At 39.2% G+C, this 53,803-nt stretch overlaps 4 protein-coding genes across 4 annotated transcripts; all 4 read right to left on the bottom strand.

Annotated features, from left to right (window-relative positions):
• Positions 1-262: 262 nt before the first annotated feature.
• LOC121368945 lies at positions 263-4,012 on the bottom strand. The gene is made up of 4 exons (XM_041493709.1): positions 3,962-4,012; positions 2,776-2,832; positions 2,019-2,136; positions 263-1,391 (listed from the first exon to the last, which is right to left on the bottom strand). The coding sequence occupies exons 1-4, from the start codon at positions 4,010-4,012 to the stop codon at positions 475-477; spliced, it is 1,143 nt and encodes a 380-aa protein (XP_041349643.1). The 3' UTR covers positions 263-474.
• A 14,362-nt stretch (positions 4,013-18,374) lies between these two features.
• LOC121366933 lies at positions 18,375-24,837 on the bottom strand. The gene is made up of 3 exons (XM_041491166.1): positions 24,746-24,837; positions 22,428-22,545; positions 18,375-21,771 (listed from the first exon to the last, which is right to left on the bottom strand). Exons 2-3 carry the CDS (start codon positions 22,513-22,515, stop codon positions 21,077-21,079), a joined length of 783 nt encoding a protein of 260 aa, XP_041347100.1. The 5' UTR covers positions 22,516-22,545; positions 24,746-24,837; the 3' UTR covers positions 18,375-21,076.
• Positions 24,838-29,245: 4,408 nt separating this feature from the next.
• On the bottom strand, positions 29,246-43,224 carry LOC121366919. The gene is made up of 6 exons (XM_041491162.1): positions 43,143-43,224; positions 42,903-42,943; positions 39,656-39,810; positions 38,513-38,677; positions 31,240-31,286; positions 29,246-29,330 (listed from the first exon to the last, which is right to left on the bottom strand). Exons 1-6 carry the CDS (start codon positions 43,167-43,169, stop codon positions 29,301-29,303), a joined length of 465 nt encoding a protein of 154 aa, XP_041347096.1. The 5' UTR covers positions 43,170-43,224; the 3' UTR covers positions 29,246-29,300.
• An 8,475-nt stretch (positions 43,225-51,699) lies between these two features.
• Positions 51,700-53,474, bottom strand: LOC121368944. Its single transcript, XM_041493708.1, has one exon. It carries the CDS (start codon positions 53,472-53,474, stop codon positions 52,374-52,376), a length of 1,101 nt encoding a protein of 366 aa, XP_041349642.1. The 3' UTR covers positions 51,700-52,373.
• Between the last annotated feature and the right edge of the window lie 329 nt (positions 53,475-53,803).

Raw genomic sequence — 53,803 nt, 5'->3', positions numbered from 1 at the left:
TAGTCACTGTTCAATACACTGAACGGACAGTCCCTAGTGTTCAAACACTAAGACATATTTTTCACTTAGACTAGTTTCAACCCGTAAAAATGGACACTAAGTTTGGTTAATTTTCAAACCTGTAACACATTTGGATACAACAGAGTGAAACAAGAGTCAGTGACGTTGAAATACCCTTTAAAATAGGCTAAAACGCGACTCCATAAACGCTATTTCTCAGAAACATGTGCGTTTTTTTAAAATATGAAAAAAATGCATTTTGTGGAAATTACAAACACCAGGATGACAAGAAACACTTCGGTTGTACGGAAATGGATTATCTAAACAATAAAATATAAGTAATGTTTGATTTCAGTGATTATAAACCGCTCTAATTATAGTGAACACTATGTCTTAGTGTTTAAAAACTAGGGTCTGTCGTTTTAAGATATGATTCTACTCTTGCAGTATCATCTGGCTGCGATTTAGTCATCTTCAGTGTATAGCCATAGACTTGGTCACGCGACGTCCCAGAAGATCTTCCAGTGTGACCTCGACCTCGGAAGCTGCACCGACATTCAACTTGACGCTACGCTTCTCTGGATCCACGTCCGACGCTGCCGGGTACGGATTCTTGTCGACGGTCACGCTGTAGCTGAACTGTGGCGTCTCCGACTCGGCCACGTGCCAGGTCACCTCGGAGGACGTGGCGGAGGTGATGGAGAAGTGGATGGGTTTGTTGGGAGGGTGGCTGGGCGTCGAGTGGTTGTGGATCGTCTTGCTCGTTCCCAGGTGGGCACTTGGCGTTGTGTTGCCGCCGCTCTGCATGAAGTAGTAGCCGTGTTGCACCCCGGCGTTGTAGTTGTCGTTGTAGTCCTTGGTGGAGGCTTCTTGGACCACACTGAAGTTGGCGGCGGTGAACGCGGTCCACGTCTGGTCCGTGCGTCGCTTGAAGCCGTGTCTGAAGTGAACTTCTCGCTGGTGCTGTCCGGACCCGGCCCAGTCCTCGATGAACGAGCCCGTCTGGGTGTAGAATTCGGCTCTCGCTGGGTAGTCCATGGTAACCAGGTGTGCCCACGAGTTCGCCGATTGGTCGTGGATCCAAAAACCGAAGTAGGTGTGTTGCTGGTGGTGCCATCTTCTGACGACGGTCGTGTACCAGTGGTTGTCTTTCCATCCGAGCGAGTAGTTCATCGACTTCATCCCGGTCCCTTCGCCACCAAACGGTGTCGTCGTGGTTCCGTGGCCCTTGTATGGAATGCCAATGGGAATGTCTGGGTGTGACCGCGATTTCCAGAGAGAGAAAATGTAGTTCTTTTGGCCGTGAGCGTGGGACTGGATCCCGCAGTACCCACCCCCCTCGTGCCCGGCGTTCCACTGCAGAGTGCAGTAATAGGTGTTGGGTGTGTCACCTGGAAATATTTACAAACATAGAAAGGCCTAACAAACGTGTTCGCTGCCAGGAATGTTCAAAAGGAAATTAGGTTGGACTTTGTCTTAATGTTTGTTGTTGTTGTTGGTGGTGGTGGCTTTTACTTTTTTTTCTTTCTTTTTACTACATTCTCACATACGGCGGACAGATAAAATGTTATGTATGTACTCTTTTCACCTACACATTAATAAACTGCCAAAAAACTCACTAAATAGAGTTCCTGAAAACACACATCACACACATTACACACAGAGCACCACCACGCCCCACCTTCCAACCCAGACGATAAAAATTTACGTTTTTTTGTCCTCAATATTCGACTGCATGGATACGGATATATAAATAAAGATAAACGTGTGGCTTATGTCCACACAGACACGAGACTGGTGTCCCCACTCCAGACTTCGTTCCTACGGGCCTGCGAGCATGGACACACACACACACACACACACACACACACACACACACAAACATACACTATAAAATAAAAACAATTTAAAAATACAACAAAAGAAACACCAGAGAAAACCAGTGAGAAGATGGGAATTCTTGTTAATGAGAGTGAATGAAGAGCGTATTACTGTTAGATTTTGCCGAGAATACGAACCGTGTTTCGGGACGAAAACATCTTGCATGACGATATCACCATTGCGATGGTCGGCGTATCGCATCCAGCAGGAAGGGGCTCGGCTCATGGCGTCCAGCTGTTTGGTCTCTTTGTCAACCTGTAGGTACAAGTGACATGGTTCTGTATTAGGACGAGTACTCTGGCGGTAAGAGAGCGTTGATAACTGTCCAAATGTCCGTCTGTCTTACCGTCAGAGTACTCGGGCTAATGGTAAGAGAGCGTTGATAACTGTCCAAATGTCCGTCTAGCTGTCTTACCGTCAGAGTACTCGGGCTAATGGTAAGAGAGCGTTGATAACTGTCCAAATGTCCGTCTAGCTGTCTTACCGTCAGAGTACTCGGGCTAATGGTAAGAAAGCGTTGATAACTGTCCAAATGTCCGTCTAGCTGTCTTACCGTCAGAGTACTCGAGGTAATGGTAAGAGAGCGTTGATAACTGTCCAAATGTCCGTCTAGCTATCTTACCGTCAGAGTACTCGAGGTAATGGTAAGAGAGCGTTGATAACTGTCCAAATGTCCGTCTAGCTATCTTACCGTCAGAGTACTCGAGGTAATGGTAAGAGAGCGTTGATAACTGTCCAAATGTCTGTCTAGCTGTCTTACCGTCAGAGTACTCGAGGTAGGTTCTGTATCGAAGTTGGACTGTTATGTTGAGGTAAGTAAGGGCGTTTAATTAGTTTGTAATATTGGGATCATTTGTTTTTGTTTTATTAAACAAAGACTTTTAAACAACTTACCTGTGTGAAGAATTTTTCCCCTGAGAAATGAGTCTTGCAGTTAACGAGAACTTGAAACTGAGAGACGTATTTTACAAATTAGAGATAAAAACACCGACCGTCAATTAAATACCAACACAGGTGTCATGCCTATTATTAGTCTTTTGTTGCGATTTTATTTTTAAATAGAGTTTCATATAGTGTTTGTTGTCCTTTAACCATGTCATTGTATCATCACGTGTGATAGAACAACTAACTACAATACCTTGTCCCAGTTCATAGTAACTGGGTCGTGTTCTAGTGTACTGTCACCTCACGTATGTAAAACAGTGGCTGTAACCTTCCGTATACAGCGCACAAAGTTCACCAACCGTCAGCGTTCAGTTCAGGGCGTGTCTGGTGATTGCTTTACTCCAAATCAGTCTTATTGATGATGGTAACATTTACAATAGAAATAGAACTGACATAAACAGCATATCAACCCGCTAAGGTAGTACACATAAAGTGTGGCACCTTAAATTTAATATAATAGAAGGGAAATGGGGTGGTACATGACATTTTAATGGAATTTAAAACATTGTTTTTATTAGAAAGTCTTACTTGTGCCAACTACTGCGCGTGCTGCAACCTCACCGTGGTGCAGGGGTGTAACATTCTCTTTGAGAATGGCCAATACAGCACAACTCCCCTTTTGGGGCACCTTTTGAGTAAAAGTCAGTATCTATCTGTGATATTTGTATTTTTGCACAGTTCTTTACACTGTTTTTATTTAAATCTTGAATTTTTATATTGATGTTGATCATCACTTTATTTGTTTGCATTACCATAGTTTTACACCCAATAGCCGATCTACTTTTCGTGCTGGGGTGTCGTTAAACATTCATTCATTCATTACTTGTGCCAAAATCATTCGCAGATTCATTTATAAAATTGTACAATATACTGGTTTTAATCTCTTGCGTACACTGTATAACAACTATGGGCTACACTAAATAAAGGTATATAAACTTACTGGTTCTTCATCGTTGTTATCGTTTTCTTCCTCTTGATGTTGTTGTTGTTTTTGAAACTGATGTTATTGCATAGCTGTACAATATGTGTTGTACAGACACTCAGAAGCATAATCAATGCAATTTTTTTGTAGAACGCCGCAAATCCCCAACAAACAAACAAAATAAAAAGAAATAAAAGGTCAGTTTGCCTATACTGTAGCTATGTTTCTCTGAAGAGATGCTTGGTCATGCATGCTGTCTGACATGGTACACAGCGAACCTAAGACTCCGTCGGTAATCAATCAACCAAACTTTTCGAGAACGCCATGCAAGCCTGTTCCAACCAGTGCTCCACGACTGGTTATCGAAGGAGATCGATTCTAGCTAGATGGAAATGGCCCGCTAAATATTTCCATTAGTAGCAAGGCTTCTGTTATATACACCATCCCACAGACATGGTCGCACGACCCAGACCTTTGATATACCAGTCGTGGTGCACTAACTATAACGATAAATATCCCATCACTGTGGAATGGTGCATATAAAATACCCCTTGCTACTAAAGTATTGGGTTTCCTCTCTTAGATTTGGTCAAAATTAGCAAATGTTTGATATCCAATAGCTGATGATTATAAAATCAATGTGCTGTGCTGGTGTCGTTAAAGAAAACAAACTTTTGTTTTCTACATACCCACTATTGTTTTTAGCTAAACACCCACTATTATTTCTACATACCTACTATTGTTTTCTAAATACCCACTATTGTTTTCTACATACCCACTATTGTTTTCTAAATACCCACTATTGTTTTTAGCTAAACACCCACTATTGTTTTCTACATACCCACTATTGTTTTCTAAATACCCACTATTGTTTTCTACATACCCACTATTGTTTTCTAAATACCCACTATTGTTTTTAGCTAAATACCCACTATTGTTTTCTAAATACCCACTATTGTTTTCTACATACCCACTATTGTTTTCTAAATACCCACTATCGTTTTAGCTAAATACCCACTATTGTTTTCTAAATACCCACTATTGTTTTGTAAATACCCACCATTGTTTTTAGCTAAATACCCACTATTGTTTTATAAACACCCACTATTGTTTTTAGCTAAATACCCACTATTGTTTTTAGCTAAATATCCACTATTGTTTTCTAAACACCCACTATTGTTTTGTAAATACCCACCATTGTTTTTAGCTAAATACCCACTATTGTTTTATAAACACCCACTATTGTTTTTAGCTAAATACCCACTATTGTTTTTAGCTAAATACCCACTATTGTTTTCTAAATACCCACTATTGTTTTTAGCTAAATACCCACTATTGTTTTCTAAATACCCACTATTGTTTTTAGCTAAATACCACTGTTGTTTTCTAAACACCCACTATTGTTTTCTAAATACCCACTATTGTTTTCTAAATACCCAATATTGTTTTTAGCTAAATACCCACTATTGTTTTCTAAATACCCACTATTGTTTTCTTCATACCCACTATTGTTTTCTAAACACCCACTATTGTTTTTAGCTAAATACCCACTATTGTATTCTACATACCCACTATTGTTTTCTAAACACCCACTATTGTTTTTAGCTAAATACCCACTATTGTTTTCTACATACCCACTATTGTTTTCTAAATACCCACTATTGTTTTTAGCTAAATACCCACTATTGTTTTCTAAACACCCACTAGTGTTTTTGGCTAAAGACCCACTATTGTTTTCTACATACCCACTATTGTTTTCTAAATACCAACTATTGTTTTCTAAACACCCACTATTGTTTTCTACATACCCACTATTGTTTTCTACATACCCACTATTGTTTTCTACATACCCGTATTGTTTTCTAAACACCCACTATTGATTTCTAAACACCACTATTGTTTTCTAAACACCCACTATTGTTTTCTTAATACCCACTATTGTTTTCTACATACCCACTATTGTTTTCTAAACACCCACTATTGTTTTCTACATACCCGTATTGTTTTCTAAACACCCACTATTGATTTCTAAACACCACTATTGTTTTCTAAACACCCACTATTGTTTTCTTAATACCCACTATTGTTTTCTACATACCCACTATTGTTTTCTAAACACCCACTATTGTTTTCTACATACCCGTATTGTTTTCTAAACACCCACTATTGTTTTCTAAACACCCACTATTGTTTTCTAAACACCCACTATTGTTTTCTTAATACCCACTATTGTTTTATACATACCCACTATTGTTTTCTAAACACCCACTATAGAATTTATTGCAGATAAATGAATTTATGTTGAACTATTATAACTCCTGTCCTGTATTCGTATGTGGACATTACAGTTAGTGACTACCAATGTTACACCAGATGATCCAGGGCCGTACCCTGACCAAAATCCATGGGGGAGGGGGGGGGGGGGGGGGGCACTAAATTTTATAAATAATTTTTAACATACTATAAAGATTAAACATTTCTATGCTATTACTGGAGATATATAAAAAAAAAGGAGGGTACGGCCCTGTGATCACGCTCAAACTTCCAATTAATAATAAATAGATTAACCAATCAGAAGACTTCTGCACTCTGAGGACGAATTCTGCCTTTCGAGCGGGTCACAGGTAAATAAACAAAAACTTTGCTTTATCCCACCATCCACCCCTTTTACACTCCTTTTATGTAATTTAGGAAAATGTATTAAGTGACTGTGTAATTGTGAAGCACAGTTAAGTGATGTACACTAGTCTATCGCTTTTCCCAGGTTTTTTGGGGAATTTTTTGCCTTTAATTAAGGTTTTCGCTGGGTTTTTAGTGCGATATTCGGGCAGTTTGTTTGTACGCCACCGTTTGGTTAGTTATAAATTAGTACATGTTAATATTGTTTAAATATGTAAATACATGTAGATTCATATATATAGTAATTGAAATTACAATTATCCGTCATTTAATAAAAATGACATTTACTACAAATACTGAATTGTGTTATTATTTAATAACCAAAACTAGCTTCATTGTGTTCCAGAGAATAGTATCAACATAAATTGTTTTATACATAGCCACTATTGTTTTTTAAACGCCCACTATTGTTTTCTAAAATGCCCACTTTTGTTTTCTAAATGCCCATTATTGTTTTCTAAATACCCACTATTGTTTTCTAAATGCCCACTATTGTTTTCTAAATGCCCACTATTGTTTTTTAAACACCCACTATTGTTTTCTAAATGCCCACTATTGTTTTCTAAACGCCCACTATTGTTTTTTAAACACCCACTATTGTTTTCTAAATGCCCACTATTGTTTTTTAAACACCCACTATTGTTTTCTAAATGCCCACTATTGTTTTTTAAACACCCACTATTGTTTTCTAAATGCCCACTATTGTTTTCTAAATGCCCACTATTGTTTTTTAAACACCCACTATTGTTTTCTAAATGCCCACTATTGTTTTTTAAACACCCACTATTGTTTTTTAAATGCCCACTATTGTTTTTTTAAACACCCACTATTGTTTTCTAAATGCCCACTATTGTTTTTTAAACACCCACTATTGTTTTTTAAACACCCACTATTGTTTTCTAAATGCCCACTATTGTTTTCCAAATGCCCATTATTGTTTTCTAAATGTTTCCCCTTCTCTCTTGTAAATAGCCATCTGATTTAGAGGAATAAACGAAGAACATATACAACATTTATTGGAGCAATTTATTGTGACCACTTGAAGTATTTTCATTTCTCGGTTAGCTTACTGTTCTTGAATGCAAGTTCTGTAATACAAAATGACAAATGTATAAATCACGTGAGTTTATAAAGTTTTCTTGTTTTTTATTTTGTTTTTGTTGTGTACGGTTTTTGTTTTATGTTGTCTTGGTTGGTGGTTTGTGTGTGTCTATCTGTGTGTGTGTGTGTGTGTGTGTGTGTGTGTGTGTGTGTGTGTTTGTGTGTGTCTACCTGGGTGGTGGTGTGTGTGTGTGTGTGTGTATCTGTGTGTGTATATCTATGTGTGTGTGTATCTCTCTGTCTCTGTGTGTGTGTCTGTTGGTGTGTGTGTCTGTGTCTGTGAGTGTGTGTGTCTGGCTGTGTCTGTGTGTGTGTGTGTGTGTGTGTGTGTGTCTGTGTGTGTGTGTGTGTCTGTCTGTGTGTGTCTGTACAACAAAACGGCAACAACGATGAAGAACCGAGACACACACACAGATAGACAGACATACAGAGAGACACACACACACAGACAGACATACACACATACACAACAGACAGACACACACACAGATAGACAGACATACAGAGAGACACACACACACACAGACAGACATACACACATACACAACAGACAGACACACACACAGACACACACATACATTGTTGTTTTGTTGTTGTTATTGTGTTGCTGTTGTTGTGTTTGTTGTTTTCGAAACTGCTGTTATTGCATAGCTGTACAAGATGTGATTGTACAGACACCCACAGTGGTAATGTCAGAAGAAGTATCAATGCAATTGTTTTGTAGAACCCCTCAAAACCCCAACGCAAAAATTAAAAAGAAATAAAAGGTCAGTGTGCCTATACTGTAGCTATGTTTCACTGAAGAGATGCTTGGTCATGCATGCTGTCTGACACGGTACACAGCGAACCTAAGACACTGGTAATCAATCAACCACACTTTTGGAGAACGACATACAAGCCTGTTCCGACCAGTGCTCCACGACTGGTATATCAAAGGCCGAATCATCTTGGGAAGTGAGGCAACGGAAGAGCGTTAGTCTCTAGTCGTGTCGAAACAGCACTCCTCAGAACCCTACAACCGTATGTACATTACATTTAAAGTGTGTTTTGTTTAACGATACCACATTGATATATACCAGTCGTGGTGCACTGACTAAAACGATGAATAGTCCAGTGAGTTCACTGGCGGAGATAGATTCTAGCTAGATGGAAATTACCCGCTAAAGTGTTCCATTAGTATTCCAGTTTATAGACTGCGTGCTTTTTACGATGAAGTACTGAAAGGTATATTCGACACACCTGAACTTCAAAGAGTGAATAAAAACTAAGACATTCTGTGGAAAATCAAAAAACTACTGAAGAAAAAAAGAAAGTGTATTATTTGGTTCGATGGTTAGGTTGACCACCTAGTTTTGATTCAAGAAAGCGAACTGAAATGTGTGTGAATCATGGAGAAGTGTGTTATATTGAAAAGTACGGACTCTAACAACAACCCCTATCATTTCCGAGTAGTTAAACCAGAGGCTATCGTTTGAAGGTGTATGGATTGTGTCTCTTGTGGATTTGAATTTTGGCGAAACTGATATTCATAGTATGAAAGATTTGCAAGTAGACGTGTTGTGTAATTTGTGTGACAGTAGTCGGTAGCCGATAGTTTTATACCTCTACTGAGACGTGTCGATTTACGAAACGGACCCCGATATGAGTTTAATATAATGGGAAACATTCCTGTTGTAGTGAAGGAGAGTGCCCATGTTAAAATACATATTAAGGCTGCATGGGGCACTCCAGTCTCATTTATCAAAGAGAGGACGAGTGTGACACTACTGTTACCATGTTATCCATTTTTAGAGTAATTTATTATAGATCGGAAACTTTACGTTCCTGATGTTAATAAATGGTTAAAGCATTTAATCAGGCTGTCCAGCGATCCTACTTTTTATTCTTTGCCCTGTTTTTCCTACTTTTTCCTCAAATACATAGTTTTTTCTACTTTTTCCTACTTTTTTTTCAAAATGCTGCAAATTCCTGTTAAAGTGTACATATTGCTTGCGTTATTATAAAAGTCAACATTTATGGGAATTAAAAAATAATAATAAATTGCAGCAAGATATAAAACTCCAAATTTGTGGCACCATATAATCTAAACATGTTAAATTTACACACTAAAAGTTAATGTTAGATGAAATTTTGTTTCTGTCACTCAAATGTTACTTTTGCCATGTCTAAAGTAGTGAGCTCCTTGAATACTCAGCTGAGTACTGGAGCTGTAACACTACAATATTGAGTCAGGGTGCGATTTACATCAGTCGATTGAGTGCGTCGCAGGATCAAACCACCTTGGTGGATCCATTCAACTGATTGATTTTTTTCTCTCGTTCCAACCACTGGTGAAAGAAAGAAAGAAATGTTTTATTTAACGACGCACTCAACACATTTTATTTACGGTTATATGGCGTCAGACATATGGTTAAGGACCACACAGATTTTGAGAGGAAACCCGCTGTCGCCACTACATGGGCTACTCTTCCGATTAGCAGCAAAGGATCGTTCATTTGCGCTTCCCACAGGCAGGATAGCACAAACCATGGCCTTTGTTGAACCAGTTATGGATCACTGGTCGGTGTAAGTGGTTTACACCTACCCACTGAGCCTTGCGGAGCACTCACTCAGGGTTTGGAGTCGGTATCTGGATTAAAAATCCCATGCCTCGACTGGGATCCGAACCCAGTACCTACCAGTCTGTAGATCGATGGCCTGCCACGACGCCACCGAGGCCGGTAAACCACTGGTGAAAGGCTGTGGTATGTGCTTTCCTGTCTGCATTGGGGGAAAATGTAGCAGGTTTTTCTGATGACGTGTCAGAATTACCAAATTAATCAATGTGCTTCATTTGGTGTGGGTAAACAAAACCACCTCCTTTTTACAATATCGAGCCTGTACATGGGTTTATAGTTATTAGTTTCATCTCAATCCTTTTTTAAGTCCGTCCGTCTGGCAAACATATACTTTTCCGTATGTTCTTTCTCAATGCCTTGAGCTATTTCAAATAAGATTCATGTTATTTTAGATATAACAGAAAATATAAGTACAAACTGAGCACCACATAAAATATTTTGTGTGTTTTCTCAGTAATACCACTTTTTGGATTTAACACATTCGTTTTTCCACAGGGGCGGATTATGGGGGGGGGGGGGGGTCCCAGTTTCACGGACCCTCTCCGGCTAAAAAAAAACCCAACCCACCACGTAGATCTAAATTGACGTCCACATGTGTGTACCCTCTCGTCACGTCATTCGTGCACAACGATTGAAAAACGCCTGCTTACCTACCCCTACACACATGCTGCTTAAGTGTGAATGAAGGCAAGTAACTATTAAATAGCGCTATGTACGCATCAGTTTGAAACACCGATACACCTACATTTTTCCTGTATTTAAAACAAAACAAAAAACAAACAAAAATTATGAATAATACAATGAACTTTTATTGTCATAAGTTACTTTGAAATCCAAAAGGTATTTCCGTTGTTTCTCTTATATTTGATGAGCACCTGTTCACATTTGGAGAAGCGCACGACACTTTCCGTCACGTTCACACTTGCGATGTTCGGTTGCAACGCACTGTCTTTTAAATCATTCAACACTTGACTAAAGTCTTTAGGTATCCATATTGGAGGAATGTAGACGAAATTTCACATTGTGGTACACGGCCAGCTGTCATAACCTGTATTATACAACACCACGTGTTCTTTGTCGTGTTTGCGGGAATTAATAGCGTAACTGTCTCGAAAAACATTTCTCCTCCTGTAGTGAAAACTTAAAATCGTCTTGATTGTCCAAACTAAAATGCACAGAAATTTAAGTCCATTTAACTAAACAAAATAAAAATCTCCATTCTGGCCTTCAAAGTAATTTTTCTTCTCACTATCTTATTTTTACACCCACGACCGTCTTTGACAATTCGCCGTGACAAAATAAGACAAAAATGGTTTTGCTTGGTGACATTTAGCATTTGCATATAACAAAGTTCAAACTATGTTTTCAAGGATCAAACCACCTTGGTGGATCCATTTAACTGATTGGTTTATCTCTCGTTCCAACCAGTGTACCACAGCTGGTGAAAGGTTGTGGTATGTGCTTTCCTGTCTGTGGAAAAGTGCACATAATAGATCCCTTGCTGCACTGGAGAAAATGTAGCAGGTTTCCTCTGATGACTACGTGTCAGAATTACCAAATGTTTAACATCCAATAGCGGATGATTAATTAATAAATGTGCTTCATTGGTGTCGTTCAACAAAACAACTTTGTTTTACAATATCGAGCCTGTACATGGGTCTATAGTTATTAGTTTCATCACAATCCTTTTGTCTGTCTGTCCTTCTGTCAAACATATAGTTTTCCGTATGGGTTTTTTCTCAGGTCTCACTACACAGATGTCATCGGTCCTTGAAGCCCATGTTAAATTGCCCAACTTCAAACGAAGATTGCCAATAGAACGGGTTCTCGTTGGCACTAACAACATACACCATTGCGAATATACATTATATAAGCATTTATTTTCACACCAAAATTGAGAACATTTCCGTGTCAGTTTTTTGCTATATGATCGCATCTGGCTGTAGTACCGGTCCGAACGGGTGGTTCATTAACCGATTCACTCTGGCTGTCTCTTGCGCTATACAACCATGTCCCAAAAGGTCGATGCACAATATTACAAAATAACATGGGCAAAATACAGCCAGAAGGCTTACCATTAAACATACATATTGTTTTAATTCTTCACCATTTCCTAGAAGTGAATATGTGAACCATAACATGTGTCACAATTAGGAACTATAGTGGACCCTGATCAATCAACTCTCACCTGTGTAGTGAGACCTTAGCAAGTATGATCTGGAATTGGGAATTATAAGAACAAGGGGTTTTATTACGTGGTTCCGATGATCCCGAGACATGTAAACAGTGACGTCGACAACAATCACAAGTAGATCGGCCTCGGTGGCGTCGTCGTTAGGCCATCGATCTACAGGCTGGTAGGTACTGGGTTCGGATCCCAGTCGCTGCATGGGATTTTTAATCCAGATACCGACTCCAAACCCTGAGTGAGTGATTCGCAAGGCACAATGGGTAGGTGTAAACCACTTTCCCGTCAGTCGATTTTAAAAGACCGCCATGGCATGGGCCTAAGAGGCCGTATGCCCGACTTTATCTCAAATTTCTTACATAATAGGTCTTTCAAGGTACGAGTGGGATCTATGTTATCCGATTCTCACTCCCAAGAGATGGGTGTGCCTCAAGGTAGCATCCTGTCAGTAACTTTATTTTCCGTGAAAATTAACAGCATCACCCAGTGTTTAAAACCTGACGTTGACAGCTCGTTATATGTCGACGATTTTCAGATTTGCTACAGGTCGTCCAGTATGAGTATCATTGAACGTCAGTTGCAGCTTTGTTTCGATAAACTTCAACAATGGGCAACTGACAATGGATTTCGATTCTCAAAGTCAAAAACCGTCTGTATGCATTTCTGCCAGAAAAGAGGCCATCATTTAGATCCTCGGCTGTTTCTTGACAAAACTCCGGTTCCAGTTGTGGAGGAGACCAAATTTCTGGGGGTTATTATTGACAGGAGGCTATCTTTTGTTCCTCATTTACAGTATGTAAAAAGAAGGGCATAAAGGCCCTCAATATCTTAAAAGTTATTGGCAAGACTGAATGGGGAGCAGATCGAAAGGTTATGCTCCGACTTTACAGATCTTTAGTTCGGTCTAAACTTGATTATGGATGCATTGTGTATGGGTCAGCACGTAAGTCTTACTTGCAAATGCTACATCCTATACACAACCAGGGACTTAGGCTTTTTCTTGTTGCTTTCAAAACATCTCCTGTGGAGAGCTTGTACGTCAATGCACATGAACCTAGTTTGGGTGCTAGACGTGCAAAGCTTTCTCTGCAGTATGCTACACAGATTAAATCATTGCAAAACATCTTGCACACAATGCGGTCTTTGATAATAAATATATATAGTTATTTGATGCGAAACTTAATGCGATTCGAACATTTGGTCTTCGCAATAAGGAGTTTTTATCAGTTTCCAACAATGATTTAACAGACATTTTGGAAACGCCTTCATATTTCATTTTGCCACCTTGGTGTAACAAACCACCAAAAATTGTATTCGATCTTGTGCATATAAAAAAAGATTGCACAGATGCAATTATTTATAAACAACATTTCATGGAAATCCAAGAGAGGTACTGTGATTACATTCCTGTTTACACAGACGGATCACGGGATGGGAATTATGTGGCTTGTGCTACAGTTTTTCCATCAGACGCAATAATTTCCTGGAGTTTGCCCGATTCAGCATCAATCTTTACTGCTGAAACCTGGGCAATCATTAAAGCCCTAGAACAGATTAAGGATTAATGTGCATCCAAATATATTATTTTTACAGACTCACTTTCGTGTCTCCAAGCTCTACAGTACATGAAATTGGAGCAACCGTTAGTTGGGATGGTGATACGAAAGTGTGTCTTTTTATCAATTGCCAATAAAGATGTTATATTTTGTTGGGTACCCAGCCAGGTTGGCATTAAGGGTAACGAAAAGGCAGATGTTGCTGCCAAGTCTGCTTTGAACTTGCCCCGTGTCCATGTTGGTGTCCCCTACAGTGATTTTAAATTTCATATTAACCAATATATCTTTTCGACTTGACAAGACGACTAGCATGGTGCGGTTGCGAACAAGCTTCATTCTGTCTTTATTTTAAAGAAGGACCCTCCCCCTCAGTGTGAACATTGTCAGTGTACACTGACTGTGCGTCACATTTTGGTGGAGTGTGATCATCTCAAGCCGACGAGAAATGATATATTTGACAACAGAAATGTTTTGGGATCTTTTAAATTCCATCCAGAATTAATTGTAAAGTTTTTAAAACACTTTGACTTCTATACAAAGTTTTAAAATGTACTTACCTTGATTTTATGTATTGTATTATACTTCTTACCCACAGCTCCTTACACTGTGGTTTTACATAAATATATATAAATAATTTTTTCATATACTTACCATTTGTGACACCCAATAGCCGATGTGTATTTTTGTGCTGGGGTGTCGTTAAACATTCATTCATTCGTCATCTAAAGTGAAACATCTGAGGATAATAAAACAAGCATTTTAAAATGTACTGGGGTTTTTCCATTACGTAGCAACTTATCCGACGTAAGTGATTACTGGGTCGTATTCGGTCCACCTTGTCCTACACTGCACATAGTTCTACTTAATGTAATACGAGTAGTTCATCGACATATAAACAAATAGGAAGCAAGGAAATGTTTTATTTAACGACGCACTCAACACATTTATTTACGGTTGTATGGCGTCAGACATATGGTTAACGACCACACAGATATTGAGAGAGGAAACCCGCTGTCGTCACTTCATGGGCTACTCTTTTCGATTAGCAGCAAGGGATCTTTTATTTGTACCATCTCACAGACATAGTAGTACATACCACGGCCTTTGATATACCAGTCGTGGTGCACTGACTGGAACAAGAAATAGCCCAATGGGCCCACCGACAGGGATCGATCCCAGACCGACCGCGCATAGGGCGAGCGCTTTACCATTGGGCTACGTCTCGCCCCTATAAACAAACAGTGTCGCTGGGTAAACCAGAAAAATAAATACTCCATTTGTCTGCGTATGTCCGTGTAAGTGACCCCTAAAGCATAGAATAATCGGATACGCACACCTCATGAGATCACACATAAATGGAATCTACCAAAACTATACTCTGTCAAAAAAGAAACGCACGTACACGTCTGTCCAGTTCGTCCCATAGATGTTCAATGGGGTTGAGATCTGGTGATCTTGATGGCTATGGCAGCACATTAATGTTCACATTCTGTAGAAAATCCATTGTTACACGTGCCGTATGCGGCCTTGCATTATCCTGCTGAAAGAGTTCTCCCCACATCATGACACTCCCTCCACCGAATCTGTCAACTTGGCGACGCAGTTGGCCAAACGTTCATTGCGGCGTCTGTAAACACGTTGTCGTCCATCACGTCGCTGTAGAAGGAAACGTGACTGGTCGCTGAACCATACTCGCCGCCAGTTTCCCAAATTCCACCCCTGTACATTCGTGCACCAGCGAACACGTAAATGTCGATGTTGACGTCGCAGGACGGGGTCAACATACGGTCTCCTAGCCCGTAAATCAGCTTCTCGAAATCGGTTCCGAATGGTTTGTGCAGACACCCTTCTCAAACCAGGTATGCATCCAGCAGTGTTCGTTGCTGCGGCAGTTCGGTGACGCAAGTGCAGAACCCGGTTGTAGCGATCTTGTGCTGCAGTTGTTATGCGAGGTCTTTCACTTCTGGGCCGGTCTTCAGCTGATTGAAACTGCTGGTACCTGTCCCAGAGACGTGAAATGGTGCTCTGATGGACGTTCATGTGGCGTGCGACTACTGACTGCGATTCACCTAACTGGAGGCGGCCTATTGCAATGTTTCGATTCGACAGGTTTAGTCTTGGCATCTTGTAACTCGTCTACGTCGAAATGGAAATGAGGCATCATTGCGAGCATTGCAGCTTTAAATACCCATCACTACCCCAATCGTTTCCCCGAGTTTCACGTGCATTCGCCAAAATCTGACCATTTGAAGCCGATTTCCTGCAATTTCCTGCAATTGTCGCACGACGTTGCATTTGGGCATGCTGTCCCATTCCAAGAACATTAACAAACATGGTCATTCAGCAGCATTGTACAAAAAAACTATATTTTGTAAAATCAAACACTTTTCTTCTTTCCCTATCACCTATGCGTTTCTTTATTGACAGAGTATATTTGAATGAAAAGTGATTGATATGGATTAGGCATTACGGATTACGTCTTAGTACGGACAAATAGAATGTGCGCTTAACGTTACATATTAAATATCTGTTCTTGTGTAGAATATCAGTGTCTCTACATTCAGCGTTTGTCTCTTCATACATATTAAATATCTGTTCTTGTGTAGAATATCAGTGTCTCTACATTCAGCGTGATTCTCTTCATACATATTAAATACCTGTTCTTGTGTAGAATATCAGTGTCTCTACATTCAGCGTGTGTTCTCTTCATACATATTAAATACCTGTTCTTGTGTAGAATATCAGTGTCTCTACATTCAGCGTGTAGAATATCAGTGTCTCTTCATACATATTAAATACCTGTTCTTGTGTAGAATATCAGTGTCTCTACATTCAGCGTGTTTCTCTTCATACATATTAAATACCTGTTCTTGTGTAGAATATCAGTGTCTCTACATTCAGCGTGATTCTCTTCATACATATTAAATACCTGTTCTTGTGTAGAATATCAGTGTCTCTACATTCAGCGTGTTTCTCTTCATACATATTAAATACCTGTTCTTGTGTAGAATATCAGTGTCTCTACATTCAGCGTGATTCTCTTCATACATATTAAATACCTGTTCTTGTGTAGAATATCAGTGTCTCTACATTCAGCGTTTGTCTCTTCATACATATTAAATACCTGTTCTTGTGTAGAATATCAGTGTCTCTACATTCAGCGTGTTTCTCTTCATACATATTAAATACCTGTTCTTGTGTAGAATATCAGTGTCTCTACATTCAGCGTTTGTCTCTTCATACATATTAAATACCTGTTCTTGTGTAGAATGTCAGTGTCTCTACATTCAGCGTGTTTCTCTTCATACATATTAAATACCTGTTCTTGTGTAGAATGTCAGTGTCTCTACATTCAGCGTGTTTCTCTTCATACATATTAAATACCTGTTCTTGTGTAGAATGTCAGTGTCTCTACATTCAGCGTGTTTCTCTTCATACATATTAAATACCTGTTCTTGTGTAGAATGTCAGTGTCTCTACATTCAGCGTGTTTCTCTTCATACATATTAAATACCTGTTCTTGTGTAGAATATCAGTGTCTACATTCAGCGTGATTCTCTTCATACATATTAAATACCTGTTCTTGTGTAGAATATCAGTGTCTCTACATTCAGCGTTTGTCTCTTCATACATATTAAATACCTGTTCTTGTGTAGAATATCAGTGTCTCTACATTCAGCGTGATTCTCTTCATACATATTAAATACCTGTTCTTGTGTAGAATATCAGTGTCTCTACATTCAGCGTTTGTCTCTTCATACATATTAAATATCTGTTCTTGTGTAGAATATCAGTGTCTCTACATTCAGCGTGATTCTCTTCATACATATTAAATACCTGTTCTTGTGTAGAATATCAGTGTCTCTACATTCAGCGTTTGTCTCTTCATACATATTAAATACCTGTTCTTGTGTAGAATATCAGTGTCTCTACATTCAGCGTGTTTCCCTTCACCCCAATGTTTGCAATAGCTCAAGCTTCATTTTATTGCCTAATATACATTTTATATCTTCTTTTTCTTTTTCGTACGCACGAAATTATTGAGGAAACCTTTGAGCGAACAATAGGATGACCAAAAACACATTGAATATTCACACTTAAAATAATATAAACAAGGAAATGTATTTAATTTTAGTCGTTAAAAGGCTCCACCAGTTGGAAACATGTTACAATTGACAGTATTTTTAAATTTGAAAACAAATAATGTAAGAGACTTAACGAATTTTGTTTCTCCGAATTCGAGTTCATTTCATGTTTGTCGATTTGGCAAATTGTGCATATAGGTTTAATATAAAATAAAACATCTGACAAAGTTTGTAATATTAATTGTTTTATTTTGAACCCTCTGAAACATAAGATTATAAATACGAAGTTAAATAATTGTAAATATAAATGAATTAATAAATGATTATACAACGATACCCAAATCAGTATAAAAATTTAAAAGTAATATTTGTAAGTATACATGTCTACATATTATAGTATATTATAAACCAATGGAGTAAAACCTTATTTTAAATTAAAATTACAGATCAGATACTGTAAAACTATGCGACACCTTGTAAAAGAGTCACATAAAACATTTACTAGTAAATCAAATTTAATATTAAAACAATTAAATTTAAGTAGATATTACTAAACATTGGATAAAACAGAACGAGTCGAATATTTGAATATAAACCTATTTTAAAACAATACAAATGTATAGATCAAGTAGATCCCTAAAATAATCTCATAAATGGCTCTCTCAATCAAATATAAAAATATATATAAATGTTATAAATATATAATTCCTCGAAAAACATGTAATATTGTGAACAATCTCATAACAGTTTCTACAAAAATAATGTATAAATTAAATAGTCTGATAAAATGTATCTAAATCGAATATACTATCAGGCCGACCAACTTTCCGGAATTTTCATCACGTACTCGGAATTCCGGAATTGATGCCAAATATCCGGAATTTTTTTCAAATTCACAATTGATTTTTTTAAGCAACTAATTCTTATTACATTCTACATTCTACGAATTAAATATCTGTACCACTCATTTCAACCTGAGCTCAGTTTTATCTAGTTTTGTGCCATTATGAAGGCTGCAGGCGTGTGTCTATTGTCAACAGCCGACCAATGAAAATGTCGAGTAAACTGAAGCCATATATGAAAATTTTCTTTCTTATTTTTTATAATCGAATAGTTTATGTATTCATTTTAAAGATATTTTAAATATCATAGACTTATGTTCGTACGGGGCAGGCATCAGTTCTATGGCGATGTATGTAATTTTGCCACCGTGGATGAAAGTATGAATATACAACAGAAGAACGCTACGATCGTACAAAAACAAAAACCCCGAACCAACAATAATTGTTTTCTTTCCATTGGCTTTCACATACAACATTTGACTAAATAATATTTGGCTTACACTATTATATTATATGACGCATACATGACATTAATATACATACCGATATTATTTTATTCAAGTAAGTTAAATAATAACGCGACATTTTTTTCCTGCACACTGGCTCCCCAAAAGTGTTACTGTAATAGTAATGTAAGCGTAATGCAAAACAGCGGCCAGTCTTAATGTGGGTAGCAGACGTTTCGCCCCCGAACCACTTTGTCACAAATCAGTTCGACCCCACTACATGCACATGATGAAATAGTGCATATGTGGCAATGTATCTACATAAAAATAACATTGGTCCCAAGTTTGTTTGTCACTTTATTGCTAATCTTAGTGGGAGTCTTAAACTCTAATAGAATATTTGCTAATAAAGTGGGGGTTTTGTGTGAACTTGTTGATGATTGTTGGTGTGTGTATGTGGGGGTGGGGGGGGGGGGGGGTCTTTTTATGAGGTAGTTCCATTTCACATATAGTAACTATAGTCCGTCCCATCCTCCTACAAAACCTTTTCTTTGTGCAAACGTTTCCCGGCCTTCTGCTGTAGTTTCTCCCACTAATATAAATAATAAACAGCTGTGTACGTTTATGTTGTGATTTTAAATAATCACTTTGGTCTCCATATTCATTTTAATACACATGTAAATACAATTATAAAAATGATTAGTGTAATTTTTCTGATTCGACATGTCCAATATGCTATCACACGGGATTGTAAAAATTATGAAAACAGAGAGCTTAAAGCAAAGACTCACCAAATAATTATAATAGCGCAAATGTATTCAATTTCTTTCAGTCCATCTTCTGTGTTTTCTTATATTTAAATGAACATATTAAGTACTGTTTATTTTAACATTTAAAAACATGTACATGCTTCAAATGTTACTGTTTCCCTCTGGTTGGGTCCACTTTTAACTTGTTTTACAGTCAATACGTTGCACTGAAAATAAGTCAGTATATCGAATTTTTATCCACACAAAACATTGTACGAGTTAGATTTGACAGAACCGACTGTGTTGCCAATTTTATTTTGTAGTAGTGTTTGACGGGATATAGTTTTAGCTGGGTTTTTAATGTCTACTCTGCGATATAATATGGTAATTCTAGTGGTATTTAGTCTGTGTATAACCATAAATCTGTTCACTTGTAGTTTAAGAAAATTAATCTGACAAGGTTCCTAAATGAAATATAAGTACATGTATATAAATTAAGAAGATGATGCAGAACAGTGTGATAAAGTGAATTTAAGTCATATATATTCACATATACGTATTTGTTACTTTGTCAAACGTTTCGGCAATCTATGTTTGTCGCAGTGTAATACCCCTCAAAAAACAAAAAACAAAACAACAACAACAACAACAAACAAACAAACAAAGAAACATCCCAAACAAACAACCACCCACCCCGAAACAAAAAACAACAACAACAAATAAACAAAAAACAAACAAAGCAGAAGACAAAAAAAAAAGTTTCCAAACCGTTTTGTTTTCTTGATGTGATATTGTCTTAGTTACTGTTCAATACATTAAGATATGATTCTGCTTCTGCAGTATCATCTGGCTGCGATTTAGTCATCTTCAGTGTATAGCCATAGACTTGGTCACGCGACGTCCCAGAAGATCTTCCAGTGTGACCTCGACCTCGGAAGCTGTACCGACATTCAACTTGACGCTACGCTTCTCTGGATCCACGTCCGACGCTGCCGGGTACGGATTCTTGTCGACGGTCACGCTGTAGCTGAACTGTGGTGTCTCCGACTCGGCCACGTGCCAGGTCACCTCGGAGGACGTGGCGGAGGTGATGGAGAAGTGGATGGGTTTGTTGGGAGGATGGCTGGGCGTCGAGTGGTTGTGGATCGTCTTGCTCGTTCCCAGGTGGGCACTCGGCGTGGTGTTGCCGCCGCTCTGCATGAAGTAGTAGCCGTGTTGCACCCCGGCGTTGTAGTTGTCGTTGGGTCACTGAAGTTGGTGGTGGTGAACGGGATCCACGTCTGGTCCGTGCGTCGCTTGAAGCCGTGTCTGAAGTGAACTTCTCGCTGGTGCTGTCCGGACCCGGCCCAGTCCTCGATGAACGAGCCCGTCTGGGTGTAGAAGTCGGCGCTTGCTGGGTAGTCCATGGTAACCAGGTGTGCCCACGAGTTCGCCGATTGGTCGTGGATCCAGAAACCAAAGTAGGTGTGTTGCTGGTGGTGCCATCTTCTGACGACGGTCGTGTACCAGTGGTTGTCTTTCCATCCGAGCGAGTAGTTCATCGACTTCATCCCGGTCCCTTCGCCACCAAACGGTGTCGTCGTGGTTCCGTGGCCCTTGTATGGAATGCCAATGGGAATGTCTGGGTGTGACCGCGATTTCCAGAGAGAGAAAATGTAGTTCTTACGGCCGTGAGTGTGCGACTGGATCCCGCAGTACCCACCCGCCTCGTGTCCGGCGTTCCACTGCAGAGTGCAGTAGTAGGTGTTGGGCGTGTCACCTGGAAATATTTACAAACATAGAAAGGCCTAACAAAAGTGTTCGTTGCCAGGAATGTTCAAAAGGAAAATGGGTAAAATATGGTGGACTTTGTTTTAATGTTTGTTGTTGGTGTTGGTGGTGGGTTTTTTTTTTTTCTTGTTGTTTTTTTCTTTTTACTACATTCTCTCATACGGTGGACAGATAAAATGTTACGTATGTACTCGTTTCACCTACACATTAATAAACTGTGAAACAAATACACTAAGTAGAGTTCCTGAAAACACACAGAGCACACTGAGCACCCTTACGCCCAACCCTCCAACCCCGACGATAAAAATGTACGTTTTTTTTGTTTGGTTTTTTGTTTGTTTGGTTTTGTTGGGGTTTTTTGTTTTTTGTCCTACTCATTATTCGACTGTGTATGGATACGGGTATATAAATAAAGATAAAAGTATGGCTTATGCCCCGTCTCCCCCCCCCCCCCCCCCCCCCCTCCTCCCACACTAGAGACTGGTGCTCCCACTCCAGACTTAGTTCTTACGGGCGCGCACACACACGCACACACACACTTTAAAATAAAAACAAGTTAAAAAGACAAGAAAAGAAACACCAGAGAAAAGCAGTGAGATGTGAATGAAGAGCGTATTACTGTTTGGTTTTGTTGACAATACGAACCGTGTGTGGGGACGGAGACATCTTGCATGATGATATCACCATAGTGATAGTCGGCGTATCGCATCCAGCAGGAAGGGGCTCGGCTCATGGCGTCCAGTTATTTCGTCTCGTTACCAACCTGCAGGTGCAAGTGACATGGTTCTGTATTAGGACGAGTACTCTGGCGGTAAGAGAGCGTTGATAACTGTCCAAATGTCCGTCTAGCTGTCTTACCGTCAGAGTACTCGGGCTAATGGTAAGAGAGCGTTGATAACTGTCCAAATGTCCGTCTAGCTGTCTTACCGTCAGAGTACTCGGGCTAATGGTAAGAGAGCGTTGATAACTGTCCAAATGTCCGTCTAGCTGTCTTACCGTCAGAGTACTCGGGCTAATGGTAAGAGAGCGTTGATAACTGTCCAAATGTCCGTCTAGCTCTCTTACCGTCAGAGTACTCGAGGTAATGGTAAGAGAGCGTTGATAACTGTCCAAATGTCCGTCTAGCTGTCTTACAGTCAGAGTATTCGAGGTAGGTTCTGTATCGAAGTTGGACTGTTATGTTGAGGTAAGTAAGGGCGTTTAATTAGTTTGTAATATTAAAGCTGGGATCGCCCCCCCCCCCCCCCCCCCCCCCCCATCAACGGACATGATCAGTTTAGAAATGTGGTCACTATGTTTTAAAATTAGTTTGTGATATTAAAGCTGGGATCGCCCTTCCCTCATCAACGGACATGATCAGTTTAGAAATGTGGTCACTATGTTTTAAAATTAGTTTGTGATATTAAAGCTGGGATCCCCCCCCCCCCCCCCCCACCTCCATCATCAGTTTATAAATGTGGTCACGATGTTTTAAAATCAGTTTATAAATGTGGTCACTATGTTTTAAAATCAGTTTATAAATGTGATCACTATGTTTTAAAATCAGTTTATAAATGTGGTCACTATGTTTTAAAATCAGTTTTATAAATGTGGTCACTATGTTTTAAATAAATTGTCCTAGAAAATAGATTAGAAATGATGGGTGGGACGTAGCTCAGTGGTAAAGCGCTCGTCTCATACGCGGTCGGTCTAGGATCGATTCTCGTCGGTGGGCCCATTGACCTGTTTCTCGTTCCAGTCAGCGCACCGCGACTGGTATATCAAAGGCCGTGGTATGTGTTATCTTGTCTGTGGGATGGTGCATATAAAAGATCCGTTGCTACTAATGGGGAAAATGTAGCGGGTTTCCTCTCTAAAACTGTGTCAAAATAACCAAATGCTTGACATCAATATGCTCAGAATGCAGATATAAAATTACTAAATTAAATTATTTTTGATCGAATACAAGACGTATATATCGAAATATACGAAGCAAACTTGGAGGAAATGTCTATCTACCCACAACGCCCCCCCCCCCCCCCCCCCCCCCGCCACCCACAACAACAAACAAAAAAACCCCATAAAAAAGCAAAATCAACAAAAAAACTATCAAACAAAAGCTAGAAATGTGTGAACAACACATGGATGGCCTTTCATTTATGCAACCAGCCTCGGTGGCGTCGTGGTTAGGCCATCGGTCTACAGGCTTGTAGGTACTGGGTTCGAATTCCAGTCGAGGCATGGGATTTTTAATCCAGATACCGACTCCAAACCCCGAGTGAGTGCTCCGCAAGGCTCAATGGGTAGGTGTAAACCACTTGCACCGACCAGTGATCCATAACTGTTTCAACAAAAGCCATGGTTTGTGCTATCTTGCCTGTGGGAAGCACAAATAAATCGGAAACCTTGCTGCTAATCGGAAAGAGTAGCCCATGTAGTGGCGACAGCGGGTTTCCTCTCAAAATCTGTGTGGTCCTTAACCATATGTCTGACGCCATATAACCGTAAATAAAATGTTTTGAGTGTGTCGTTAAATAAAACATTTGTTTCTTTCTTTCATTTATGCAATCGAACGATCGAAGTTATTGTGTGCACAGTGCTGAATTATAGGATATTATACGAGCTTCCATTTAGTATGGGGTTTATGTCCCGAGTGAAATAATTTTTAGTTGTCACAAACTTTATCGAGTGACAATGAAAATTATTTCATTAGGGACATAAACATGATAGGAAATGGTAGCGAGTTTAATATCCTATTTATTACTGCTAACACAAATCGAATTCTGGCGCTTCACGGAACTCCCCTTACCATACGATCTATTCTAGATGCTTACAAATAAATGTACTCGAATATTTAGCTTTATTACAGCATATAGCAACCTATCATTTACTCTTACACTCACAGGCATTTAATGTTGGGTGTTTTAATATTTTATTTGGCATTTGTTTTTGTTTTATTAAATAAAGATTTTTAAACAACTTACCTGTTTAAAGAAACTTTTTCCTGAGAAATGAGTCTTGCAGTTAACGAGAACTTGAAACTGAGGTATGTATTTTACAAACTAGAGATAAAAACACCGACCGTCAATTAAATACCAACACAGGTGTCATGCCTATTATTAGTCTTTTGTTTCGATTTTATTTTTAAATAGAGTTTCATATAGTGTTGTTTGTCCTTTAACCATTTCATTGTAACATCACGTGTGATAGGACAACTAACTACAATACCTTGTTCCAGTTCATAGTAACTGGGTCGTGTTCTAGTGTACTGTCACCTCACGTATGTAAAACAGTGGCTGTAACCTTCCGTATACAGCGCACAAAGTTCACCAACCGTCAGCGTTCAGTTCAGGGCGAGTCTGGTGATTGCTTTACTCCAAATCAGTCTTATTGATGATGGTAACATTTACAATAGAAATAGAACTGACATAAGCAGCATGTCAACTCGCCAAGGCAGTACACATATACAAAGAGTGATACCTAACATTTAAATCTAAAAGTAAAGTAAAGTGGTAGTGCAGGATGATTAAAGAAATTTGAAAAAAGTTTTAATTTTTGCCAAAAACATCCGCAGATGCATTTATAAACTTGTACCGTACACTGGTACATTGTATATAAACTGTAGTCTACACTAAATAAATGGTGTATACCACAAAATCAAATCCCATAGACGACAATAGTAACAAATGTGGCTAAAATTCCTACCTGCAGCATATCAATCAACACTTACTACCACCCCTCACTCTTAAAGAGAATCAAAAAAATTGGGGGGTCAAGCTGGTCATTTCTGAGATAACAGGTAGCATCTATGTTCCGCAAAACATTTGAGTACTTTGTTTACAGGTACCCCATACATGTTTCAAACACAAGGCTACTTGACACAGTGGTACTAGATGAAATAAAATGGCATAAATGTTTTGTCCAGATGAAACTAACCTTTTTTAATAACCTATACACTTACATTTATCACCAGTCAATCTGATTAAAATTAGCTCTACTGGGTCTACCAGTAGATCTAAAAGCATTGCGTGGACTCCCATGTCCAGGTGACATTACATCTATAAATAACAATTTAAATATCGACCAATTACACTTCGCCTTTTATTGCGTTATTCGGGAGCATGTAAATTCTAAAAATATCGGGCGAGACTATTTATGCAATAGGCTAACTTGTTGGTCTATTTCAACATTGAAAAAACAGGGGGAAATGTCAATGTGCTCTAGTGGTGTCGTTAAACAAAACAAACTTTAGCTTTTGTATGTATCCGTTGTTTTAAAATGTTAAAATTCCAAATGTCTAGAACGTGTTCGAGGATGGGACTAGAATATTGTTAAGCTACACATACCCACGATTGTTTTCTAAATACCCGCTATTGTTTTCTAAATATCCGCTATTGTTTTCTAGATACCCACTATTGTTTTCTAGATACCCGCTATTGTTTTCTAAATACCCGCTATTGTTTTCTAGGTACCCACTATTGTTTTCTAAATATCCGCTATTGTTTTCTAGATACCCACTATTGTTTTCTAGATACCCGCTATTGTTTTGTAAATACCCTAAATACCCGCTATTGTTTTCTAGATACCCGCTATTGTTTTCTAAATACCCGCTATTGTTTTCTAAATACCCACTATTGTTTTCTAGATACCCGCTATTGTTTTGTAAATACCCTAAATACCCGCTATTGTTTTCTAGATACCCGCTATTGTTTTCTAAATACCCGCTATTGTTTTCTAAATACCTGCTATTGTTTTCTAAATACCCGCTATTGTTTTCTAGATACCCCCTATTGTTTTCTAAATACCCTAAATACCCGCTATTGTTTTCTAGATACCCGCTATTGTTTTCTAGATACCATAAATACCCGCTATTGTTTTCTAGATACCCACTATTGTTTTCTAGATACTCACTATTGTTTTCTACATACTCTAAATACCCGCTATTGTTTTCTAGGTACCCACTATTGTTTTCTATATATCCGCCATTGTTTTCTAGATACCCTAAATACCCGCTATTGTTTTCTAGATACCCACTATTGTTTTCTAGATATCCTAAATACCCGCTATTGTTTTCTAGATACCCTAAATACCCGCTATTGTTTTCTAAATACCCGCTATTGTTTTCTAGATATCCGCTATTGTTTTCTAGATGCCCACTTTTGTTTTCTAGATATCCTAAATACCCGCTATTGTTTTCTAGATACCCACTATTGTTTCCTAGATACCCTAAATACCCGCTATTGTTTTCTAGATACCCGCTATTGTTTTCTAGATACCCACTATTGTTTTCTAAATACCCGCTATTGTTTTCTAGATACCCGCTATTGTTTTCTAGATACCCTAAATACCCGCTATTGTTTTCTAGGTAGCCACTATTGTTTTCTAAATATCCGCTATTGTTTTCTAGATACCCACTATTGTTTTCTAGATACCCGCTATTGTTTTGTAAATACCCTAAATACCCGCTATTGTTTTCTAGATACCCGCTATTGTTTTCTAAATACCCGCTATTGTTTTCTAAATACCTACTATTGTTTTCTAAATACCCGCTATTGTTTTCTAGATACCCCCTATTGTTTTCTAAATACCCGCTATTGTTTTCTAGATACCCGCTATTGTTTTCTAGATACCCTAAATACCAGCTATTGTTTTCTAGATACCCACTATTGTTTTCTAGATACTCACTATTGTTTTCTACATACCTTAAATACCCGCTATTGTTTTCTAGGTACCCACTATTGTTTTCTATATATCCGCCATTGTTTTCTAGATACCCTAAATACCCGCTATTGTTTTCTAGATACCCACTATTGTTTTCTAGATATCCTAAATACCCGCTATTGTTTTCTAGATACCCTAAATTGTTTTCTAAATACCCGCTATTGTTTTCTAGATACCCGCTATTGTTTTCTAGATACCCTAAATACCCGCTATTGTTTTCTAGATACCCACTATTGTTTTCTAGATTTCTAGATACCCGCTATTGTTTTCTAGATATCCACTATTGTTTTCTAGATGCCCACTTTTGTTTTCTAGAAATCCTAAATACCCGCTATTGTTTTCTAGATACCCACTATTGTTTTCTAGATACCCTAAATACCCGCTATTGTTTTCTAGATACCCGCTATTGTTTTCTAGATACCCACTATTGTTTTCTAGATACCCTAAATACCCGCTATTGTTTTCTAGGTACCCACTATTGTTTTCTAAATATCCGCTATTGTTTTCTAGATACCCACTATTGTGTTCTAGATACCCGATATTGTTTTGTAAATACCCTAAATACCCGCTATTGTTTTCTAGATACCCGCTATTATTTTCTAAATACCCGCTATTGTTTTCTAGATACCCACTATTGTTTTCTAAATACCCTAAATACCCGCTATTGTTTTCTAGATACCCGCTATTGTTTTCTAGATACCCTAAATACCCGCTATTGTTTTCTAGATACCCACTATTGTTTTCTAGATACTCACTATTGTTTTCTAGATACCCTAAATACCCGCTATTGTTTTCTAGGTACCCACTATTGTTTTCTATATATCCGCTATTGTTTTCTAGATACCCACTATTGTTTTCTAGATACCCTAAATACCCGCTATTGTTTTCTAGATACCCACTATTGTTTTCTAGATATCCTAAATACCCGCTATTGTTTTCTAGATACCCTAAATACCCGCTATTGTTTTCTAAATACCCGCTATTGTTTTCTAGATACCCTAAATACTCGCTATTGTTTTCTAGATACCCGCCATTGTTTTCTAGATTTCTAGATACCCGCTATTGTTTTCTAGATATCCGCTATTGTTTTCTAGATACCCACTTTTGTTTTTTAGATATCCTAAATACCCGCTATTGTTTTCTAGATACCCACTATTGTTTTCTAGATACCCTAAATACCCGCTATTGTTTTCTAGATACCCGCTATTATTTTCTAGATACCCGCTATTGTTTTCGAGATACCCTAAATACCCGCTATTGTTTTCTAGATACCCGCTATTGTTTTCTAGATACACACTATTGTTTTCTATATACCCACTATTGTTTTCTAGATACACGCTATTGTTTTCTAGATATCCGCTATTGTTTTCTAGATACCCGCTATTGTTTTCTAAACGTTGTCCCTTCTCTCTTGTAGGGGCGGGACGTAGCCCAGTGGTAAAGCGCTCGCTCGATGCGCGGACGGTCTGGGATCGATCCTTGTCGGTTGACCTACTGGGCTATTTCTCGTTCAAACCAGTGCACTACGACTGGCATATCAAAGGCCGTGGTATGTATTACCCTGTCTGTGGGATGGTGCATATAGAAGAACCCTCGCTGCTAATCAAAAAGAGTAGCCCATGAAGTGGTTTCCTCTCTCAATATCTGCGTGGTCCGTAACCATATGTCTGACGCCATATAACCGTAAATAAAATGTGTTGAGTGTGTCATTAAATAAAACATTTCTTTCTTTCCTTCTCTCTTGTAGATAGCCATATACAAAATTTAATTGGAAGCTGTTTATTGTGACACTTGAAGTATTTTCATTGCTCGGTTAGATTACGGTTCTTGAATGCAAGTTCTGTATAGCTGAAAATACAAAATGATAGATGTATAAATCACGTGACTTGGTAGTTTATTAACTTTTCTTGTTGTTGTTGCTTTGGGGGGTTTTCGTTGTTTGTTTTGGGTTTTTTGGGGGGGTTCGTTTTTTTTTGTTTTTTTTTTGGGGGGTGTGTGTGTGTTTGTTTGTTTGTTTGTTTTTGTTGGGGTTTTTTTTTGTCAGTGGTGGTCGGTTGTGTGCGTGGCTATGTGCGTGCGTCCATACGTGCGTAAGAATATAAGTTTTGTCAGAGTTATCGAAACCAGCAGTCCCTAACTTTGACATGATGTTTCGTATCGCCTTAAAGGAACTCTCCTGTTTGCTGCCATTGTAGGATGTTTCCGATTAAAACGGCCTTTTAACAAATAAAATTACACTTTAAATATGTGTGCGTGCGTGCGTGCGTGCGTGTGTGTGTGGACGGGGGGAAACGGTGAGTCTACCGACATTTAACATCTACCGACATTTAACATTTACCACCATTTATGTAGTGATGTGTACAACCAGTGGAGAGGCGGTGGGATATTTTTGTCGCAAGTATGTGAACTATGTTTTGGGGTCATGGCCGATGTTTGCACAGGTAACATTAATGGAAATGACCCTGGCTAACAGACAGTGTAAAATAGTTTCGACCATAACAGCTTTTGTAACCGACTCGTACATTATCAATTTCTGCATAATCAGTGTTTCTGATCGTTTGGTTTGTACTAGCCCGAGTACTCTGACTGCAAGAGAGCTAAATGGAAATTTGGACGGTTGTGATCCCTACTACAGTCAGAGACCAAGCTATGTAATTTTTTGGCAATCGCTGCCCACCAAAGAGTAGTCAAAGATTCCCGCTCTAATACCATAACACAATCCTATGTTTAACGTCAAATACATTGATCATTTTCGAGTTCCTTGATTTAAAAAAAAATCAGTACACTTGGTGACTAATACACACACTACAGAAAGAAACCCGAGAGCACCCACATTCAGCTAAACTTCGGCAAACTCCGACAGCAGTATTCCAAGCTCGCTGACCTATATCGTAACTCGAGGCTACAACATGGAGGAGTTGGCTAATGCCGTTTTGGAAGCTACAACCGTTCAAATGTCCGTCTAGCTCTCTTACAGTCGGAGTACTCGGGCTAGGTTTGTACTAACTCTCAAAAAGGTCAGTGACAATAGAGCCCGTTTTCTTGTTGGCGATTTAAATGTAACGGTCGTAAATCTTGTACGACCACTGGCGTAGACAGGATTTTATGGGGGGGGGGGGGGGGGAGAACCACATTGAGTCGTATTATGGGGCGACAGCAAAATATATACTACAATTAAAAAACAAACAAACAAACAACCAAGTTTAGCAATTCTGTAAATGTGTCTAATGAATGAAAACTCACTAGCCTACTTTCAAAACGAAATCAGACACTGGAGTTAATTGAAGTATCATTTGTTAGTATAAGTAACATATTTTACATAGTCACGCCACTGAATGTAGCATGGGAGTTAAAGTACCATGTTGTAGGAACAAATTGCTAAACAAATAAAAGGTGATGGAGGAACAAGAGGCGTGATGGGTGTGTGTGTTCTGAGCAGAGCCGGCGATCGAAATTGAATCATTAAAGTAAAATAAAGAGTTCAATTGACTCTCTCTCTCTCTCTCTCTCTCTCTCTCTCTCTCTCTCTCTCTCTCTCTCTCTCTCTCTCTCTCTCTCTCTCTCTCTCTCTCTCTCTCTAACTATTCAATGTAAACCACGAATCATGGATCAACTGAAAAAGGGAACTTGGGCCTAGGAGATACATAGTTGAGAGCACATCTCATTATTATTATAATTTATAATGTTGTAGCATTCGGTACTTATTGGCTCCCGGTTTCGCCCGTTCACCGTCTTCCCATAAGAATGTTTTAACTACCTTCATCAATATTTCATGAACTTCTCCGTATGACAAACGCTGGTCACCTGATAATGGAATAATCAAACGATGAATACTATTTAAATACAAAATATCAAATAATGAAACAAATTAAATACAAAATATCAAATAATGAATACTATTTAAATGCAAAATATCAAACAATGAAAACCAATTACATACAAAATATCAAATAATGAAACTATTTAAATACAAAATATCAAATAATGAAACTATTTAAATACAAAATATCAAATAATGAAACTATTTAAATACAAAATATCAAATAATGAATGCTATTTAAATGCAAAATATCAAACAATGAATACTATTTAAATACAAAATATCAAATAATGAAACAAATTAAATACAAAATATCAAATAATGAAACTATTTAAATACAAAATATCAAATAATGAATGCTATTTAAATGCAAAATATCAAACAATGAATACTATTTAAATACAAAATATCAAATAATGAAACAAATTAAATACAAAATATCAAATAATGAACTACTATTTAAATGCAAAATATCAAACAAATAATGAAACCAATTACATAAATACAAAATATCAAATAATGAATACTATTTAAATGCAAAAAACATGAAAACCAAATACAAAATATCAAATAATGAACTATTTAAATACAAAATATCAAATAATGAAACTATTTAAATACAAAATATCAAATAATGAAACTATTTAAATACAAAATATCAAATAATGAATGCTATTTAAATGCAAAATATCAAACAATGAATACTATTTAAATACAAAATATCAAATAATGAAACAAATTAAATACAAAATATCAAATAATGAAACTATTTAAATACAAAATATCAAATAATGAATGCTATTTAAATGCAAAATATCAAACAATGAATACTATTTAAATACAAAATATCAAATAATGAAACAAATTAAATACAAAATATCAAATAATGAATACTATTTAAATGCAAAATATCAAACAATGAAAACCAATTACATACAAAATATCAAATAATGAAACTATTTAAATACAAAATATCAAATAATGAAACTATTTAAATACAAAATATCAAATAATGAATGCTATTTAAATGCAAAATATCAAATAATGAATACTATTTAAATACAAAATATCAAATAATGAAACTATTTAAATACAAAATATCAAATAATGAATACTATTTAAATGCAAAATATCAAACAATAAAAACCAATTACATACAAAATATCAAATAATGAAACTATTTAAATACAAAATATCAAATAATGAAACTATTTAAATACAAAATATCAAATAATGAATGCTATTTAAATGCAAAATATCAAACAATGAATACTATTTAAATACAAAATATCAAATAATGAAACAAATTAAATACAAAATATCAAATAATGAATACTATTTAAATGCAAAATATCAAACAATGAAAACCAATTACATACAAAATATCAAATAATGAAACTATTTAAATACAAAATATCAAATAATGAAACTATTTAAATACAAAATATCAAATAATGAATGCTATTTAAATGCAAAATATCAAATAATGAATACTATTTAAATACAAAATATCAAATAATGAAACTATTTAAATACAAAATATCAAATAATGAATACTATTTAAATGCAAAATATCAAACAATGAAAACCAATTACACATGCGAGCTCATCGGACTATTTCTCGTTTCAACCAGTGTTCCACAACTAGTGTAGCAAAGGTCATGGTATGTACTATCTTGTCTGTGCTATGCTGCACATTTGACCTTGCTGTTAATCGAAACAGTAACCCACTATATGACGGTAACGGGTTTCCTCTCTATTATCCGTGTGGTATTATATGTCTGACATAATATAACCATAATTAAAATGTGCTGAGCGTGTCGTTATATTAAACATTTCTTGCTTCATATTCAAAGTCATATTTCTATACCAAGTGGAGTTTTAACACGGCTCCCGTGAATCACTGTCCGAGTTCGTCATATAGTCTACCAATTAATGAATGTCACTTCTCAGGATGATAATCCTTCCTACTTTGTAAGACTGCCACTCCACATGAAATACATCCTTCCTACTTTGTAAGACTGCCACTCCACAGGGAGATACATCCTTCCTACTTTGTAAGACTGCCACTCCACAGGGAAATACATCCTTCCTCCTTTGTAAGACTGCCACTCCACAGGGAAATACATCCTTCCTACTGTGTAAGACTGCCACTCCACAGGGTGATACATCCTTCCTACTTTGTAAGACTGCCACTCCACAGGGAAATACATCCTTCCTACTTTGTAAGACTGCCACTCCACAGGGAAATACATCCTTCCTACTTTGTAAGACTGCCACTCCACAGGGAAATACATCCTTCCTACTTTGTAAGACTGCCACTCCACAGGGAAATACATCCTTCCTACTTTGTAAGACTGCCACTCCACAGGGAAATACATCCTTCCTACTTTGTAAGACTGCCACTCCACAGGGAGATACATCCTTCCTACTGTGTAAGACTGCCACTCCACAGGGAAATACACCCTTCCTACTTTGTAAGACTACCACTCCACAGGGAAATACATCCTTCCTACTTTGTAAGACTGCCACTCCAGAGGGTGATACATCCTTCCTACTGTGTAAGACTGCCACTCCACAGGGAAATACACCCTTCCTACTTTGTAAGACTGCCACTCCACAGGGAAATACACCCTTCCTACTTTGTAAGACTGCCACTCCACAGGGAAATACATCCTTCCTACTTTGTAAGAAGACTGCCACTCCACAGGGAGATACATCCTTCCTACTTTGTAAGACTGCCACTCCACCGGAAAATACACCCTTCCTACTTTGTAAGACTGCCACTCCACAGGGAGATACATCCTTCCTACTTTGTAAGACTGCCACTCCACAGGGAAATACACCCTTCCTACTTTGTAAGACTGCCACTCCACAGGGAAATACACCCTTCCTACTTTGTAAGACTGCCACTCCACAGGGAGATACACCCTTCCTACTTTGTAAGACTGCCACTCCACAGGGAGATACATCCTTCCTACTTTGTAAGACTGCCACTCCACAGGAAAATACACCCTTCCTACTTTGTAAGACTGCCACTCCACAGGGAAATACACCCTTCCTACTTTGTAAGACTGCCACTCCACAGGGAGATACACCCTTCCTACTTTGTAAGACTGCCACTCCACAGGAAGATACATCCTTCCTACTTTGTAAGACTGCCACTCCACAGGGAGATACACCCTTCCTACTTTGTAAGACTGCCACTCCACAGGGAGATACACCCTTCCTACTTTGTAAGACTGCCACTCCACCGGAAAATACACCCTTCCTACTTTGTAAGACTGCCACTCCACAGGGAGATACATCCTTCCTACTTTGTAAGACTGCCACTCCACAGGGAAATACACCCTTCCTACTTTGTAAGACTGCCACTCCACAGGGAAATACATCCTTCCTACTTTGTAAGACTGCCACTCTACAGGGAAATACACCCTTCCTACTTTGTAAGACTGCCACTCCACAGGGAAATACACCCTTCCTACTTTGTAAGACTGCCACTCCACAGGGAGATACATCCTTCCTACTTTGTAAGACTGCCACTCCACATGGAGATACATCCTTCCTACTTTGTAAGACTGCCACTCCACAGGGAGATACACCCTTCCTACTTTGTAAGACGGCCACTCCACAGGGAAATACACCCTTCCTACTTTGTAAGACTGCCACTCCACAGGGAAATACATCCTTCCTACTTTGTAAGACTGCCACTCCACAGGGAAATACATCCTTCCTACTTTGTAAGACTGCCACTCCACAGGAAATACATCCTTCCTACTTTGTAAGAAGACTGCCACTCCACAGGGAAATACATCCTTCCTACTTTGTAAGAAGACTGCCACTCCACAGGGAAATACATCCTTCCTACTTTGTAAGACTGCCACTCGACAGGGAGATACATCCTTCCCACTTTGTAAGAAGACTGCCACTCCACAGGGAAATAAATCCTTCCTACTTTGTAAGAAGACTGCCACTCCACAGGGAAATAAATCCTTCCTACTTTGTAAGACTGCCACTCCACAGGGAGATACATCCTTCCTACTTTGTAAGAAGACTGCCACTCCACAGGAAATACATCCTTCCTACTTTGTAAGACTGCCACTCCACAGGGAAATACATCCTTCCTACTTTGTAAGACTGCCACTCCACAGGGAAATAAATCCTTCCTACTTTGTAAGACTGCCACTCCACAGGGAGATACATCCTTCCTACTTTGTAAGAAGACTGCCACTCCACAGGAAATACATCCTTCCTACTTTGTAAGACTGCCACTCCACAGGGAAATACATCCTTCCTACTTTGTAAGACTGCCACTCCACAGGGAGATACATCCTTCCTACTTTGTAAGACTGCCACTCCACAGGGAAATACATCCTTCCTACTTTGTAAGAAGACTGCCACTCCACAGGGAAATACATCCTTCCTACTTTGTAAGACTGCCACTCCACAGGGAAATACATCCTTCCTACTTTGTAAGAAGACTGCCACTCCACAGGGAGATACATCCTTCCTACTTTGTAAGACTGCCACTCCACAGGGAAATACATCCTTCCTACTTTGTAAGAAGACTGCCACTCCACAGGGAAATACATCCTTCCTACTTTGTAAGAAGACTGCCACTCCACAGGGAAATACATCCTTCCTACTTTGTAAGACTGCCACTCCACAGGAGTCACATCCTTCCTACTTTGTAAGACTGCCACTCCACAGGGTGATACATCCTTCCTACTTTGTAAGAAGACTGCCACTCCACAGGGAAATACATCCTTCCTACTTTGTAAGAAGACTGCCACTCCACAGGGAAATACATCCTTCCTACTTTGTAAGACTGCCACTCCACAGGGTGATACATCCTTCCTACTTTGTAAGACTGCCACTCCCCAGGGAAATACATCCTTCCTACTTTGTAAGAAGACTGCCACTCCACAGGAGATACATCCTTCCTACTTTGTAAGACTGCCACTCCACAGGAGATACATCCTTCCTACTTTGTAAGAAGACTGCCACTCCACAGGGAAATACATCCTTCCTACTTTGTAAGACTGCCTCTCCACAGGGAGATACACCCTTCCTACTTTATAAGAAGACTGCCACTCCACAGGGAGATACATCCTCCCTAATTTGTAAGACTGCCACTCCACAGGGAGATACATCCTTCCTACTTTGTAAGAAGACTGCCACTCCACAGGAGTCACATCCTTCCTACTTTGTAAGACTGCCACTCCACAGGGAGATACATCCTTCCTACTTTGTAAGACTGCCACTCCACAGGGAAATACATCCTTCCTACTTTGTAAGAAGACTGCCACTCCACAGGGAAATACATCCTTCCTACTTTGTAAGACTGCCTCTCCACAGGGTGATACATCCTTCCTACTTTGTAAGACTGCCACTCCACAGGGAGATACACCCTTCCTACTTTATAAGAAGACTGCCACTCCACAGGGAGATACATCCTCCCTAATTTGTAAGACTGCCACTCCACAGGGAGATACATCCTTCCTACTTTGTAAGAAGACTGCCACTCCACAGGAGTCACATCCTTCCTACTTTGTAAGACTGCCACTCCACAGGGAGATACATCCTTCCTACTTTGTAAGACTGCCACTCCACAGGGAAATACATCCTTCCTACTTTGTAAGAAGACTGCCACTCCACAGGGAGATACATCCTTCCTACTTTGTAAGACTGCCACTCCACAGGAGATACATCCTTCCTACTTTGTAAGAAGACTGCCACTCCACAGGGGTCACATCCTTCCTACTTTGTAAGACTGCCACTCCACAGGGAGATACATCCTTCCTACTTTGTAAGACTGCCACTCCACAGGGAGATACACCCTTCCTACTTTGTAAGAAGACTGCCACTCCACAGGAGATACATCCTTCCTACTTTGTAAGAAGACTGCCACTCCACAGGAGATACATCCTTCCTACTTTGTAAGACTGCCACTCCACAGGGAGATACACCCTTCCTACTTTGTAAGAAGACTGCCACTCCACAGGAGATACATCCTTCCTACTTTATAAGAAGACTGCCACTCCACAGGAGATACACCCTTCCTACTTTGTAAGACTTCCACTCCACAGGGAGATACACCCTTCGTACTTTGTAAGAAGACTGCCACTCCACAGGGAGATACATCCTTCCTACTTTGTAAGAAGACTGCCACTCCACAGGAGTCACATCCTTCCTACTTTGTAAGACTGCCACTCCACAGGGAGATACATCCTTCCTACTTTGTAAGACTGCCACTCCACAGGGAAATACATCCTTCCTACTTTGTAAGAAGACTGCCACTCCACAGGAGTCACATCCTTGCTACTTTGTAAGACTGCCACTCCACAGGAGATACATCCTTCCTACTTTGTAAGACTGCCACTCCACAGGGAGATACATCCTTCCTACTTTGTAAGACTGCCACTCCACAGGAGATACATCCTTCCTACTTTGTAAGAAGACTGCCACTCCACAGGGAAATACATCCTTCCTACTTTGAAAGACTGCCACTCCTCAGGGAGATACATCCTTCCTACTTTGTAAGACTGCCACTCCACAGGAGATACATCCCTCCTACTTTGTAAGAAGACTGCCACTCCACAGGAGATACATCTTTCCTACTTTGTAAGAAGACTGCCACTCCACAGGGAGATACATCCTTCCTACTTTGTAAGAAGACTGCCACTCCACAGGAGTCACATCCTTCCTACTTTGTAAGAAGACTGCCACTCCACAGGAGATACATCCTTCCTGCTTTGTAAGACTGCCACTCCACAGGAGATACATCCTTCCTACTTTATAAGACTGCCACTCCACAGGAGATACACCCTTCCTACTTTGTAAGACTGCCACTCCACAGGGAGATACACCCTTCCTACTTTGTAAGACTGCCACTCCACAGGGAGATACATCCTTCCTACTTTGTAAGAAGACTGCCACTCCACAGGAGTCACATCCTTCCTACTTTGTAAGACTGCCACTCCACAGGGAGATACATCCTTCCTACTTTGTAAAAAGACTATCACTCCAAAGATTGGCTTGACAACAGACAGGACGTTCTTATATACGACAGGGAAAACACTAGCGGTATGAAGACCACGTTTACCACTGATGTCAAACTTGAGTTTAATATCAATGCTAAACAGACAGCACGTTCTGCCAAGCAACACTAGGGGATTCACTAGCGGTATAAAAAAACAAACACGTTTACCATTGATATCAAACTTGGCCATCATTGCTGGGACGTTTTCAATTACCAGGTACTGGTTGGAGGTAACTCTTAGAACATGGAACAGCAGACGTGGAAATTCCTTGTCGTCATGGTAACGACTGTGCCATTCATGTATGAATTCATGTTCCTCTACTCTGCCATTTCCTGAAAACCATATTTGATTATATGTGATTAAAATAAAGACACTGTCCTGAGTTAGCTATCAGTCATTGTAACGTGTTTCTGACTATTAGAGTCGTTTTATCGAATAACAATACGTGTAGAATACATCCAGTGTGTTTCTCAAGGTTATAATGTTTGCTGTAGCCCGCACTGGATTTTATCCCCCAATAATTCCGTATGTACAAAAAGAAATAAAAATATATACGGACATGTAAGGAAATGAGATTTCAATTATTATAAACATTAGGACGATCAGAAACACAGAATATATAAAATTTTAAACAACAATAATTTAATGTTCGTCATTAACAAGACTATGCCAATGGAAAACATCTAACAATGGTAGCGACCTCTTGATAGTATCTTATCTTAATCTTCAATCGAAATACAGGAACTGTTTTAACCACTCAGCTGATCAAGTATTAAAATGAACTCCTAAGACCAGGTGACTGCTTAATAGGCTAAGTACCATTGTTATACAATCTGAGATATTATGGCGGTCTTAAAGACAGGTGGGTGGGTGGCAAATTAATTCACACTAGGTCATATGATTTGAGATACTGATAAGGCGGTTTTGTAAGAACACTTGGCTACTGTTATCTAATGAACTCAGTTACTGACGTTATATCCACGATCGTGGTTGTATCTGCTATTGAACTGACGTCAAACTCACGAGCATGGTGTATCTGATAATTAAATAACGTCATATACTCAGTCGTGGTCGTACCTGACAATGAATTGACGTCATACGACTGTGGTCGTATCTGACACTGAATTGTCTTCATACTCACGATAGTGGTGGCATCTGATAATTAAATGACGTCACATACTCATGTCCGTGGCTCGTATCTGGCAATGAATTGTCGTCACACTCGTGATCGTGGTCGTATTTGACAATGAATGAACTGACGTCACACTCAAAACTGGTTGTATCCAGCACTGATCTGACGTCATACTTACGATCCTGGTCGTAGTTGGTAATGAATTCGTGTATAAACTCGGTTTCGGTGACCTGCTGACTTTCATCTTTGTCAAGGTCATTCATCACAAGCAGTATGACGTCCGTTTCGGTCAGGCCGTTGTGATTGCCATAACAATTTCGTGCAGCGGCCATACTGATAGAAATACAATATATCAGATTTACTTTACAAGATGAGACTTTGTACTGAGAGAAACGTAAAATCAACTATTAATATTATATTGAGAAATAAAAACATGTAAACCTGCGAGTCTAAACGTAAGCGTTCGTTTGTCAGTTATATTCAATATAAATGTCTAATTTGGTAAAACCAAATAGGATCTTTTGAAAGAGTAGGGCGGAATGAAAACAAAGTTATTAATTTAAAGCCACTGAACACATACCTCGGCTATCTCAGTTGTCTATCTAGGAAGGAGTTAATACTGAGTGAGAGACAAGTCATTGTAGAGGACGCCCATCTTCCTGCTAAGCTACTAACAATTCTGAATTGGCATACATCGATATCAACAGTTGCAATAAAGTGATTTTTTTATCACACTCAATGTAGCACGACCAGTTTCAGGAGTGATCATCAGGACACGGGAGTAACTATGACAACACGAAAAGACATAATAACACCAATGCTAAAGGAGTTGCTGCACTACTTTTGACATGAAAAGGAAAGGAAAGTTTGTTTTGTTTAACGACACCACTAGAGAACATCGATCTATTAATAATTGGCTATTGGTTATAAGCCCGTCATTGATGGGTCGTATTATTGGCATGGCGTTGTCCATCCGTCCGTCCGTCCGTCCGCACGTGCGTACTTTTCGTTTTCAGAGCATATCGTTCTTATAAGATCATATAAGATCATTAAACCTTGCATGCAAGTACAACTTAGGATGGGGGTGTTTCGTGTACCAATTTCCTCAATTTATAACATATTTATCATATTTGCGGACAGGCCATAGACACAGATAATTGGTATAACTATGGAATTTTCAATTGAAATTTAAAATAACTTTGCTAAATGAAAACAAAAAGAATCTATACTATCTCGCCCATGAAACTAACTGAAAAAACATGGGAGCCTAATTTGCTTGTTTTAGACACTAGTATGTCAGGAAGGGTTCTTGGTCCCCTTTGGTTTGCACAAAAATGTCCATCTTAATTTTAGTGGCATTCACCACATGTTTACTACACTAGTGATTTATTATATTTTCCTCTATACCACGAACTGGATAGGAGACACTCACATCTCACGAACAGCAGTTTATGTTGGTGATTGAACTGTTTTCCTGCTACATATACTACTCAAAAGAATTTAAGGGTCAAAAATTTATAACCAAATAAGTTTCAGAGTGTATTAGATTGATGATGTAAACTACACCAAATTTTTTATTTATTGTTCCATATTTACAAAAAACACACAAATAAACGTCACTGTATAAAAGAAAGTCACATGACATGCTGTCAAAGTTGAAGGTTGTCAAACATGGATTTTACACATTAGAACATTCGTTTAATAGTGTGTGAATCCACCCCTGGCGCGAATACACTCGACACATCGTTGCCTCATGCTGTTGATCAGACGTCTGAAGAACTCTTGGGGAATGGCCTGCCACTCTGCCATAAGAAGTTGACCCAGATCATGAAGGTTGGCCGGAGGGGCATGGTTATCCCGAACTCTCCTGCCTAATTCGTCCCAGGCGTGCTCTATTGGGGCCAAGTCAGGCGAATATGCTGGCCAATCCATCCTGGCGATACCGTGTTGTCTGAGAAAGTCCGTTACCACCCTGGCGCGGTGGGGTCTGGCATTGTCATCCTGCAGAACTGCCCCGCCGCCAATCTGCTGAAGGCCTGGGAGAACCAACGGCCGGATAATCTCATTCAGATAGCGGATTCCATTCAGATTGCCATCCACCACATAGAGGGGGGTCCTGTGGTGGATAGAGATGCCGCCCCACACCATGACGCTGCCACCACCAAACCGGTGACGTTGTCTAACGTTAACGTCAGCGAAGCGCTCCCCAGGACATCTGTAGACACGAACCCGACCGTCGTTGAACTGGAGACTAAAGCTGGACTCATCAGTGAACATCACTCGACCCCACTGAACACGTTGCCACCGCAGATGAAGCGTGCACCAGTGACGTCTGGCCATTCTGTGACGTGGTAGGAGTGGTGGTCGAACAGCCTGGCGACGGCAGCGTAGATTATTGGCTCTCAGACGATTGCGTATGGTTTGATCAGACACTCGAGTTCCAGTCGCAGTCCGCAGATTGTCACGTAATCGGCGTGCAGTGGTTGCGCGTTGACGTAGAGCCATATTGGTGATGTAGCGGTCCTCTCTATTTGTAGTGCTTCGGGGTCTTCCCGAACGTGGACGATTTCGAACAGAATTCGTTGCTTGGTACCGTTGCCACAGTCGGCCAACGACACTCTGACTGACACCAAGTCGCAGAGCAACATTTCTTTGCGTATTGCCATCCTGAAGCCAAGCAATAGCCCTTCCTCGATCTTTGATAGTCAGTTGAAGTCGTACCATTGTCGAATTTGGAGTGTGCACCGTACACGAACGCAAGCTCCAATTATACGGAAATTCAGCACTGGGAACATGGAATACACGTGCAAAGTGTGCAAATGAAGCGCTTTGTGAAAAAGCAAGTTATGGGCACTTAGCAGACCTTTCACTTTCGCCCTAATTTACGTGCAAATGTAAGCATGTTTTCGCCATTAGAACTAGTCGACAGTGTCAATGACAGTGGATTTTAATTCATTTATGGGTTGCTTAGACCCACTTTCGTCAAAATGGAACAATACCATGCGTGACATTATGGTCTAGCTAATATAACTGACATTCAAAAAGTAATGTCGAAAATATCGTCTGACCCTTAAATTCTTTTGAGTAGTAATACTATCACGAATGTTGAAACTTCTCTTCGACTATCTCTCTCTCTCTCTCTCTCTCTCTCTCTCTCTCTCTCTCTCTCTCTCTCTCTCTCTCTCTCTCTCTCTCTCTCTCTCTTATAAAGATACGAATTTGACCCAGAGCAACTGCAATATGTTCCTTGTCAAGGTTGTGACATTCGGCATATTTCTAGTACAATAGCAATTTATTATAGTTTCGTTTGATACTTGAATTACGTTTTGTTACTTGAATTGTGTTTGGTGGGTGCATGCCATCACGGAACTTCTTTTCAATTTGGTTTTGTATAGAGATACGAATGTTACTATGTTATTACATACCCGAAACATAGTAGTAAGATGCAAATCCCCTTCATAGTGACCTAAAATATAAACGAATGTCTTTACCATATGACGACGTTAAAAAAAAAAAAAAAAAATTCCTTTAAGAAAACAAATAAAACAAAATGTGATATGAGGAGTAATATTGATGTGCAATAAGAGGTAATACATTGAAGCAGAAGGCTGTTATATTTAACATGTTAGATCTGATAAAAGTCAAGAAAGTATTATGTTACTTACTGTTTGTGTTCGCTCTTGGTAAGTCATATAATCTGGTTCGTCAACAGACTACGGCAGTGGTGGGCAGTGGTAGGCGTGCTCACCATTTGTTGACCATTTGTTGGTTCTCATTATTGTCACAAAATCCAGCCATTATCACATAGATAAGGCAATCTGGTTTAGTTACACGAATAAAACAAAAACAACCTGTCCTTATGAGATAATCGTGGAATTGAACATAGTATTAATATAACATTACTATATCTCAAAACACAAGTGAACGGTCCAAGGGAATAACCTGTGATGTCACACTTTTATTAAGTTGATATTTTTTTTAATTTTAAAGTTTACAACTCTGCAATCGTGGAATATTTATACCTAAGATACACCTATATGTAGTTTTGTATTTATTACATACCCTAAATTGGAATTTTGTTTCAAAATAATAGTTTAAAATGTGTAACGCTGTAAGCTAATGATAAGGAAAAGAAAGAAAGAAAGAACGAAATGTTTTATTTAACGACGCACTCAACACATTTTATTTACAGTTATATGGCGTCAGACATATGGTTAAGGACCACACAGATCTTGAGAGGAAACCCGCTGTCGCCACTACATGGGCTACTCTTTCCGATTAGCAGCAAGGGATCTTTTATTTGCGCTTCCCACAGGCAGGATAGCACAAACCATGGCCTTTGTTGAACCTAGTTATGGATCACTGGTCGGTGCAAGTGGTTTACACCTACCCATTGAGCCTTGCGGAGCACTCACTCAGGGTTTGGAGTCGGTATCTGAATTAAAAATCCCATGCCTCGACTGGAATCCGAACCCAGTACCTACCAGCCTGTAGACCGATGGCCTAACCACGACGCCACCGAGGCCGGTCTAATGATAAGGATTTCTCATTTTATACAATGAGGTCAGCTATGTTATTACGTGGACCGATGAACCACCAATTATTACACATAGGAATATAGTTCTATTTAAATAAATAAGAAAGAATGAGTGAAAAGTGACCTATAATTTTGATGATATGTTTGAAATGCCCTTTGAAAACAATGTAATAGCTAAAATTTAATATTTAATTTGCACGTAATACGTCACAAAACCTTCAGCGCGCCAGTTTTATCAACCAAGAACAATGTCAAGAACTGTTCACTCAATGTCTGTGTCGTCATCGGTGTGTTTTCTTTCATTGACGTTCATGGAATTACTCGTTGCTGAAAAGTTGAAGTTTATATTAAATGTGCCTCCATAAATCATCACTCCACTGAATAATCTGGTTGTCAGTTCATCCAAGTTTTCTACGTGAAAAGACGGTGCATGCGACGTCATTGTTGCTAAAGTCGACAGAACAGAACACAACAGAAGTTTATTTCACTCAAAGCCACCATCCGGTAGCATCAGAGGAGTACATTATATACTTTATATATACATATACACGCATACGTCAAGTGACAAGTGTTTATAACAAACAAATAAGTAAGAGTAAACTATATAAAATGAGTTTTCAGACGTGGTTATTTATAATATTAATAAGTTCACAAAGCTTTTTAAGGATGCTGACACGTTTACAGTTGAACAGTTCTCTAAATTTAATTACATTTGGTCTAATAACATAGTATGGCTTTAGTAATCTTTTTCGTTCCTTATTAAATTTATCACAAATAAAAATATAATGAAACTCATCTCCGATATCACCTATATTACATAATGCACATGTTCTATCTTCTTTTGAAACATTGGACCATCTGCCCTTTTCAATTGGTAAGACATAATTAGATATACGAAATCGGAGAAAAGTGGTATAATTTTTCCTGTTAAGTATATTAAAGTAACTTTCAAATTCTACTTTCTCTTTAAAAAGCAGGTATGTAGAACGTTTCCCTGATTCAGTAATACGGTTGTGCCAGTCCTGAGTATATTGGTCTTTTAGTCGTAGCTTAATGGTTCGTTTTAGACATGGAACAGATATAAAATGCTGTGCGTCCCATACAGTATTATAACCGAGTCTGTAAAATATATCTTGCATATGTACAATCCATTTATATTCTGTGCCATATTGAATAAAATTATAAAACATTAGTTTGTAAACACACAAGGATAATTTTGTACTTCTACCTGTTAAAAGTCTAGCCCAAAAACAAACCATTCTGCAAAATACAATCAGGCAAAGGTGTTTTCTTCCAAATTCACCATATATTATATTTATAGGAGTATTCTTTCCAAATGGAGCTAGATATTTTTAAAATTTAATATGAAGTTTTTCTATATTATCGAGATTGGCAAAACCCCATATCTCGCACCCATACAACAAAATAGGTACAACAACTGAGTCGAACAATTGGATTCGGTATTCTATAGACAAACAATATTCATTATATTTTCTTAATATATAAAACAGTTTTCTGAGCCTGTTCAAATAAGGTTTTCTGACATAAGTTAAATGTATTTGTTTTATGAAGCCAAATGCCAAGATATTTATATTCATCAACATTTTCAAGCTGAACGTCGTCTATAAACCATTTACTTCTATAGTCCGTTTTGTTTCCACCGAATATCACCACTTTAGTTTTTGTTATGTTGATTTCAATTTTCCAAGTTTTGCAATAGTCCTTGTATGCGTTTAATAGTTGTTGAAGATCTTCAGATTCTGTTGCTAGTAGGGCGGTATCATCAGCATACATCATAGTTAGTAAGTTAAGACCAAGATCAGAGTATATATCTATGTCATACGCAGTAATTGACACACCTTCACTCTTAGCTGCTTTCAAAAAGTCCTCCAAGTCATTTAAATATAAAGAAAATAAAAGTGGAGACAAATTTTCGCCTAGTCTAACGTCAATCTTGCATTCAAAAATGTTCGATAAGTAACCATCTTTTTTATGTTATTATACATATTGTGAATTATTCTTTAAAAGTTTCCATCTATATTATTATTTAACAATTTAGACCACAATCCCACTCTCCAGATTTTGTCGAAAGCTTTTTTAAGTCAGTAAACGCACAGTCGAGCTTCTTCTTTCTTCTTTTTAGTAGTTCTATAATACCATTAATGGAAAATATATGATCAATTGGTAGAATATCCTTTCCTAAATCCTGCTTGAGCCTCAGTAAGGATATTGTTTTGTTCAATGTACACAGTCAGCCTATTATTTAAAATATTTGTAAATAACTTGCTTAAATAAGACAATAATGTTATTGGTCGGTAATTTTCTACATTTTCTTTGTCTCCTTTCTTTTTATATATGGTTTTAATAATCCCCAGGAACCATTCTTCTGGAAAAAAACCCACTGTTAAGAATACTGTTAAATAATATTACATATAATGTTAAAAAACTATCAATAGTACATTTGATATATTCATTTATTATTTCATCATGCCCGGCCGCTTTGTTCGTTTTCAACTCTTTGAGAACCTCCTCTCTTGTGACTGGCGCGTTCAAGAAAGTACTCCTGTTACGTGACGCTGCAATCGCGTTGACATCACACTCCGCTTCTTCGGTCAACTCAGAACAGTCGTTAATAACTTTGAAATAATCATAAAACTCACCAAGAAAGGGACTTGTTCCGGACTCTTCTTTGTTTTTAATAATTTTAAAAAGTGATTTGGGATAATTTTTATGGCTTTATTAATATTTTTCTCCAGTTTGCTTTTATGTTTAGCACTATGGACTTTAATAACGTGTTTGTAGTTTCGGCTTGCAGTTTTTAACTCGTCTTCACTAGCCCTACACTTATCCAGCTGGTGTTTCTTTTTGGCCACGTGGAAATTACGTCTGCTTTATAAACACTGCTTCCGAAACCATGGCTTATGACCTCATTTGGCTTTTGATTTCCTTCTTATCCTATTTGTTGTTACACAACCAAAACCTTTTTCAGCATTTTTAAGAAATATAGCAGTGACTTTCTTCATTGCGTCGTCAATGTTAGTCAGTCAGGTCAGGTCATAGGGTTTTACGTGCAAATTCAGAACAAGCTGTTGTAGCGCACGCCTGTCATGAGCCCAAGAGCCGGCCTTGGCTGGCTCCTCCGTCCATGACAGGAAAGGTTGGGAGGATGCGGGATGCGGGAACTTTTTGACGTGCCCATATCCAACTTAGGTTCAGGCACGCCCACCCCGGATTTAGCCTCTGACATCGCCAGTGACTAATTCCGGGGCAGGAGGGAGATGGTAAGTTTGAGGTGGGCGGAATTTGGAAAAATTTAGTAAAGTTGAGAATAACCATGTCCGGTTAAAATTAAGGCCAAACAAAAAATTAGACTGCTCATCCAAAGTTGAAGGTGATTGGAGCAATTTAGACGGACTGCCAAAAGTAAAGAGTGCCAGACTGTTTACAAAAAAAATAAACAAAGTTTTTGAAATGGCGGCCAAAAAAAGTTTAAAGTATTAGTGCTACTCACGGAGGCAAACGAGGTTGGTGGTGAGGATGTCGTCACAGAGACCCGATGAAGTTCGTAGCGTCCAGTTGCGGGATGGTTTGCCGGTATGTGGAGGTTGCTAATAGCTTGGCTATTGGATGGTAGTCCTTCCCGGCAATGGTCTTGATGACACGATGGAAGGTCGGGTTGTCCATTTCGTGGATTAGCAGACCTTGATGGTATAGTCCCTTCCGGCGGATGGTGAGTCAGAGTCCATGTCCATCCCGCAACGTGTCCTTGTGAATGGCGTAGTCTTCTTCTGCAGGGCTTGCTGGTAACTGTTGGTAGGCCTCGTGCTTTGGTTGCGTGATGAGCTGCCGAACATCCTCGAGGTTGACCTTCACTATCTGAGCATATCGCTGATGTAGTTTCCCGGCCTGGAGTGACCACTGCTCAGATAGTTCCATGTCCGGTTTCGGTGGCTGCGTGGACGGTTGGCTTGGCTTTACAGGTTGGCCGCTCGGGGGAGCGGTCGCCTTCCGTTTGGGAACAGCAGCTTTCCGGGCCTGAGTCTCAACGGGTCTCGCCTGTAAAATCGGCGACACAACCAGAAACTTTGAAGAGTGGCGCGTTGGAGCGGGTCGCCGATACGGGGTGTCACATATTGCAGTGTCCAACTCGTTCGGTCCCGTCATTGAGGTGAGATCCGATGGGGCAGGTTCCTGTTCGTTCTTTAGTTTCTTCGGCCTTGTGTGGGCGGCGTTCGGCGGTTTGGCTCCCCCTGGACCGCCCCTGGCGCACGTCTCCTCTTCCTCCACCTTCCTTTCTTCTGGATCCTGTCTCCGTACACCAAGGTCACGGTTGCCCGTGACCCGGTGTACGAGACTTGGTATTCAAGCAGCGAGCCGTATGTAGCAATTAGGGGGGGGGGGGGGGGGTAATTGAACAGAGCAGTCGACAACGTCTATCTCGTTCGAATTTTTTTACTCCTTTTTAAGCATAGCCATACTTTATGGCTTGTCTAGTTTACAAAACATGATAAATATATTCATCAGTGTAAATAAAATTACTATACCTAGTATAGCAATTAACAGCATATTTTCTCTCTCTCTCTCTCTCTCTCTCTCTCTCTCTCTCTCTCTCTCTCTCTCTCTCTCTCTCTCTCTCTCTCTCTCTCTCTCACACACACACACACACACAGACCAAACATCAAAAATCATCACCAAAAAACCCTCTATAAGCCCCACTTTATCAGCAAATAGTGTAGTATAGTTTCACTCCCACCTACAGATTAGTAATAAAGTGACTTGGGACCAGTGTTATTTTTATGTAGGTACATTGCCACATTTGCACTATTTCATTAGTGGGGTCGAACTAATTTGCGGTTAACCGAATCGGGGACGAAACGTCTGGTACCCACATTAAGACTGGCTATCGTTCTGCATTACTATTAGAGAATAACTTTTTCGGCAAAATCTAACAATGTTTTGTAAAAATTTACATTTTTTATAGTTTAACTTACTTGAATAAAACAAGATCGGTAGGTATGTTAATTAATTAATATTAATGTCACGGAAGTGTCACAAATTACTGGTAGCCAAATAGTATTTAGTGAAATGTTGTACGTGAAAGCATACAAAAAGAAGAGAATTGACTTGTGGATCCGTTTCTTTGTTTTCGTATGATCGCAAGTGTTCTGTTATATGTTTAGGTTTTTACACACCGTGGCGAAGTTGCATGCATCGCCATAGAACCGATGTCTGTCCCGTAGTAATTACTATATGATATTTGAAATATCTTTAAAATTAATACATAAACTACTTAACAAGTAAGACAAATTTCATACATGGCTTCAGTTTACTCTATTGTCAAAAACATTTTCATTGGTCGGCTGTTGACAAATACAGCCAATAGACAAACGTCTTAGCAATAGCAAGAAACAGTCGATAATACCAAGTTCAGGTTGCAATGGAGAATGCAGAATGATAAACTCTGTTTAATAAACTCTGTATTTAAAAATATAGAAAATTATAAATATATTCAGAAATGGTTGCTTCCAAAAAAAAAAAATGATAGCGAATTTGGAAAAAAGTCCGGATATTTGGCATTAATTCCGGATATGGGTTAAAAATTCCGCATTTTCCGGAAAATTTCGGAAAGTTGGTCGCCCTGGTTTATACAATCCAGATCATTTGCTTTAGTTTCTCCTGCGCGTGCTGTAACCTCACCGTGGTGCAGAGGTGTAACATTCTCTTTCAGAATGGCCAATACAGCACAATTCCCTTTTGGGACACCTTGTTGGCCGTGAGGTGCATCCCGTAATGCTGGATGATGGGATCCTGGTGGTTGAGTTGGGGGCATATCTGCGGGTATGTTTTTTGGCAACACACCACTTTGGCCTGGAGTTCAGCCAGACGGGTGGTCAGGGAGGCCCGACCTGATCAATCGGCTGGTCACGCCAAGCTCTTTAGCAAACTACCTTTGTTTTGTTTATATAGTCAAGAACAAACATTGTTTATATACCTTTTGTAGTTGTCGCTCTTGGGGGCTAGGGTCAGTTGGGTGATTTGTTGTTTGTTTATTGCCCAAGTATATCAACCATGTATCCCTGGCATGGGTGTCTGGTGGTTATCCGCAGCTCCATGTCCCCTTGTTGGTCTCCGTGGTGGGTGGAGGGCAAGGTTGATGAATTATTTGCCCTACATTATGGCTACAAACCATTATCAAACTCTTGATGGTATCCTGAAAAAGGTCCACACCGAGGTTACGGATTCCTCATCATCTGATGAGGAATCTAGGACTAGTGGAATTTAAAACAAAATCAAAAGTTATAACTTCTGAATCCTGGCCAAGGTTTCTGATCATTAGTTCATCTAATGACGGAGCCTTGAGCAAACTTTCACCGTTTGCTGTTCAGAAGGGGCTTGTCGGCTTGTCTGGTGAGCCAAAGAGTGTTAAAAAATTGAAAAATGGTTCATTGCTGGTAGAATGTTCGACATGGACTCACTCTCGGTGTCTTCTTCAGTTGAAAGTTTTGTGTAATGTACCAATCATTGTGTCGCCACATTCTTCCTTAAACTCTTGTAAGGGAGTTATTAGGTCGAAAGATTTGGAAGGAGTTTGTGAAGATGAAATCACTGAAAACTTGTCACCGCAGGGCCTGACATTAGTGAAAAGAATCAAGATTCGTCGGAATAATGAACTAATTCCGACGAATACTGTGATTGTAACATTTAACAAATCTACCCGTCCAGAGTCTATAAAGGCTGGATATCTCTCTATACATGTTGTTCCTTTTATACCAAATCCATTACGATGTTACAAATGTCAAAAGTTTGGTCATGGCCAAACTACGTGTCGAAACAAATTGACATGTGCTCGTTGTGGTGAATTTGACCACGACAGTAAGACATGTAACAATGACATTGTATGTGTAAACTGTAGGGGAAACTATTTTGCATATTCGCGAGAGTGGTTCTTTCACTTCTATAGACTTAACCCTTTGTAGTCCTTCATTTTTTTCTTGATTTCTCCTGGAAAGATGGTTCAGACCTTTGTGGTAGTGACCACTTTCCCATTATTTTGGAGAATGATGGGTCTCCATCACTTGAAAGGGTTCAAAGGTGGAAGTTGGCGAGGGCAAATTGGGTTCAGTTTCAGCATATGTGCAGCACTCGTCTGCAACAAGTTGCCATTAAGGATGCTGATGATCCCATGCCTTTGTTCACTTCCATCTTGAAGGACATTGCAGATGAAACTATTCCTAAGATTTCGGCAGTGCCAAAGCGTTTCAATAAACTATGGTTTAATGATACGTGCAAAGATGCGTTCAAACGTGAACCTACTGGGGATAACCTGGATGCATTTCGTATTGCTAGGGCTAAGGCTCGAAGAGAGATTAGACAGAGTAAGAAATCATCTTGGAGAACTTTTGTCTTTTTCAATAGCAATTTTGCATTGGAATTTTTCCAATATTCCTAAAAAGGAAACGTCATGTACCCAGTTTATGGTTATTGTAAGGACATGTAAAGTGACGTCTTGGAATACTGACGTAATTTAAATTCAAAATTAGCTATATTATTACAATGCTTCACCATATTAAAATAAAAATTAGTCTTCTAACCGTGACCCTTGTCAAATTCCTATAACAAGCAGACAACGCTGTTTACAGGTCGGTATTTTTTATTTTTCATAATTCTGGGGGAAAATAATAATTTTAGTTTTAAAAAATAAAAGAAATAAAAAGTACCTTTTGTCAAATATATCCTATCACAAAATTACCGTTGGATATATTTTATTTATTGTGTATGAAGCCAAAACAAGACTCCAAAAAGTAACTGTCGTTGACTGTAATCGTGGTTTAAAAGCTCGTTGGTGAGTAGTGTTCCCGTCTCTAGTTTTGGTATCGCGCTCATTAAATTGTAAATATTCGTCACCGTTTTCGTCTGTTTTCAGTTCAAATGTTCCACAAAATAGCATTTTAAACATGCATAACAGTTAACTGCTTTAATAAGCAATTCAAACCAAGCACCAACTTTGTTTACATATCGCTAAGGGCATTCCCGGTAACCATGTGCTATAAATAGTAGCGTTGAATACGGCATAGTTCCGGCAGTTGAGTTGAATACGGAAAAGTGTATTTCATTTTTGTATTCAGGACTGTATTTATATAATAAGATTTAATGGGTATGTAATAAATAGACAACAAAACCATTTTCGTCTCTGTGAACAAATATACCCGTAGCGTCTTTAAAACATTAACAAAAGATCTGAAGTCAGATTGTCTGGAAGCACGTGATGATTAGGACAGTAGTTATTGTTGCTGCTGCTGCTGCTACTGTTATTCTTGTTGTTGTTGTTACTATTGCTAATGCTGCTGCTGTTCTATGTTTAGAACAGTGTTAGGGGCATACGTATCAGTGGCCTGGAGGTCTTGGGATTTCCTCGATACACCACCAGCTCTTTGTTCAGCATGTCGACGATGCTAGTACAATACGTTGCCGAGTTGTCTGTTGGACTCGGTAACCGATACAGAGGGTAATCCTTCACCTCCGTATCGCCCAGGATGTCTCGGATATCGGCGAAACATCGGGGAGGCGACAGTTCCTTTATTCTTTCTGTGCGCCTCACGGAACTCGTTTTGGGCAACAGTTCGTCTGCTTCTCGGTGTCTGAACATATTCACGTGGTAGTAGCTCGGCTCCTCGATCTTGATCACGTGACAGCTCGACTCCGTGTCGCTGGGACAGAGTTCAATCACCGACGGCGAGTCAAGGTCATTCAGCGACCACACATTCACCGCCATGCCAGCCACACATCCGAAACCTTTGTTTGTCAAGATAGTGACAAGATCGCCGAGATGTTTTGCCGCCATCATGGCTCGCAGCACAATCTGACTTGGTGTCGTAGCCGGGGCCTGTTTGACACGGATGTTGTCCATGGCCGTCACGAGTCCATGGTAGTTGAAGGACAGAGTGTTTCCGGGAAGTTTCCCAGGGTAGCACATTCCCACAAACTGTTCGTCCACTCTGCCAGCCTCGTTCTCGATTGCCACACTCAGCATATACCCGTGGTCTCGAACCGTTGGGTTGCCATCTTCGTTGTGGCCCATCAGCTTTACATCCGGGGTGTTGACGAGGACGGTGCTGCAGCCGGTATTGTCTTCCTGGATCACTCTCGCATGGCCGTTGACGATGTCTCGTTCCATGTTGAGTAAAAACAGCCGTTCAAACGGCAGGCCTACACCCAGCGCCGTGCCTTTGATCTCATCGACGTACTGGGGAAAGTTGTCTTCTGTTTTACGTAGTGTTAAGTCAAAAACGGCGCGACCTCTTGGCGAATCGTAAAATGGAATTATCGTTTCATTCATTCCTTTACATTCGTTAATGTACATCTTGATTCGGTTGCTGAATGTGCCTCCAATACTGAATCCCACATCGTAGTTGCTTCCCCTGACGTACAACATTGGAAAGGAATTGTCGGGGTTCACCATGCTTCTTTGCGATGCTTGATTCTGTAAACAAATAATATAAAAAAATACATATAGTTCAATTGATTGTCCACATTATCCAAAATAGGTGGTGCTGTAAACAAGATAGTCTAGTCTCAGTCTCTAATGACACCACCGGCCTCGGTGGCGTCGTGGTTAGGCCATCGGTCTACAGGCTGGTAGGTACTGGGTTCGGATCCCAGTCGAGGCATGGGATTTTTAATCCAGATACCGACTCCAAACCCTGAGTGAGTGCTCCGCAAGGCTCAGTGGGTAGGTGTAAACCACTTGCACCGACCAGTGATCCATAACAGTGATCCATAATTGGTTCA

Source organism: Gigantopelta aegis, chromosome 3 (genome assembly GCF_016097555.1).
Source record: "Gigantopelta aegis isolate Gae_Host chromosome 3, Gae_host_genome, whole genome shotgun sequence".
Classification (NCBI taxonomy): Eukaryota; Metazoa; Mollusca; class Gastropoda; order Neomphalida; family Peltospiridae; genus Gigantopelta; species Gigantopelta aegis.
The sequence above is the reverse complement of the archived record's forward strand: the minus strand, read 5'-3'. Positions and strand labels throughout refer to the sequence as shown.

Excerpts from the sequence above, each read along its gene's own strand:
- LOC121368945 (XM_041493709.1), bottom strand. The coding sequence starts at position 4,012 with ATGTCAGACAGCATGCATGACCAAGCATCTCTTCAGAGAAACATAGCT. Across the intron at positions 2,833-3,961 it reads TTCAGAGAAACATAGCTACA|TTTCAAGTTCTCGTTAACTG; the intron begins GTATAGGCAAAC and ends TACGTCTCTCAG. Across the intron at positions 1,392-2,018 it reads TGTTTTCGTCCCGAAACACG|GTGACACACCCAACACCTAT; the intron begins GTTCGTATTCTC and ends AAATATTTCCAG.
- LOC121366933 (XM_041491166.1), bottom strand. The coding sequence starts at position 22,515 with ATGAGCCGAGCCCCTTCCTGCTGGATGCGATACGCCGACTATCACTAT. Across the intron at positions 21,772-22,427 it reads TGTCTCCGTCCCCACACACG|GTGACACGCCCAACACCTAC; the intron begins GTTCGTATTGTC and ends AAATATTTCCAG.
- LOC121366919 (XM_041491162.1), bottom strand. The coding sequence starts at position 43,169 with ATGACTTACCAAGAGCGAACACAAACA. Across the intron at positions 38,678-39,655 it reads TACCAACTACGACCAGGATC|GAAATGGCAGAGTAGAGGAA; the intron begins GTAAGTATGACG and ends TATGGTTTTCAG. Across the intron at positions 31,287-38,512 it reads GGCCAAGTTTGATATCAATG|GTGACCAGCGTTTGTCATAC; the intron begins GTAAACGTGTTT and ends TTCCATTATCAG.
- LOC121368944 (XM_041493708.1), bottom strand. The coding sequence starts at position 53,474 with ATGGTGAACCCCGACAATTCCTTTCCAATGTTGTACGTCAGGGGAAGC.